General features: G+C 33.3%; 4 protein-coding genes across 13 annotated transcripts; 3 read left to right on the top strand and 1 right to left on the bottom strand.

The window, feature by feature from the left end:
• Window positions 1-4,320: 4,320 nt before the first annotated feature.
• LOC110632725 (helicase protein MOM1) lies at window positions 4,321-34,553 on the top strand. Of its 10 annotated transcripts, XM_058145388.1 has the most exons (21): window positions 4,321-4,581; window positions 4,993-5,538; window positions 5,807-6,440; window positions 7,505-7,627; window positions 9,661-9,801; window positions 10,551-10,744; window positions 11,623-11,750; window positions 11,897-12,181; window positions 12,973-13,122; window positions 14,090-14,359; window positions 14,565-14,705; window positions 14,817-15,122; window positions 15,732-15,905; window positions 17,169-18,075; window positions 18,252-18,505; window positions 28,307-28,411; window positions 30,364-30,687; window positions 30,766-32,250; window positions 32,583-33,170; window positions 33,261-33,486; window positions 33,668-34,553. In XM_058145388.1, exons 2-21 carry the CDS (start codon window positions 5,007-5,009, stop codon window positions 34,363-34,365), a joined length of 7,665 nt encoding a protein of 2,554 aa, XP_058001371.1. In that variant the 5' UTR covers window positions 4,321-4,581; window positions 4,993-5,006; the 3' UTR covers window positions 34,366-34,553. The 10 variants fall into 10 exon arrangements, with proteins under 10 accessions (XP_058001371.1, XP_058001367.1, XP_058001365.1 ...); XM_058145384.1 differs by having other exon boundaries at window positions 4,907-5,538; window positions 30,364-32,250; XM_058145382.1 differs by having other exon boundaries at window positions 30,364-32,250.
• Window positions 34,554-38,547: 3,994 nt separating this feature from the next.
• Window positions 38,548-42,627, top strand: LOC110632729 (probable galacturonosyltransferase 12). The gene is made up of 6 exons (XM_021781056.2): window positions 38,548-39,163; window positions 40,409-40,461; window positions 40,573-40,728; window positions 40,898-41,488; window positions 41,589-41,891; window positions 42,043-42,627. The coding sequence occupies exons 1-6, from the start codon at window positions 38,953-38,955 to the stop codon at window positions 42,325-42,327; spliced, it is 1,599 nt and encodes a 532-aa protein (XP_021636748.2). The 5' UTR covers window positions 38,548-38,952; the 3' UTR covers window positions 42,328-42,627.
• Window positions 42,628-42,854: 227 nt separating this feature from the next.
• Window positions 42,855-44,019, bottom strand: LOC110632730 (uncharacterized). The gene has a single exon (XM_021781057.2). It carries the CDS (start codon window positions 43,940-43,942, stop codon window positions 42,914-42,916), a length of 1,029 nt encoding a protein of 342 aa, XP_021636749.2. The 5' UTR covers window positions 43,943-44,019; the 3' UTR covers window positions 42,855-42,913.
• A 2,872-nt stretch (window positions 44,020-46,891) lies between these two features.
• On the top strand, window positions 46,892-48,260 carry LOC110632739 (uncharacterized). Its single transcript, XM_058146238.1, has 5 exons — window positions 46,892-47,018; window positions 47,220-47,311; window positions 47,448-47,553; window positions 47,642-47,832; window positions 48,039-48,260. The coding sequence occupies exons 1-5, from the start codon at window positions 46,892-46,894 to the stop codon at window positions 48,258-48,260; spliced, it is 738 nt and encodes a 245-aa protein (XP_058002221.1).
• The last annotated feature ends 11,067 nt before the right edge of the window (window positions 48,261-59,327 follow it).

Below are 59,327 nucleotides of genomic sequence, written 5' to 3' on the forward strand. Positions count from 1 at the left end.
AATTTATTATTTTTTGAGTAAATATTAATATTTTATTTTATTTAAATTTTAGGAAATTATTTAAAATTTTTCAGATTTTAGAAATTTGGTTCAATTTTCTGAAAATATAAAACTTTGATGATTTTTAAAAATTAATTTAAAGATCACGTGACAAAACTAAAAATATAATTAGACTCTCCGAATTTTTCTGAGTTTTCTAGAATTTTTTTCAGAATTTTCGAGCCTCGTTTTCGATCTCAAGGCAGAGTAAAAATTTAAAATTTTATATCCTGAATTGGACTGGCTGAATCGAACCAGATCGAATCCTACCGGTCGAATTGGATTAGCCTTTTCGTTTTCTTCTTCCTCCTCTCCTGCACGCCCGACACTTCCTCTCTCCCTCTCGTTTTCTCTCTCCTCTCACCTCCTCTCACCGCGCCGCTGCCACCCCAGCCCTCCTCACTCACCGACACGCCGCCCCAGTCCCTTCCCGCAGCTGGCCGACACTCCAGGTGGCCAAAAATGACAAGCGAAGTTCCCCCTACGCCCGCGCGTTACTTCGTCTTCTCGGCCAAAATTCGACTGATCCGGCCACCGATCGGACCGGGTCTTGTATCAAAACTCTTCTACACCTCGAGAGCTTTCTATAGACACTAAGAACACCAAAATCCCTCGAGCGGTTTGCCCAATTTTTGTCCAGGAAGTTTTAGCCTATTTCAAATTTTGGGCTAAATTTCTCGTAAACCGTGAACCCCACGAGAAAACCGAGAGTACCGGAGCGCTCCACTCGTCGAGAGCTTTACGGCAATATAAATTTCAAAATTTTTCGACACCGTTTTTCAGTAGGTCCTACGAAACTTTGTAGTATTTTTCCGAGCACTAAATGAGCTTAGATAATTCCGTAAAAATTATGTACTAACCCCTGTGTCGTGGGCTTCGTGTAGGTATTTTCGATTCGCAGAAATTCAACGATTGCCCGAGTCTGTAAATTTCGGGCTATACAAATAGGCTATCAAAAAAGTCTTAGAATTTGGTCAAGAGTTTAGCTACCCCACCATTGTCAGACGTCCTGAGCGCGTTCCCGGGGTCGGAATTGGCATAGGTAAACCCAAACCTTACTTTTTCTTAATTATTTAATGCTTGAATCGAATTAAAAATCCATAGAATATTTGTGGTAGCTTAGAAAATTATAATTCCTTTTGCATTAGCTTAGTAATATTGCTAAGGACTGCGGGGCGAAGTTATAAAATTTTTAGAGCTCATTTAAGTAGTTTTTGCAAAAGGGTTAATTATAAAGACTAAACTGTAATTTTTCATATTATGATTGTTGACTGTTTGGATGGGCCCAGGAGCTGTGTGATGTGATTGAGTTATGGGTGTGTGGTTTGTGGATATAATAGTGCGTTTTAAGTCCTTTTGCAGGTTGGGTAGGTACTAGGTATAGGGAAGACTATACTGGATTTTCGGCACGACTTAGGACATCTTTGATCTTTTCTTAGTTTGTATTGAGTCAAATGTATTAAATAATTGTAATAAAGTTTTCAGGTGAGCCGGGACAGCCTTCCTACTCCGCCCAGCTGCCACAGTGATTTATGTTGAGTCTGTGAGTAAAATATTAATTTCAATTGTAATTTCGATATTATTATATGTTTAAACATGCCCATGCATCACTTATAAATATATATCTATGTGGTTAAATACTAGGCATAATTTATATTACATTTTTAAATTGATGAAGTGTTATGGATATTGTTTGTGGTAATTTGAAGCAGTGTGCGCGCGTTGGTGTGCGTGTGATATGGTATTGGATATGGATAGGACGGGTAGACACGGCTTGAGAGACACTCACTGGGACCCGGTCCTGCGGGGTAGACACGGCTTGAGAGACACTTGCTGGGACCTCGTATTTGGTTTATTAAGCGAAAGTCCAGCTTGAAAGACACTCACTGGAAGAGGTTGGATTAAGAGGGCTGTATAGGGGATCAGCTCCCATATATGTATTGTTTGACAGTGTTGAGTGTGTGAGTGCTCGAAATTGCCTTTTTGATGTGTTTTGTATAAAATCTTTGACGATGTTGTATTGCACTCCACATGGTGCATTAACTTTAGATAGTTATAGAGATTATGGTTAAAATTGATATTTTACTCTTTGAATCGAACGCTTACTCCTGTTCATCTATTTTTCCATGATACAGGAGATTTTTTGTTGAGTTCTAACCTTCATTTCTCCCTCACAGGTCGTCTATTAATGTCTATAATGTTTGTATAATTCTGTTAACTCTTAGAATTTTGCATATGTTAGAAATATTTATTTGATTTTGGTCTGTAATATATTTGTTATGTTGGACCTGTAAACTTATTAAATGCATGTATGTTAGACTTGATGAGGGAACTAAGCTCCCATTTATTTTTATGGCATTTTGATTATGTGGAGGGTAAGCTGAGCTCCCCAATTTATTATATATTGTGTTTACAGGTCGGGATAATAAAAAACTCCATGTTAAATGGTCCATTTTATTGGCAGACTAGTTCTAGTTGAATCCTTGAAATTGGGCTCAAATGGGCCTTAGAGTTGGGTTAAGGAATAGTTATGCTTACTACGGACATCAGGGGCTTTAAATTTGCTCAAATTTTAATGCCAGTCCGACTCATAGATTAGGTCGTGACAATTATTTTATCCTTTAGTCCGACCGATAGGTTAGGTCGTGACAATTATTTTATCCTTTTTACTTATTATCATTATTATTGCTATATATTAAAGGAGAGCAACCTTAAAAGATCCCCTCCACTTCCCTTTTTTGTTTTTCCTGTTATGTATTGCACGTGTCAATCGCAAAGAGATTAAGAGTTAAAAGTGTTATTATTTTTATATGTTTCATCAAATAATCTTTTTTTTTTTAAATAAAATTTATGAATTTTTTATAATTTAAATTTTTTATAACAATTTTTAAATAAAGTTATTTTTTATAATTTAAATTTAAATTTTAATTTTAATTGCCTTCGAATTATTTAGTTATTATTATTAAAATAATTTTGAAATTTATCGATTAATAATAACGTTGGGATAATTTTATCTATTGCATTTCTTTATTTTTAATTTATTTTTTTAATTTTTATTTTTTATTAAAAATTAATATTTTCTTTTTATTTTCTACATGATATCTTTGGACCCACTACAACATTTCTTTTAATTAATTAAACTTTCTAAATTAAAATAAACGCTCGAATTCCTTTTAAATTTTTATATAGGTATTATTTTTTATTAATTAAATTTTTTAAATTTTATTTATTTATTATAATATTTAAATCATTTATATATTCATAAGTAAATTGATTTTCGTATAAATTTTATTTTTTTATTTTCAATGTAATTATTTTTAATTATTTAATTTGTATCCGTTATTATTATTTTTTTAAATTATTTTAAAGATTATATTATTTTATAAGAAAATAAATTTTACTTTATTAATCTATTTAACTTTTTTTTTTCTATAAACACTACTTTAAAATGATAAGATTTTAATTAAAATTATTATTTCTTGCTATAATAATAATAATAATAATAATAATAATAATAATAATAATAATAATAATAATAATAATCTTTAAAATATTTAAAAATAATATTCATAATTTTTTTATAATATATATTTAGAGTTATTAGTCTATTATATGTATGATTATAAATAATAAATAATTAAATTTACTTTGCTTATATTTAATTTATTTTTTAATAATGAAAAATATTTTAAAACAATGTGCATATACATTATTTTTATATAATAAACTTATTACTTTAAGAATAATATTAGATACATTTTTTTATTACTTTTTTTTAAACAATCATTATTGTTAATTTCTTTTATGACTATACTCTAAAATTAATTTTTTTTTCTTTTGAAATTATATGTTCATTCTACATATTATAATAAATAAATATTATTAATATTAATTGATTTTAAACTAAATTATATTCACATAGCTAATATAACTAATATAAAATATAGTGAATGATTAAAATTTTATTTCACTTGAATTATGATCTACACATAAATAATATGTAACATAATTTTTTAAAGAAAATTAAATATATTTTCAAGAAAAATATATTTTTATTAATTATATTAATACAATAAATATATATGCATAAAAAAAATTCACATCCGCAGCAAAGTGTAAATTTTAAAAAGCTTATTTAAAAGCTATTTAAAAATTATTTTTTATAATTAAAATTTGTTAAATTTAATTTTAAATTAATTTTTAATATTTTTTAATTAATTAAAAAAGCTTTATACATGCTCAAATTTGATTAAATATTTATATCAATGGTCCTTCGCTCCATTCTGGAAATCCCATCCTAGACCCCCCTTTTCTTTCTCTCGTCTCTCTATCCTTCAATTGCGCTTTCTCTTTCTCTCTCGTCATCTCGTTCTCTCACAGCCTCTCTGTCAAATTGGTCTTGTGCATAGCGATGGCAACACACTACCTTCGCGTCGTCGCTACCCTAGCTCTCTCAGATACTCTCTCAAGCCGTACCCCGTGTTCTCTCATATAGGCATTCACGCTAACACCCTTCCTGCCTACCATTGCTTTCTCAGATAGGTACAATTTCTTTGATTTTATTTATTCATATTTTTCTTATGAATTGGTATTCATCAATGTTCTGAGGGCGACACTGGCACACACAGTAATTCGAGTAGCATTGTTGTTAAAGTCTTGACATTCAATTAAACATATGGGAAATTTTTCTTAGCAAGTGCTATATTCACTTTTCTCTGTCATGATTTGATAATTTCCCTTTCTCAAATCCCAATTGCAAGTATTTCTCTTCATTGCATGCTGCTTGTGTGTGCTTTTTTTAAATAAAGGTATTTAATTTAAGTTTAATATATTTTATGGGTGATTCTGAATTTTCATTCTAATGCAGAAGATGATTGATGGTGTGTGTGTTTGATTTTTTTTAGTTATTCTGAAATCTAGTTTGGTAGTCTCTCATGCGGTGTTCTTTCTTAGAAAGAGTTTAGGGGATGGCGAATGATACTAAATCTAGTCGCAAAGTTAAGGATGATGAAAACAGTAATTCTAAAGGGGTTGCTGGCAAACCGTCAACTAGTTCAGGTGCTGAAACACCGAATACATCTGGTCTGAGAAGGTCAGTCAGAGAAACACCATTAAAGAAAAGTACGAGTCCGAGTCCTCCAAGTACTCGAAAGTCTGAGCGACTTGAGAAGCGGACTCCAACTCCTTCTGTTAATAGAAATTCAGAGAGAGTTGAGAAGCACAGTACACCAAGTCCTCTGAGAAGGTCTGAGCGGGGTAAGCAGCAATCCTCTTCTAGTTCTTCTGGATCAAAGAAGTCAAATAAAAGCTCGAGCTTATCAGTTACGAAGAAAAAGCTAAAAAAGGAGAGGAGTGTGAAACAGTTGACACACGAAACTATAGAAGTTAGCAAAAGCAAGGGACAGGTTAACAAAGTTGTTCAGGTAGGAAAAAAGAGATTGGATGCTCGTGCTTATAGGGCATTATTCAAGCCGCAACAAAACAAAGTTAATGTGGCAGGTAACCAAGTTTTCTTTCTTTTTCTTATTTTATTTCTTTTTTGCCTTTTTTTTTTTTTTACTTTATTTATCAATCCAGAATTTCTTTGCAAATTCTTCTCTCTGAGAACAACGCGTTACAAATATGAGGCATCAACTGAATTAGAGCATCATCTGAACTACTGTTCTTTTTTATATTATGCAGATGTCTTACAAGGAAATTGTTTTATATCGAAGCAATAATGATCAAGCATTTTCTAATCATTATATGATTTTGCTTGATTCTTTAGGTGATTGCAAAGAGCTGAAAAAGGAGGATAAGTTATCTCACGACCACAGTAGCAACCATCAAGCTGTTGCTTACAAGAATGTTGATAGCCGCAACAAATGCAGCCAAATGAAGGTGCAGAAGCTGAAGGAAGTCTTTGGTGGGAGAGATTTCGAAAGAACTTTGGAAGAATCCAATTGTAGTGTAAGCAAACCTGCCAATGAGATATTGGAAAATAATATTGGACTGGAGCCTTTCCACTTAAGCCAGAATCAAAGGCTTGAGGGGGAAGCTCATCAGTCAGAAGTTGGAGATGCAATGGAAGAATCTAAGGGAGATGATTGTGCCCAGTATTCTTGTCACAAAACGATGTCCAGAAGGCTTGATGACGTTGCTGAAAAGGCAAATAAAGAGTTGCAACCTGAGTCAGTAAATCATATGTTGAATAACGAGCCAGCAGGTAGCGAAGTTGGATTGGAGAGTGGTTACAAGGATACACCTTTAAAAGGGAAAAGGAACACAGTTAACTTGGATTCTCACAATGCTGCAGTGGCTTCAAGCAAAGATATTTGCACCTCTGTTGCTGATACAGTCATTTCTTCTCCAGACGGAAATGATTTGGCAGAGACATGTGCTACATGTTTTAAGAGGCAAAGGTACTTACATGAATAAGTTCATCCTGTGGCTTTTTCTGTTTCTTTGGAAGATATTTTACTAAATAATTAAATAGACTAGTGCAGTCTGTTGCTTTTGGCAAAAATAGGATATAGGATTAAATAACCAGTTAAACTTGAAGAAGTTGTAGGACGCTCTTTTAGATTGATTGTCTTTACTTTTTAGTGGTTCTTCAATGACTAAGTGAAGAGCTGGTGTTATTCATCTATGCATGTACGCATAAATCTTAAAGTAAGTGACGCCGTTTTTGTATTGCCATTTTTGCGTTTGGAAATTGGTATAGGGTACTATTGTTGAGAAAATTACCATATTCAATATATTGATCAGAGGCCATTAAAAATTATTTTTAGGGTAAATTTAAAAAAACTCCAAAACAATCAAATAATAATTTTAAAATTCAAATTGCTTTTTTCAACATCATATAAAATAGTGCTTTTTGGAAAAGCAGGTTTTAATCTCAACATTAGACAGACTCTGAGTTACATTGCCCTAGCTTTCCTCTGGTTGAGGAGTTATCTATCATTTGCTGATCAGTGGCTCATTAATGTAGGACAGCTTTCAGGGCTGGTTGTTTAGGCTGGATTTTTGGTTTACTAGAGTTCTAGAATGAGTAGAAATTTAGGTGAACAATTAGGGTTTGTATAAGGGTGGGATTGATAAGTGCAATTGAACAAGAAAAGTTTTTGGGGCTGGACGTAATGCAAATTAGGCACTGTGCAAAGAATTTAAGTTTCATACCTTAACTAACTCAGGCATCATACCTGAATTTGTGGTCTCATTAAACAAAGCATGTAATCTGCTTTGTTTAATTCATCCTTGGAGTTCTTTATGAGCTGTATTGTTTCTCTACAAATTGCAAACATGTATAATGGTTCACTTATAGCACAACTATGCCAACAGTTTCAAGTGGTCTTTGTAGCTGTAAATGCTTAATTCATAGTTGTAATAGTGCCTATGTATATGGATTGCAAACATTTAAGCATCGAATGGTCATTTTATTATTTGACGTAATTTTTAAAAATATCTTTATTTGCATGCTTTGCAGGGTCAGCCATGATTCAAAACAGCAAGACCTTTGTTCTTGTAATGCAAATTTAGACCAGGATACCCGTGGTATCTCTTTTGCAGAGGTTGATTTTTATTCCTACCCTCTCTTTCTATGTATTAGGTATTGTTCTCCTTTTGATGCTAGAATGATACGGAGTAAGAATACAGTTTGATATTTTCTTTGTATTGCAGCTATTTCTTGTGATTTCAAACTTTGTCTTGAAACTTGGAACTATATAAGAGTGATTTCTTTCTCACTGCATATCCTTTTCAAGATGGCTAGAAACTTTTAATTGCCTATGCTATCCTGCAACAATTGTATTACTAAGCAACTTAAAACCTTCAACCAGCTGGAATATCATGAAGTTTTCAAACTCTCCCTTTTATGTTACGGGGTATATCTTGACCCCCAAAATTTTGTTAAAAATATCAGAAGGTATGCATATTTGCATTTGTATTATCTAGCATAGAAGTACCATCACATTTATGCAACTCATGTCCTTTTGTCTTCATTTGGCAGATTGCTTGTGCTTGACGCCTTTGTTTCTACAAATTGTTGTCTTTTCACTTATTGGGGTCCACTGAATTATGCGTAATGTGGTAGTGGTAGTTAGATTCTGGGGTTCAGACAGGTTGTGGCTAAGGAGAAAGACCACATTGTGGGAAGAATGTGCATCCTTTTTAGTTTTGGAGTTTGTCAGGAATGGAATAGTAAACCTCTTGTAGAAGTGGGACATTTATTTCTGTTAGAATTTTATGGACTAGAGTGTTGGGCTTTTTAATTTAGTCAATTTATAAATTTTATGAGATTGGTTTTGATGAGTCTTGCCTTTTTGTTAAAATTGCCTAAGCCATTTTAACTTTGATGAGCTCCATCTTTATAAACCCATCTTCTTCTCCTTTACCCGCTGATGTGGGATTCTCTCATTCCAACACTCCCCTTAAGGGCAAATACTACAGTTTTCCTAGATTGGGTTTGTCACTTGCAACACATCATGAGCTGAACATGCAGGCTCTGATACTATGTTAGAATTTTATGGATTGGAGTGTTGGGTTTTTTTAGTCAATTTATAAATTTTGTCAAATTGGGTTTGATGGGTCTCACCTTTTTGTTAAAATGGCCTAAGCCATTTTAATTTTGATGGGCTCCATCATTATAAACCCATTGTCTTCTCCTTTGCCCACCAATGTGGGACTCTGTCATTTCAATTATTTCTGGAGTTCAAGTCTCTGATTGTGATGAGTTTATTTGACTTGTTTATGGAATTTGTAATTCATTTGGGCTTCAGATCTCTCATTTCATTTTCTTATGTACTTTCTCATTTCATTTCATTTTGTTCTCTCTTTTATATATTGTAGATTTAATGTGCTCCACTTTCTTTTGGCCTTTTCTATTAGTCCATTTAAAATTCAGTTTTATATTAGTATATGATTGAAGTTCGCATGAGGGTGTAATTAGTGAAATTGAAAAGATCCATCTTTTTGAAAAACATTATATTTGAGAATTTACAAGTTTGTGTAAACATTTTTGTTGGAATTGATGAGATTTTCCCTTAATTCATGAGATATGTTTCATATTGAAGAATCTCATGATTATGAGAAAATCATGTATTTGTTTAGCAAAATCAATGGCTTAGGAGTGATATATGGTTTATTGATATCATGCCATATATATCTTGTATCTTTCATTATAAATATGGACTCTTATGTATTATGTTAAACACACAAGTGAATAAAATGTAGCCCTTTTGAGGTTTTGTGTCTGTTGACGTAAACGAACCATGTAAATCCTTCTCTTGTTATTTTCTCTTATCTTCTCTATCATTTTAAATTTGAACAATTTCAATGGTTTCTTTTTCATCATTTACATCTCTAGCTGGATTTGTGATGGTACCTCTCCCCCTCTCTTATATAGACACACACACTCACACACACACACACACACACACACACACACACACACACACACACATGCACACACATACACTTTATATTTCAAATGCTATTGGTGTTTGTTTATGCAGGTCAAGTTGTCTCTGATCTCATGTTGCACCATTATTTTGAGAACACATGAATATTGTTCCATTTATTCTAGATAAGTCAGTTATCTTGTTAAGAATAGTGTCATTGTTTTGTTGTGTTGCATTAGGATAGAAGGGGAATTGGACTCGGTGTTACCACAGGACATGCTGAACAATGCGTTACCGATTTGAAATATAAAGAGTCTGCCGTCGATTTTCAACCAGATGGCAATCAAAATGCATGTCTCATTTGCAAGCTTGGTGGAACGATATTGTGGGTAACTCTTCTTTCTCATTACAAATGTCTCATAGTAATGGATGAACCTTGGAAGTTAAACCACATGAATATTTAAGACTGGATTAAAATGCTTTAACTGTGAAACAAATGGATATAAGATGTCTGAATTGATAATAGATAGAAATTATGGTTTTATAATTATTGTTGTTGTTGCCATTGCCCTGTGAATGGGTTAATGTTCGTAATGAAGGCAGATGTTGTACTATAGTGTTTAGCATAATTAGGCTTTGTTGCTATGTTTATGTTTATATATTGAGTCAGATAATTAGGAAAATATGTGCTTCATATTGCATGCGCAATGCCAGTGTTCTCATATTTCACCAACAGTCTTTTATTTTATATGTAGGCTGTGAATTTGTGCATGCAAACTTGCATTTGCTTTTTTTATTTCTTTATTGCTTGTTGAGCGAAAAGAGTGCCATAGGTCTGCAACTCAAATATGCAGGAATTACACACAAAGCTAAGATGAATGATAGGTTGATAAACTAAATGATGCCTATGAACAATTGAAGGCATCAAAGTAAAAGACACAAAAAACTGGTCTAATGAAGGAGAACTTGATGCACAAGCAAACATTGATGGTTTTCCATTCATTTCCTTTTTGGCCTTTTTTTTACATGTAACTGTTGCCTTGATTTTCAGCACTTACAATATGTTTGTATATATACGTGTCTATGTATATGCATATTCCTTTTTTTTTTTATGTTTATCCTGTGCAATTTCAGGTGTTGTGAGGGAAGGGGGTGTAAAAGAAGCTACCATCTTTCTTGTCTAAATCCTCCTTTGAAAGCTGTTCCTCTTGAAGTTTGGTATTGTCTTGCTTGTGTAAGGAAGAAGATAAAATCAGGCGTACATTCTGTTTCAGAGGGAGTAGAATCAATATGGGATTATAAGGAAGTGGAGGAATCAGATGGAAATGGTATGGGAAAATATTGTACATAACTCTGTATCCATTTGTTTTGCTTTCTCTTTTACTTCACAGAAAGTACTTTTCTTTTTTTAGGAGTTTTGTTTTTTCTAGACAGCAAATGCGATAATAAGAAAGTATATTTTATAAATATATGAAGTTTACTTAGATGAAAAAATGGCAATTAAGAAATTACTTAATTTTCACAAAACATAAATTTTGGCTTTTTAAATAGGCCAAATGACCAACAAAAATCCAAATCTTTATGTGCATTTCCAATTTTAGTCAAAGCTTTTAATTTTATCAATTTGATCCTCAATCTTTGGCATTAGTTTTAATTTTAGCAACTGAGTTATTTGTACCCAAAACTGCTTATGTTGAACTAGGTTTTTTAGTTCATAAAGATCTTTTTAATTACAAATGTGGAGCCCATTAATAAAATATAAATGTTTTATTCTTATCATTATGGCATGTTAGCAATTTCATGTATTTTCACTTGTTAAAAAACTTGATTGCTAAATTTGTAACAAATGTCAAAAGTTGATGATCAAATTAATAAAAGTAAATGTTTTGGCTAAAATTGGAAATGCATGCAAAGATTTGTAATTTTTAGTCATTAGGCTTTTTAAATATTGCTTATTGTTATTTAACTAAACATTACCTTCTGCTTTGCTTTTTAAAACAATGAAAAGCAAAAAAGAAAGTGAACCAAATGGACACTTAAGTTTTGGTAGGAACCATTTGCTTAAGTTCATAAATACCCTGCTTTTGTGCCTTGAGTAGTCTTGAATTATTATTTGAAGTTATTAGCTATGCTCTGAATTTGTAACTTGTTAATGATTGCATGGTTAATGATAATAATTTCTTGGTATGATGATATCTGAGTCCAGGATTGCCAAAGAAGCAATTTTTTGTTAAATACAAAGGTATTGCTCATGTTCACAATCGTTGGGTACCAGAATGCCAACTGCTTCTTGAAGCTCCTTCACTTGTTTCAAAATTCATCCGAAAAAAACAGGTTCAAATTTATAGTGTGTTTTGATGTTCCGCTCCCTTCATTGGATGATTGAACAAGCAGAAAATGCTGACAAACTAGAATTTAGCTATTTCCTTTACAAATTACCACTTTTCCACTTCCTTTTTTCAAAGTTTCATGTTCTACAGGTCACAAAATGGAAGCAGGAGTGGACTGAGCCACGTCGTTTGCTACAAAAACGATCGGTAGTCTCTTCCAGGCAACATGATGAGACTTACAAGGGACATGCTAATGATATTTCAGATTGTCATAATGAGTGGCTTGTAAAATGGCGTGGTCTTGATTATGAGTTTGCAACATGGGAGTTGGAAGATGCTTCTTTTATGAGTTTGCCAAAAATTCAGAGCCTAATGAGAGATTATGAAAAACTCCATGAGAAGGCAAAGAGACGCCGTTTGTCTGGAATAGATAAGGTGCGCATGGTTGAATATGAGAAACCATATATCTTCCTTTATTTATTTTTTAATTTTGATATTCTGTTATAGATATATATATTTAGATAAAGGTTCCAATTTGAAGTTTTACTTGTTAGAGAATAAGAAGAAAGAGAGGAAGGAAGGGAGGATACAATACATTTTCATTCACTTCACATTCTAATTACACAATACATGAGTCCATATTTATAATGGAGGATACAATACATATACCATAAATTAAGGGAGAATTTCAACACTTATCTTGAATCATGGGATTTTCCAATATGATACAAATCTCATGAATTAAGTAAAATCTCATCAATTCTAACCTTCAATATGTGGGATTTCTAAAATCAAGTACGTTTACAATTAATATAATTGTATCATGTGCCTTCTTCTAGCAGGTTAGGTGACCATATGAGACTAATTACATTTGGATTCTCTCTCTCTCTCTCTCTTTTTATGTCACAAGGAACTTAGTTATTGATGTTGGAGACTGCGTATTGATCTTACTTTCCAAATAAATAAATGAGTCTATTGATAAATAAAATGTATAAGTGAAACAGTCAAAGAGATGTCTTACTAGTTGAGGAAGTTTTCCAGTTATGTGGTTCTTATATCTGGTAATGTGATTATTAACCGTTTGTTTTATGTGTTAAGAAGTTAATTATTTATTTTTAATTGACGGATTATTTATTATCAATTGATAGCTTATGATGGAATTATTATGCATATAGGTTCTTTTAAACTATGATATTTCATTGTTGGTTTGTGACAATTACCTGCAGAAACTCGAGATAAAAAAAGGTTCATCAATCAAATCATTGCAGTTGTCAGCTGGAGATTTGACTGGGTTTGATAATAATCATCTGGACATTGTCAACAATCTTCGTGAACATTGCAACAAGTGGCAGAATGGTGTTATTATTGATGATCAGGTGAGTTTGATCAGTTATACTTTGATTTGGGCTTGCCAGTTAGTTCACTGTTTAGTTTTTCTTACAAATGCAGGGTATAATAACCTAAGGATGAGCTAATATATTGATGTTAAATAAAAGACCAGAATTAGATTCTTGACAGTTCTAGACCTATGTTTGTTCATGCATATGTGCATATGAATGTATGATATATTATATATTATATAATTGTAAAACATAATTATATTGTTTGATCATATTTAATAGTTTCTTATATTGCAGATTATTATTATTGTTAGAGATGAGCTTTTTCCCAATGCTAAAATGGACAAAGCTTTGGCTTCATTTTTGTCAAATTCCTTTATTCAGGCTATTGTCATGGACTTTTTTCGTTTTTATGATGCAAAACCCTTCTTTCAGCATATTTGTGTTTAATGTTCTTGTTGGAAAATGAAGGCTCATGCTTTGATACTGTGTTGGAAAAACAAAGGAGGGATAGCAAGAAATATTTTCTGTCAGATAAAACAAAAGCTTTCTTAATAAACAGCAAAAGAGAGATTAAAGATGGAGAGAAAATTAATAAAACAAAAACAATACAAGCACTAAATAAACAATTTCTTCTTCTTCTTCTTCTTCTTCTTCTTCTTCTTCTCTCAACTCTCCATCAGGACACTCGACTCCCACAAACTTCTACAACATTTCAGTCTCCTTTTTATAGGAAAAGGGTTGCCTTATTCAAGTCAACAAACACACACCAAGCATAATACAAACTTCCTAAATCTAATGCTAAAAACATGGACAACCATTCCTTTACAACTAAAAACATTACATCAACCAACAACAACTACAACTTTAGCAAAATCTCACCGATTCCAACAGTTGTAGCAACATTCTATTTGTTTCTTACTTTCTTAAATGCCATTTGGTTCCATTCTTTAGAACTAGTTTTTAAAAAACTATAAATGGGATTTCACCTGAATATGAGCAGTTTTTATGTCTGCAGGATCGAATAATGAAAGTGGTTTCGTTTATTTCATCCTTTTCATCCAATATCTTTTGGCCTTTTATGATCATCACAACTTCTACTGCACTGCACTTGTGGGATGAAGAGTTCTTTCGATTGGCTCCATCTGTTGATTCTGTGGTTTACCATGGAAACAAAGATGTGCGAAGAAGTATTAGGGCAGTGGAGTTTTATGAAGAAGGAGGGGGCATAATGTTTGAGGTTCTTATAACATCTCCAGAAGTTATTGCAGAGGTATTTCTTTGCAGCATGTATCTTCTGTCTTACATGTGGACTGGGGAAGAACATTGGAATTCTTAGTTAAAAGAGAAAAGGGGAGAGTGTGTTCTTTTACTCATCCATGTGGGAAAATATGGACATTGTTTATGCCACATATTCAGGTTTTTCAAGGTTCATTCTTCATGGAATTTATTATTCACCTTTATATGTGTATCTGCAGGATCTAAATGTGCTTAAATTGATAAAATGGGGAGCAATAGTAGTTGATGAGTGCCAACGCTCTAGAATATTTTCACATTTTGAACAAATTAAAAGCTTAAGCGCTGATATGAGGCTTCTCCTTGTCAATGGTCAACTTAAGGTGTGGTATACAGGAGCATGGCATTTATCTTGTGCTTGACTATCAGTTCCTTAACTCCCCTGGAAAACATACACAACCAAAGGATGGCTTATTCTGTTCTGAATTTTGCAGGACAGTGTCATCGAGCATTTGCTGTCTCTGCTTGATTGTCAAAGTGATGCAAATTGCAGTGAAGGTTTGGTAACTAATTCCAACCTTAAGGTTGGTAATTTGAAGGAGAGGTTGTCAAAGTATATTGTCAATGTTTCCAAGTCTGACTCTTTGAGATTTGTAGAGTATTGGGTTCCTGTACAGATATCCAATGTACAACTTGAGCAGTATTGTGATGCTCTAATTTCAAAGAAATTGTCACTTTTTTCATCCTCAAAGAATGATCCTGTTGGGTCACTTCGTGATATTCTTATCTCTACTCGGAAGGTTAGGCTGATTGGTTGATTTAAATTTTGTTTTGACTTGAGCCCTTCTTTCTTTCTTTCTTACTCTTTTTTTTTTTTTTTTTCTTTTCTTTCTTCTTTCTTTCTTTCTTTCTTTTATGTGGTTTTAGTGATTTTAGCATCTACATATTTGAATATTGTATTTTACATTTTATCAATCCTATGTGGTCCTGGACATTAGTAATTTTCAGAATTTTACCATCGTCTTTACTACATGTGCATTGGCTCATTAGCTTCAGATTTCATGGTCTGTGGTGGTTGTGATGTAGTTTCTCTGTCTTTTTAATTTTTGTTTTTTAATTATAAAATATAAATCATGTGGAATTTTTTTTGTTTTATTCGTGGAAATTATGATAAGCAATATAATTTGAAGTTTTTGGAGGACTAAGAAACTGTTACTCAATTCTTTAATCGTGTAAATATATTTTGCTTTGAGCTTTTCCTATGTTATATAAATTTGAAGTTCTCATTTTGTTTGCATCTATTAGAGATTTAGATTGTTTAGCATTTCTTGCAATGGCTAGGAAAATAAATAAGCTATTAAGTTCATATGTTTCCAGTTGCAAGTCATGTCTGTGGTAATTATTGACAGTGCTGTGATCATCCCTACATCATGGATCCACCGCTGCAAACTTCATTGACAAAAGATGGTACAGTTTCTGACATTTTAGATGTTGGAATTAAAGCGAGTGGCAAGTTACAACTTCTTGATGCAATGCTTTTTGAGATAAGAAATAGAAGTTTAAAAGTGCTTATTCTTTTCCAGGTATATGCTGTACACTGTCTCCCTTTGTTATATAGCTTTTTTGTTGATTTACCTGCATATACATTGTTTTTATCTCTTCCTGCGATTTATCTCTTCCTGTGATATGCATGCTTGAATTGATATTTATGCTGTTCTGTTGTTTGATGTTGATGTATGCGGCTTGCATTCTAATCTTATTTTTTGGGACCTGGACAAAGGCAAGGGGTAAAATTGAATTTTATGTTTCTCTGAGAAACACCTTTGATTTGTAAATTATGGTTAGCAATCTTCAAGGAAAAAAAATTATATAGCTAAATTGATTGATTTGTTGTTGCAAGTTTTTTAAAATGAGTTTCAATGATTATATTTGAATCAGTCACATTTGTGGTGATTTTAGTTTGACACCAAAATGCTTTTTGTTTGGATGTTGGGAATAGTCTTTCTATTCTTCTAAGTTGACCATTGTGGTGGTTACATACAATTTATGTTATGTTTGACATCTTGATCACCTTTGCAATTTGTTTGGTTCTAGCAAACATAGGGGGCATTTTTTTTTTGTTCAGACAAATAAAAAGTTAAGTCTACGTATGAGTTAAAGCGTGAAAGACAGCACAGTGGATAATGACTAGGGAAAGGGGTTAATCAAAATGCTGATTCCTTTTCTTTCTTGGTTAAAGTCACATGCGAATGAAGGGAAGGGGGAGGAAGTTTATGCTTGAATAAACAAAGAAATGAACTACTAGACGACTAAATAGAATAGTCGCTGGTGCATTATTGACAGGTGGGCATAAAACAAAATTGGATAGATCAATAGACCAAGATCTTTTTTTATTTTTATTTTTTTTATGAGAACCCATACCTACTCAGCTCATGGTAGAAAAGAAAGTTGCACAAAAGGTCCATGGGTTATTCCATTGTAAATGGAATAGTTATTCTTCACTTATATGTTGAATTAATATCACACATCTAAGAAAAATATTTCTTTTATGTGACAATTATTATAAGTTTAAAGTTTAATACAAAAAAATTAAAAATGTAAAATAGCTGTTCCATGGAATAGTATTTCACATTTAAATTTTAACTAAAGCTAGGTATAGCTATTAGATATGGAATAAGTATTCTATTCCCATCTTGTCCCATGCCATTCTATGAACCAAATGAATCCTTGATATGTAACTTTATGGACCCAGATTTTCTAATTACTTCTCCCCTCCTTCCTTTCTCTCTCATTTATGTGCTCTATGCTTTGGTAAAAAAATTTTGTAAGATGTTTTTGATTGGCAGTCTAGTGGTGGTTCTGGGAAGGATAATATTGGAGATATTTTGGAGGACTTTGTGCGTCAAAGGTTTGGTCAGGATTGTTATGAACGTGTTGATGGATTGGTTTCACCTACAAGGAAGCAAGCTGCTCTAAACAACTTCAATAACCAGAAAGGGAGATTCGTGTTTTTATTAGAAAACCGTGCTTGTTTTCCCAGCATCAAACTGTCATCAGTTGATACTGTTATCATATTTGGTAGTGATTGGAGCCCACCAAATGATTTAAGGAACTTGCAAAGGATAACGCTTGATACACAGTTTGAGCAGTTAAAAATATTTCGCCTATATTCCTGTTTTACTGTGGAAGAGAATGTTCTGATCCTTGCAAAGGAAGATAAGACTCTTGACAGTAATTTGCAGGGCATAAGCCGGGCCACTAGTCAGAATCTGCTTATGTGGGGAGTTTCACATCTATTCAGTAAATTGGATGAATTTCACAGTGGTTGTAGTACCCCCGTCATCAGTGGAAGTCCCTTGTTTGAGCAGTTGCTTATCAAAGACATTATCCAGGAGTTCTTGACCATACTTTCTCAGAATGCCAAAGAAAAAAATACAAGCAATTCATCTATGGTTTTGAAAGTTAAACAAAATCAAGGACGTTATAGTACTGATTTTCCATTGCCTGGAGAACAGAAAATTCAATCTAGGGATGAAGAGCTACCCCACATATTCTGGAAAAAACTGTTTGAGGGAAAACAACCACAATGGAAATATATTTCTAGTTCTTCTCAAAGGAACCGAAAAAGGTCTCAAAATGTTGATGATTTATCCAGGAAACCAGAAGGTGAGGTCAATGAAGTTGTGAAGAAGCGCAAAAAAGTGGCCAACATTGATGTTGATCCATCCTCTCTCAAACCTTCTGTATTTGAAGGTAACATAAATAAATGTAAATAGCTGATGTCATTTTTGATTGACTTGGTGGTTTTGATCTCCATCATGCTCAAGATGGCCTCTCTTGTTGCATTGGAATTGGAGAATTAATAGGAAAGCATTTTAGTTTTTTGGATTCCTATATTAAATTTCTCAAAGTATCTCCCATTTCTTCAGGGATTTTGGGAGCTCCATCACAAAATATGCGTCAATTGTTGTCTGGCTCAACTGTTCGTCTTAATAAGAGTCATGCAAACCATTCTTCCACCGCCCCAAGTTTGGCTAATAATTTGTCAGAAGTATCAGCAGTTAACCTGGCAAAGCTTGATGAAAGAATTATTTCGAATGATTCGCAGAAGAGTTTGCAAAAGAACCTCCACCTTCTTTTGAAGCCGGAGATAGCAAAACTTTGTGAAATTCTACAACTCCCAGTATGTATTTCATTTCCCTCTAAGAAAGTTAACTTGTTATTTATGTTGTTTTGATGTAGTGGTTCTATTCTGCTTTTAATTTGTTGTATATGTTGCTTAGCTCTAGGTGTTCTCTTCTGCATAATGCATGCGATATTGATTTTAGTGCCATAGTCATGCTATCCAATTGGTACTTTTTGGTATACTTGGTCTGAGAATTCGTAAAAGCATATTAAATACTTTACTTTAAAGATAAAGCTTTTTGTCCAATCAAGCTTTGATCCTTTAATGAGCTTTGTAGTTGTTAATGGAACAACAGGCTTAGTGAGGTACTAAGGTACTAGGGATTTTCAAGCCAAGAGCATGATCCTGGACTTGCTTAAATTTAAAATCAATTTAGTTCAAAACTATTATTCGAAGTTGAATGTCATTACCATGGGAAGTACCTTTAAATTTTGTTGAAAGTTTGTTATTCAATGCCTGCTTTTCCTAGTCGCTTTTTTCTTTCTGCTCATGAAAATTGTGTTCTATATTTTATCCTTTCGAGCATTGTAATCATCATAAGGCTAAAACCATCTGTATTTTTATTTTGTACTTTTATTTTTATACACATTAAATCCTTTTTAAATTCTGTGCCACCCTTGCCTTCTCCTTGTCAGTTGACACTCATATATCACACTTTTCTCAATCCACCATCAAGCAACATCCATAGCTTCTCTCAATCATCACCGCATCTCTTGTTCTTTGTCTGCAATGCCACTGCTGTGACACTCTTTCTGCAATGCCTGAACAGAGGAAGAAAGAGAGATTTGATTGATTTTGGTTGTGGGATGTTTAGGGATTTGATTTTTTTTTTCTGCAACTTTCTCTTTTTCCAGGTGTTCATTATTCGCTATATAAATCTCTATTTTGGTTATGGGATTGGGAAGGATTTGATTTTTTATTTTTTATTTTATTTTTTTGTGATGCCTATTGGTTGTGGAAGTTAGAGATTCTTTGATTTCACGAGGCTAACAATCATCACAAACTCAAAGTCTTGCACAGTTACACTTGCAATTCTGGGATTCTACAATCTACCAGCATCTTTTTTTTTTTAATTTTCTTAATTGATAAAAAATCATTTTGGTAATAATTGTACCCAGCCATGCTAGTTAAATGACGCATGTGACACTTGTTTCACGTCTGTTAAGTGTTAATGAGGGCTTGTGTGACAAAATTAAAAATAAAAAGGTGTAATGCAATACAATACAATAGAAATATAGGGGCTTAATAGACAAAACCTGACAAGTAGAGGGGCCTTAGGATGCTTTTAGCCGTATAATAAGCGTGCTACCCAGGCGGCCCTCTTGTAATTGTATCATGTCTTGTAAAGGTGTAATAGGATTAACTGTGATGTATGCTTACAACATTCTTTTGTAGCGAAAATCTGGAAAACTTGTTATTTTAGTCCATTTTGTGCTACTCAATTTCTAGTCTTGATTGTGTGTTACTCCCGGTAGCATTATATTCAATCTAGTTTGTTGTTTGAAACTTTTGCAAATTAAAGCTACAGATCTTTTCAAATTTTGAGGTTTTTTGCCTTATGTATTGTAATTCTTTCAAGGCGAATCTCATGGGCTTGGTCCCAAGTTACTTCCTCTGATCGCCTAGTGTTGTCGAAAGCGCTAGTTGCCCTTAAGGTGAGAAGGTACTCTATCGCTTGAGGTGCTAGGCGCTCGCCTAAGTGAAGTGAGGCGATAATTTATTCTAAAGTAATAAATAATTAAATACACAATGTTAAAAAGTCTAACATATTACACAATCAATAAATTGCTAAATTTCTTATTATAGTGAATATTTTCTGTGTGTTTTGTTAAATGAGATACAAGGTATTTATATACAAAGGATCCTATAATTAAGTATTCTGAATCCTATAATTAAGTATTCTGAATCCTATAATTAAGTATTCTAATTGGGGTGATATCCCACTAATTATGCTAACTAATTAAGAAAGAATATTGTTACATAATTATAAGATTGACTTCCTATAACACTCCCTTTCAAGTTGGAGCATAGATATTAATCATGCCCAACTTGTTACAAATGTAGTCAACCCGAGCCCTATTCAAAGCCTTTGTGAAGATATCTCCTAACTGCTCCCCGGTTTTGACATGCCCTGTTGAAATGATCTTCTGTTGAATCTTTTCTCGAAGGAAGTGACAATCAATTTCAATATGCTTAGTACGCTTATGAAACATTGGATTTGAGGCGATATGGAGAGCAGCTTGATTGTCACACCATAGTTAGGCAGGAGATGAGTTTTCAAAACCCACTTCTTCTAATAACTGACGTGTCTACATTACTTCACACACAGTTTGGGCCATAGCTCGATATTCTGATTCAGCAATCGAACGAGAAACTATAGTCTGTTTCTTACTTCTCCAAGATACTAAGTTTCCTCCAACAAAGATACAATATCCTGTAATGAATCTCCTATCAATCTTTGAACCTGCCCAGTCTGCATCTGAAAAATACTCAATATTTAACTGCCCATGATTGCTATATAAGAGACCACGACCTAGAGCACTCTTTAAGTAGCATAAAATTTGCCCCAAAGCTTTCCAATGGTTAATAGTAGGAGAAGACATAAATTGACTTACAACACTAACTGAATATGCAATATCCGGACGAGTCACTGTGAGATAATTAAGCTTGCCAACCGATTTCCTATACATCTCAGGGTCCTCAAATAGTTCACCATCTCTTGCTGTGAGCTGAAGATTTGGAGTCATTGGTGCACTGCATGGTTTGACACCTATTTTTCCTGTTTCCGCCAATAAATCAAGGACATACTTCCTCTGAGATAAGAAGATTTACACCTTGAAACTTCAATGCCTAAGATATATTTTAACAAACCCAAATCTTTTGTTTGAAACTGAGTATGAAGGAATGACTTAAGTAATGAAATGCCTGCAGAGTCATTTCCAGTAATAACAATATCATCAACATATACTATAAGAAGATTAGTCCAGCTTTAGAGTGTCTATAAAACATTAAATGATCGAACTTGCTCTTCTTCATACCAAATTGTTGAACTACCTCACTGAATCTGCCAAACCAAGCTCGAGGACTCTGTTTTAAGCCATAAAGGGATTTTCGGAGCCTGCAAACTTTGCCTAACTCCCCTTGAGCAACAAAATCGGGTGGTTGCTCCATATAAACTTCCTCCTGAAGATCATCATGAAGGAAAGCATTTTTGATATCTAACTGATGTAAAGGCCAATCATATCTAGCTGCCAAAGAAACAAACAAGCGAACAGAAGCTAGTTTAGCAACAGGAGAGAAAGTGTCAGAGTAATCAGTGCCATAAGCCTGAGCATATCCTTTAGCAACAAGGTGAGCCTTGAGATGAGCCACAGTACCATCGGGATTCACTTTGACTGTAAAAATCCATTTACATCCAATAACTTTCTTATCCGGGGGCAAATGTACCAATTCCTAAGTACCCTTAGTATCTAAAGCCACCATTTTCTCTTCCATTGCAACATGCCAGCCAGGATGGAACAATGCCTTAGCAACAATTTTAGGAATAGAAATAGTATCTAGAGAACTGATAAAACAACGAGATGATAGAGACAAGTGATCATAACACACAGAGGAAGAGATAGGATAAGCACATTGACGTTTACCTTTGTGAAGAGTAATGGGAAGATCTAAGTCAGATTGAGGAGCAGTGGATGGAACTAGATCTTCTGACGAAGAAGTTGGTGAAGGATCTGAGTCAAGAGTCTCCAATCTCCTAGAATGAACATGAACAGCAGGTGGACAAGGGGGTTGAGCTAGTGTTGGTGGAGGAGAATTCTGAGGACCTGGGTGAGGACTTAAACAGTGGATGGACAGAATAGACTAAGAGATCATCTTCCTCTCTCGGACTCTCATAAATAGGTGAGGGAGGAAAGAATAGAGTAGATTAAAAAAAGGTAATATCAGCAGACACAATATAACGATTAAGGGTTCGAGAAAATATCTGTAGCCTTTTTGAAGTCGAGAATATCTAAGGAAGAGGCACCTAAGAGACTTGGGATCCAGTTTAGTAACCTGTGGATGAACATCTCGCACAAAACAAGTACTACCAAAGATAAGAGGTTCAATAGGAAACAAAGATTAGAAGGAAACAAAATGGTATAAGGAATGTCAGCATTAAGGACAGATGATGGTATACGATTAATCAAGAAACAAGCTGTAGAAAATGTATCAGCTCAAAACTGTTTAGGAACCTTCATTTGAAAAAGGAGTACCCGTGCTACCTCAAGGAGATGTCTATTTTTCTTTTCAGCAACCCCATTCTGGGATGGAGTATCAACACAAGATGTCTGATGAAGAATGCCTTTTTGTGACATATAGGTTTGAAAATTGCCAGAAAGATATTCCTTAGCATTATCGCTTCTTAATATATGCACAGACGTATTAAATTGATTTTGAATCTCAGCATAAAAGGCGCAAAAAATAGAAAACAATTCCGAACGATTCTTTATTAAAAATAACTAAGTAACACGGGAATAATCATCAACAAATGTAACAAAATACTTGAATCCAGAGTTTGAAATAACAGGACATGGACTCCATACATCAGAATGAATTAACTCAAAAGGGGAAGAAGCCTGTTTATTGACTCGAGACACTTTAGGCAAACGATGATGTTTATCAAACTGTCAGGACTCACAATCTAAAACTGACAAAGACTGAAACTGTGGACATAACTTCTTCAAGACAGATAAAGACGGATGTCTCAACCGACAGTGGACTTCAATAGGAGTTAAAATACTAGAACACACAAGAGATCTTGACATTTGTTTGTCAAGGACGTAGAGGCCTCTAGACTCATATCCTCTACTAATAATCTGCTTCGTCGTAAGATCCTGGAACAAACAATGATCAGGAAAAAATAAGACACTACAATTTAAGACTCGAGTAAGTTTACTGACAGAGAGTAAATTAAAGGCAAATTTGGGTAGACACAAAACAGATGATCCAGAAATGGATGGTGTGAGATTTGCAATGCCAGAACCAATGACACAAGATTTGGACCCATCGGCTAAAACGACAGAGAATGAAGGATGATGAGGTTGAATTGTAGACAAAAGGTTAGAATTACCTGTCATGTGGTCTGTAGCACCAGAATCAATGACCCATTTGGAGGAGACAAGACATATAGTAGATTTACCTGACTCAGCTATTGCAGTGACTGGGAAAACTAGAGGACTTTAGAGAGGCCTGATACTGTGAGAACTGTGCATATTTTTCAGTAGATTCTAAAATTGCTTTCTCAGAAGGAGCTACTGAAGAGTCATCAACTATCATATTGGCCATCCGAGGTCATGGGTTCTTATTTTGAAGTTTCAGATAGTACCTTTTTGTATGACCTGGCTCATGGCAATAGTAACATTCAATTCCTCCCGAGTCACGATTAGGGGCAACCTCCCCACTACGCTAGTTACCTCTATTGCCACTATACCCTCCTTTACTGCCTCTTTATGACTTTGCCTGCTACTGTCAGTATGACTAACAAGAGCACTGTTAACAGATTGGGAGAATTGGGGAGCTTCAGTACGAAGTGCTCTTGAGAAAATATCATACAGAGATGAAATTTCAGAACCAGAAAGAATTTGAGATTTAGCAGTCTCAAACTCTGGGGAAAGACCTGCCAAAAAACTCATGACAGCCATGTGTTCTCGTTGAGCTTGTTGAACTTTCACATCAAGATTAAACGGCATTAAGACATTAAGTTCTTCATAGATCCTTTTAAAATCCATAAAATAGGCTGAGGGACATATCTTGTTTCTCTGCACGATAAAATGCCTTACAACTCAACTCAACTCAACTAAGCCTTTATTCCAAAAATTTGGAGTCGGCTATATGGATTCGCTTTCTCCACTCTAAACGATTTTGGGTTAAATCTTCAGAAATGTATATTCATCAATTCTTTAACAATCTCACAGTGATTAATTAAGCTAATTACCTCACTGTTAATGGAATTGCGAATTTACAGGAATAAACGAGCATCCTCCCTCATTCAAGTTTGCTTTGTATCATCAGTAGGTGGATCTTGGGTGAGATGATCATCCTTGTCGATACTCCGCTAACAAACCCGAATCGTCTTACTCCAATCCAGATAATTAGAACCATTAAGTTTGTGTTCCGTGATTTTAGTCATCACATGAATCACATAAGCTATTACACTTTTACTTTCTGCTATTAAAAAAAATTTCACAATAGCAAATTACAGAAATCTCCTTTCCCAAACCAATAAACACAGAGCAGACACACTTCAAGACACAATTTTAAAGCAGTTCAATGTAACATAAGCCAGAAACATACCCAACAGTAGGTGGACCATGACAAATCACCTCCACAAAGGCAACCTATGGCAAAACAACTAAAAGGGATGCAATATACACCCAAGGCGACGCTGGCGAGAGCAATGGGAGCGGCAGAGGATGTCAGACGCGCCTCCATGCGCGGGCGAGTGGGACAGTGATAGGAGCTTGTACCAGCGCGTGAGCCTCACTTGCGGGTCTTCTGGTGACCAGATTTCCTAGGTGAGGTCTCCAGCAAGGGACCTTCCTTCTTGGGTGGGCGGTGAGACTTAAATGTCACCTTGAGATGGTGACCTAACTCCAGAGTGACGCTTCTGATAGAAAAAAAGAATTATTTTCTAACAAAGCTCTGATACCAGGTAGTGAATATTTTCTGTGTATTTTGTTGAATGAAATACAAGGTATTTATATACAAAGGATTCTATAATTAAGTATTCTGAATCCTATAATTAAGTATTTTAATTGGGGTGATATCCCACTAATTATGCTAACTAATTAGCTAACTAATTAAGAAAGAATATTATTACATAATTATAGGATTGACTTCCTATAACACTTATTCACATTTCATAATATATTATATGTTTTAAGATTTAAGATCAAAAGCGCTCCTCTAATAACACACAATGTTAAAGCAAAAACCATAAAGCACATAATATAATTTTAAATTCTAAATGCATTGTTCAGTTTCATTCATTATGTCATGCAAATTCAAATTCCTATTCTCTAGTCATCATGTGGATACCAAAAGGTGAAAACAAATTAAGTTAGCTTTCCTTTTTCTCAATTTCTCTCTCTCTCTCTCTCAATTTCTTGCCTTTTTCTCACCCTGGTGCGGCTGGTGACGCTTCATTTCTCTTTTAATCACTAACATCGTGTGATATGCAGGTGTTTGTGTCCCCTTAGATATAGCTCTTATTTTTCAGTTTTATCTTCCTTGATGCATTTTTCTTTCATGGGAAAGATATCTTGCTCCTCATTATTGCTAAACTCAATTTAATAAACACTCACTTTCAATTTAACTGGACTTGATTACATTGATTTTTCCCCTATATTTAGGATTGAGCTTTCTATTAGCTCTAATAATTTCTTACAGCTATTCTTTGGTATCTTTCCCCCATTTCTGTCTCCTACTTGAGATTGCTTACTTTTACTACTTTCTTGTTATTTATTTATTTTCCCCCTTTTTTCATCTCCTGCTACTTGAACCTGCTTGCTTTTCCAAACTGATGCATCCTTACTTGAGTATAATGCATTGGTCTAAACTCTAACCTCAACTTATTCTTAATGGTTCTGCTTTCTTTTTCTTATTGGATACACTCTTTTATTATCTCATCCATTCTTGTGTTTCTACATGTTGATCTTATCTTACCTGTGCTCATTTTGTTGACATACTTTTGCCACCTAGCACTCACTTGCATAGTATTAGTATGTGTCGTAATTGGGATTTTAACGAGTTAACATAAAATCCTAGCAAGGATGCGTTTTCAATTGTTTATTGTACTTATGTAACAAGAATTCAAATAGATTGCCTCTAATCCTTTGTGGCACCTCCTTGTCTGCCCTTGGCATTCATTTATGTTTTGTTTTGGCTGTGCTTGGCCCAAAACTTTTGGACTCTGGGATACTATTGAATAACTCCCACCTTTTGATTCACCTCTGCCTTGTGAATATAATACACCATGAGTTATTTAGTTGATACATGGCTTAAGTAAAAAGATAGGACTTGAAATAAATCTTTTGTGTAGGGATAGTGTTTTTGCCTAATATCATGGATGCTTAATGTGGAAATGCGGCAAATAAAACCAATTCTTTTACACAATGTTTGTGAGCAGGTTTTTGGAGGTAAGGCGTGGGTTTTCAAGATAATGTGTACATAGTTGATATGTTCGGGTGCAAGGTTTTTTTAATGAGGTATGGTTTTTTAGGGTTTTTTGACGTTTTCAAAACCTCCAAAACCTTTACTTTTTAAACTCACTAATTTGGTGGATTTTGAAGTTTTAATAAATAATAGTTTTTGTACTACCCATATTGTCCTCATTATATTTTTTAAATTAACTCTTTTACGTTGGCTCTTTATTTTCTCTGTTTTCACTATATAAAACTCAATTATAACACTATTAATGTTGTTATAATTACTATTCAATTATTACAAGGTAAAAGCATGAAAAAGTAAATTATCACAAATTTGATGATGGCCTTAATGGTTTTTCTCCAATTCAATGGCTAGGAGAAATGGACTATGTCTGGAAAGAAATTAGACGGATTAGACGGGTTGAATCGACCAATCCATGTGGGTGGCTCAAATGAAAGAGTTATTTTTTTGCACTTAAAAAAATACTAAATAGGTTAGTCATTGCTTCATTTGAGCCTAAATTACCAGTTAAGTATTATCATTCTGTTTTAGTCATTTTCATACCACATAGAGCACTGAAATATAAAACTATTAGATTAAATTTAGTAAGGTATAATGCAACATAATTTAATGTAATATTTTTGAAAAATAATTATGATCAATTTAAATGTTAAAATATATTTTCTTACAGAATAAGGATATTTTTGTAATCTTTATACTTTATTTTTCCATAGCTTCATTCCAAACAATATAAAGTTACTAAACGATCATTTACTATACTTTCCTCCCAAACAAGATAAGATTAAAAAAAATCTTACTTTACCTTCCGTTACTTTGCCTTACTTTACCCTTAAAAAGACCTTACATTACTTCCTTGCACTTCTCCAAAACATAGTGTTGATAGGTTTGTGGGTTATGGTTAATGGCAATATGGCATATGCATGTTGAGCTTTGACGCACACGCACCCACATGCATGCATCCACACATTTGAATGATACTTAAAAACACTTTCCCCCTCTTTTTATTGCTATAAAATTTTATAAATATGGTAAATAATGGTCTTTTTACAGCTAATGTGTTTTTTCATATAGCCTGTGTTATTGAAGTCAAATATTTTAAAAGTTTCAAATTTTTATCCAATTTAAATATGTTGGTTCTCCTTCCTGTTCTCTAATCAGTTACGTCTAAACATATTAAAGTTTACGTAAACTTTTTAATTATACTTAAGTATGAATTTATTATTTATTTATTTTTAAAGTAGTTACTTGTGCTAATCTGCCCCTACCGGCCTACCCCTGAATTTGTCCATTTAAGTCCATTGTAATAATGAATTTGTGTATTGATAGAAATGGTACATTTAAGTTCTTTTTTTTTTTTTGGTGGATAATTGCCAGTGCTGCATTTTTATGCTTGAACAGTCAAGACTGTCAATCCTGGAGGTAGAATTTGTTTATACCCTGTTATGCTAGACTCAAATTTTCATATGATCTGCAGATGTTAATTTTCTCCTATGAATAACCTTTGATGTTGATCCCAAGAATATTCATTGTTGACTCAAGCATATTTACTAGAGTTCGTTCCGTAATTTGTGTGCCTTTCTGTTGTTGCAGGAAGATGTCAAGGCTATGGTTCATAGTTTCCTTGAATATGTAATCAATAATCATCATGTTAGCAGAGAACCAGAAACCATTCTGCAGGCATTTCAGATATCCCTGGTTAGAAAATTTCTTTTGTCCATATGCTGTATGATCATTAATTTTCTTCTGATAAAATCTTTCATATCATCATCAACCACTTCTTTGCTTGCATTAAAATAGAAACTTGCACATATGTTCAAGCAAAATAGGCCTTAATCTCAAACTAGTTGGGATCGACTATATGAATCTTTTTTTGTCATTTAGCTTTGTAGACACCAAGTCCTTATCAGTATTCAACAGTTGTAAATTCTTTGATGTTTCCACATCATCTTTAGTTTCCTCATCATCTTTAGTCTTCCTCTCCCCCTTCCCATACATTCCCTTACTAACTTATCACACTTTATACTGGAGACATGACGAAACCATCTTAGTTGGCTCTTGCTTATTTTGTCTTCAATATATGTTATATGGATTTTCTAATGAATGTGATAATTCTTAATCTTATCCATAATCATTTTACCATACATCCATCTTAAAATTTGCATTTCTGCCATACCTTAGATGCCCAATATTCACTCCCATACAATATAGCTGGTTTGACCATAGTCCTATAGAACTTATTTTTCATTTTGTTTGGGATTTTATAGTCGCATAATACACTCGTCGCAATCCTCCCTTTCATCCATTCTATTTTGATCCTATGGCTTATATTCTCATCTAAAACTATGTTCTTTTGTATGTAGAACTTAGATGCTTGAACTGATTGCATTCAGGCACCGAGACTCCATCGAAATGAACCTTACCTCTATCCTTCTACACTCCATCCTTCTACGGGAGCTAAACTCGCACTGCATATATTCCGTCTTACTTCTACATAGTTTAAAACCTTTGCTCTCAAGATTTTTTCTCCAAAACTCCAACTTTTGATTAACTTTTTACTAGTGTCATCCACTAAGACGCTATCATCCGCAAATAACGTGCACCATGGAACATCATCTTGAATTTGACTAGTCAACTTATCCATAACTAAGGTAAACATGTACGGACTCAAAGTCAATCCTTGATGTAAACCTACTATTATGGGAAACTCGTCTGTGTCCCCTGCCACTGTCTTTACATTTGCGACCACCCCCTCATACATGTCCTTAATAACCTTTATATTTTTAAAATTAGCTCTTTTCTTCTCTAGCACCCATCAAAGAACTTTCCAGAGAACCTTATCATATGTCTTTTTTAGATCAATGAATACCATGTGAAGACCCTTTTTCCTCTCCCTATAAATTTCTGTTCTTACTAGAAAGATAGGCTCTGTAGTAGACCTAGCAGGAGTAAAGCCGAATTAGTTCTCCAATATCTTAGTAGTGTCCCTTAGTCTATGCCCAATTACTTTTTTTCATAGCTTCATTGTGTGACTCAACAGTTCAATTTTATGGTAGTTTGTATAACTTTGGATATCTCATCTTTAATATAGGAGAATATATGGAATTATGCAAGTGTGCATAGAAAGTACCCACTCTTCATCCACTCTCTTTCTTTTGTCTTTTTTTCACTAGATTATTTTCATAAGGAAAAGGATGAAAATACCATGCTACAAAGCATGCAACGAACATTTAATTTTTACACTTGGAAAACAAGAATAAGAGAACTGAAATTACACTTGCATTCAAATGCAGATTAAATTAGATAGTACCTAAGAACAGGATGTGTTAACTGTCGATTGAGAACCAGCCTCTTTATTACTTTCCTTTTCTTTCTGTAATTCTGTTTTTCTTAAAAATTGGTTTAGAATAAGTCGATTCTAATGTTCTTGTACCCTCAATATGGGTCGCGCTCTATCCAATGTGACTGCCTTCCCTTTTTAGGTGCTTCTGCATCCATGTATGCATACTGATATGCATATATTTCTATTTGTGTTAATTATTAGTGTATCTAATTTTGACCTTGCTTTTATTCTGGGATTCTGGGTGCATGCACATTCAGATGATATTGGTTAACATTTCTACTCTACTGCTCTTCTGTTCAAATTTCAGTGCTGGACTGCAGCTTCTATGCTAAGGCACAAACTTGATCACAAAGGATCGCTTGTGCTTGCAAAACAGCATTTAAATTTCAGCTGCAAGAAAGAAGAAGCAGATTATGTGTATTCAATGCTGCGGTGTTTGAAGAAAATGTTTTTATATCATAAAGGGAATTTTACGCTAGACTGCTCTGCTAAAACATCTGAATCATTAACTAACCTTCTTAACAAGGATTGTTCACATGCAATGTCTTCACAGCCAACACCATCTACCCTGCAAAAGATGAAAGTAGGGTTTGGAGATCTGTTGCATAGTCAAGAATTCTTTGATGATCAGGTACTTTCCCAACTTGGATTGGCATTGCAAGATTTTTCGAGAAGTATCAAAGATATTGAGAAAAAATGTGATAAACAGTTGATGAAGCTCTTAATGAAGCAAAAGGAAGAAATGGAGGAACTTGACAGAAAGTACAAGGAAGAGAAGGCACAGCTTGAGAATTCTAAAAAAGCGGATGCAGCTGTTATTCGATTTCTTAATATTAGTTCAACAAGAACAGATCAACTTAAGTTACTGGACATTGAATATGAAAAGAAGTTTGAAGAACTTGAGTGTGAGACGGAGAAATGCCGTAAAAATCTTGAGAAAATTCAGGTGGCTGCAAGGGAGAAGATGGATGAGAGAAAAGCTTGTTGGGTGGATGGAGTGAAATCCTGGGCAAAGGTGGAATTAATAGATAAGCCACCTTTAAATGAAACTGGACATAATCAAGAAAATGATGTCTCTTTGAATTCTCATTTGAAAGAACAGAATCCTGAAGGAAACCAGAGCATGCAAGATGGGGTGGTTCTGCTGGAAGTTCCTGAAACTGTTAGTTCAAGTGATGAGGAGGATATACGCTCTGGGGAACTGTATAGAAATGAGCAGATTCCTTGTACAGTTAATTCAGACATGCTTGATGGAGAGGCTCCATTGAGAGCTTCCAGGGCTATATGCATGAGGGATGGATCAGAAAATGTTGAACGTGTAAATTTATCTTCATGTGGAGAACAAATGCTAGCTTCTAATGGAGCTAAATTAAATTTGTCTTCTAGAAAGCTTCCAGTGGAAGTGCTTGAGAATGTCAGTTCCACTGGCAGCCTGGAGAACATGGGAGTGCCTGAAATTGCTTGTAATGTGACCATTGATGATGGCAACTCCATCATTAGAGAGAAAGTTGAAGTTCACGCTGTGCCTTCTGATATGACTGCTGTAAGCCAGCAAAACAGAAAAGTTTCATCTGGAGTGCCAGAAAATGCTTCAAATAAATTAGTGGGTGATAAAACTGGTAAGCAGCAGGATGGGAAGGTTGTCATGGGTAAGACTACCTGCAATCAAAATTCTGATTTTTCAGATAAAGTCGCTGGAGTTAGCCAACAGGATGGGGAGGCTCCATCAGTAGTTCCTGAAACTTCTCTAGGTGAAGCCGTCGAGGCTGGTGAAACTGGTAAACAGCAGGATGGAAAGGTTCTAGCTAATGAGACTGTTGATAATCAAGACTCTCAATCACTGGATGAAACTGCTGGAGCTAATCGGCAGGATCTGGAGCTTCCATCCGGAGTTATTGAAAATGCCACTGGTGAAGCAGTTGAGGGAGCAAGTACTGGTAGAGGGAATAATGGTGTTTGTTTCATGGCCTCATCCTCTAGTACCAGAGTTGATCTGGAGGATGGAATGATTTCATCACAGTTGTTGGAAAATGTTCCTAAAGTAGTGGAGGGTGGTAGCAGTGGTAGAGAGGTTGTTGGAGTGGTTCCTGTCATTAATGAAGACCATCATCCCCAAGAACCGCATTTGGTAAATTCACTTCCTATCCAGCCTGAACCTGCCTTGGCTCAAGATGTTCCAGTGCCATTGAATCAGGTTTATTATTTGTCTGCTACTTTTTTTATTGTAGTCTTGTTGGTATCCATGCATTACAGTTATAATAGTATCTGCACATTACAGTTACAGTAGCATGTATCTTCATTTGAATTTTATTCCAAATTTATATGTGCATCTCATTATTCATTAATGAGTTAGGCAATTCTTGCATACTGGATGCAAATAAAAATTGTAGTTTGCAATAGGGTTGAAATAGATTATAGGCACAATGTACTCTTTCTGATCAGTTAAGGGGAATTTTTATATATTTATTTTGAATTTTCTTCTGGAAAAAGTTAGGACTCATCTCTTAGAAATCCTCACTTATTTAGGCACTTCAAGAAGAATCTTCTATTCCAACAGTATCCACTGGATTGCAAGATGGAGTTGCATCCACAAGTGGAAGTCATAATTCTTTGCAACAAGTTGAGACTTCAGTACCCAATCCAGATGATGTAGTTTCAAATCAAACTAATGGCGACACACCAATTGTTGAGAATTTGCAGGAAATGCTGTTGTCACCATCCAGAGATTCCGCTTTTAGTCTTGATGCCATGGATTTTCCTTCAGTTAGTGGGATTGAACATCAGCCAGGCAGTGAACCTCATATAACTGGCAACATCACTGATTCTTCAACACAAATAGTAGTGGACCAGGTGGAACGCTCAAATGAAGCTGTTTTGGAGCCATTAACGCACCTTGCACAACATCTGTCCAGTGAAATTCCTCTTGGTGGATCTGGGATGCATGTTTCAGACACAAGGATTGCACCCATTTCTTCTGGAGTTAATAATCGTACTGCACAGACTATACCCCCTGTCCGAGTGCCCCCTCTACCTTTGTATCATGATCCACTTCAAAAAGAACTAGAGAGAATTTGCAAAGAAACAGACCTGATTATCAATGCTCACAAGGACACAGTTAGTTTCCTGTGTACTTGACAATTTCTTCTATGCTAACAAAGCTTTAGATGTTGTCTCTTGGATTAAACTCTTTTTTCTGTTTTGCAGAAGCTGCGCCTGAAATCTGACTGTGAAAAGGAGATAGAGGAAGTTATTGCTCAAATTCATAGAAAGTATGAGATTAAACTTCAGGAGATAGAATCTGAATTCTTCCTTAAGAAAAAAGAACTGGATACAATTCATAACAAAGTTCTTATGAACAAGATCTTGGCTGAGGCATTCAGATCTAAATGTATGGATAATAGGTCACCTATTGCAGCTGGTATGCAGCGAGGTATGTAATATCTGTGATTATTAAACGATTTAAAATTTAACAAAAATGTAAACAGAAATCATGGAACCTACTCATTTAACAACTCAGATATTGATCAATAGTTTGGGTAGCTGATTCAGTTAAGATGTTTTTAGTACTGCTTCTGTCACTATTCAGCTCCTGACCATTTTTTCCTTGTCAGATGTGGCCTCAAGTTTCATGCAACAGCTGCTTCAGCTATCATCGCAGCAAACTGCACAGAGGAATGCCAGCTTTACTGGTCTGTCTTCAGCTGTTCCGCCTACAGGTGGCCCACAGATTGCTGCTTCCAGTTCACACAGCGCATCTCCATCTCTGCAGGTGGTTGATCATTCCTCGGCACTTTTCACAGGTGCCCTAACTAGAACACCTCTAATTAGCTCCATCTCCCCTGCCACTGGTAATCTCCAAATTGGCAGCGAAATTCGAGCTCCTGCCCCCCACCTACAACCTTTCAGATCTTCAGCATCGACAGTTGCAACAAGTCGTCCCTCTCTTTCAGTTGGGATGCCTAGTCAACTTATGCCCAATCATCCCCCTACAGCCTCTGCAGTGCCATCCCAGCTTCCATTGCAACCACAGCCATCTGCACAGCAATCTCATCATCCTATTTTTACAGAGAGACCTGAAACTGCAGGAACTTTGCCAGCACTTTCTAGTTCATCTCTATCTGTACTTGAGTTGCTTATGGATGTGGATAATCAAACAAGTACAAACTCACCCTATGCTTTGCACCCGCTAACAAATTTGGGTTCCAGCTCAGACACCTTGGTCCCACCTGAGCTTAGAGTGCCAAATAATACAAGTACAAATGTAACATGTCCAACAACTGAGGTTGTTTGTCTGTCAGATGATGATTGACATTTAGTGATGTATTTTACGCCTTAGATTTTATACTGATCATGGGGATCCTTTGAGCTTCAGTTTCTGAAGCCCATTTTTTGAGTTCTGCGCTTTCTTGCGTTTAGAGGGAGTTCCCTGGATGTACTGACCTGTGCAGAATTTCTAACTGTTCAGTTCTCGTTATGTTCATTTTTTCTTAAACGTAATTTTCCTACCTGTCGTTCATTTTTCAAGCACCATAGATGTGATGCCACTGTATAAATCAGCCCAGTAAACAATAATATCTTGAACTTTCGACTGCGAAGTTGGATTATTATTATTATTATCAAGAGAGGAAAAGTTTTCAACGTGTGGCAATATTAGATTTGTTTGGAGAGAGCATAAGTTGGCATATGGCAATCATAATTTATTATGTTAACTTGAAAGAAATTATTTTCTTGCTAATCACGTTGAAAATGACGATGATGTTGCTGTGGTCAAGACACGATCGAAGCCTAATTAATCACTATTTTCTTTATTTAATTTTTTCTATATGCATAAGAAACATTGGAGTTTTAATTAAGGTTTTTTTTTTTTTTCTTTTGAAAAATTTTGTTCAAAGAGTTCTATATAATATTTTTTTTTTGGTAGAACATATAGATATTGATTATTCATCAATAAAAATGTGTTTCAAATTAGAGAAAAAATAATTAAGTGGAAGCTTCGTATATTTATTAAAAAAAAGTGTTTTGAGTTTTAATTTTAAAATTTAAAATGTAAAAAAATAAAAATCATATAATCTATAACCATTGACGGATTCGTAAACTTTTTTTAGTCAAAATATAAAAAAATAAATAAAATGTAATATATTCTTATAATTATATTTTTGGAACAATTGACCCCTCATTTACGATTATGGATAAATTTTACCGCATTTAATCTCGTTAATTATTTCATTTTAATTATTATATTTTAATTTACTTTAATTTTTTTTTATTAACAGTCATTTAGATTAGAATCCATTACAATCTCCGCTAAAAATCATATGTTACATATTTTATGTGGTTTTAAATCATAAAAAAATTATATTTTTTCCATGTCAGATTAAATTTATTTCTTTCTTTAATTTTTTATTTAAAAATAAAGATTAATAAATATAATAAGCAATATGAAAATAATTTTTTTTAATTTTTTAATTTAACCAAGGAAATAATTTTTTTTATTATGTTTTAAAGTCACATAAAACACATAAATTTCACCAAAAAATTTATCAAATTCTGATCTAAATGGCTGTTAATAAAAAAAAAATAAAAAATAAATAATTTTATTAAAACAAATTAAATATAATAATTAGAATAAAACAATTAACAATGACTCTTCGAGAAATTTATCCTGCATCCACCACTGTTTATCTCATTATCTTTTCCATTTTTAAATTTTCTTTTCCCTCTTATTCACCCTAGAATGTTAAAATAAATTAAAAAAAAAAAAATATTATGATAACAGAGTATGGAGGGGAGCTCCACATTTTTGGTAAATAATTTCCTTCATGCTCCTGTAAGCTTATTCTTGTCTTACTTATAATAACCAAACCTTAATCTTAAATTAATCAAAATTAATTATATGAAATTTTTTATGTAAAATTATTTTTATATTAATATTATAAAAATATAAATTTCTTAATATTAACTTATTATATTTTTATCAATTATCTTATTAGCAGATATTTATTTTAATATTATATTTTTATTATATTTATCTTATGGTATATTATATCTTTCACTTACCTTAAGTTCTCTCTTTTTATTTTTGTAAAAAAAAAAAAAAAATCTTGCATGAATTCTTTAATTTGCGATTCTATTTCCCTTTTGACATAATTAATTGTCAAGTGCATATAGCGACCCTTGTGTAGTTGAGATATGCCTCAATAATCAATTTTTTCATTGTTAATAATTATATAATTATAGAAAAAAATTAAAATAACATAACTAATAAAGAGGATAAAAAAAATAATTTAAATAAATTTATTGAAAAATTTTAGAAAGCCAGATGTTAATAATATAAACCATCAAATGTTAATAAGATAAAGCATCACTTATAAAAAAAAATTTTTAAAGACTAATTTTATTATATTTATATAAATTTTTTATTAAAATATTAATTACTGATAGTGAAGATTTTTTTAAAAAATATTTTATAATTAAAATTTTAATGAAACATAAGTATACAAAGTTAGGGTAATTATCACACGCGGTTACTCAACTTTCAATTTTATGATCGTTTTCATAATTAAAACTCACTGAATATCAATTTAATTTTATAAAAGTTACTGTAACCAGAAAATAATAATTCCGAAGTTAATCTATCACTTATGTTACAAATAAAATACTTAATTAATAATTATTGGTGGAGAAAAAATTAAAAAAAAAAAGAGAAATTTAACAGCGAGAAAGGTAATTGGATATATTTATGCATCATATTTTCTTTTTTATAAAAATATTAATAAAATAAAATAATTTTATTTATAAAATAGTTGACAATTTAATAAGTTAACATAAAAACCTCTTTAAAATTAAATGATTTTTTATGAAAATACTTATAAAATTAGTGATTACATATGGTATTCATCTTGCAAAATTAGGTTAATTATGAAAATTAGAGAATTAATTTCATATTGTACAAGTCAAGAGTATACCCACATTAAAAGAGGATTTGAACAACAAGAATTTATTTCCCAAATTTTGAACCCTAATTAATTATTTTCAGTTATGCAGAGATTTATTTTTCCTTTAATTTTCCAAAGATATTAGGATTAAAAATTATTACATTAATTATAACCAGCTAAATTAAAATTAAGAAAAAAAAATACATTTTCAACTAATTAAGAAAACAATCACTATTAACAAGGTAAGAGGTCACATCAGTTGTTCATAATTATTATTGAAAATCTGAGAGCTAAATTGATAATGAAAAACTTATGCTTATTTGGGATCAGAGGATATGGAATTGCCCCTATCCTTTCAACTAATGTGTAGCATCAAATGTGATTTATTATTATATCTTTTCTCATAAATCCTTTAATTTTGACGTGAATATATAATTTATTTTTTAAAATTTATTTATATAATTTCAATTTTCTTTTGAGTAGAGGATTTGAAGGAGTGAGGACTCGAATCTATTTCTTTTTTTTGTTTAAAGAAAATAAAGGATAGAGCTTTCATTAAATTGAGATATAATACAATTTTAAAGTATAAAATTTCATACTATTACGGTCTTGCATAAAAAAATTATAAGATAAATTATTTATATAAAATGTAATAACAATTATCTTAATTTGAAAAATCTGATTATATTAACAGAGCATTTGATTTAGTCATTCAATTAGAAGCATGCTCCACTTGGTGGTAAACTACCATTGTTTCACTCTACAGTCTCTGCATGAGTCTAATCTTAAAATCATTAAATTTTGATATTCTTATAAAGAGAAAATTTGTAATTCTTATCATTGTATTCTTATTCAAATAATAAAGTAAAATACCTAATTCTATGATAAAAGTGAAGGAAACGATAAATTCTCAAAAAATGAGAAAATACCAAATCCTTACACAAGAGGAGATACTAAATCCTTTTAAAGGAGGCGATAAAATTCAAATCTATTAATAAAATTAGACTGAAGATAAATACATATCTATTTCAAAAAGATACAAATTTAGAAATTTAAAAAAAAAAAAATAAAAAAAAAATAATCACCGGTGAAAATACTCATGATAGTCTTACTTCGCTTTTCATCTTGATTTTAATAAAATAGGCAAATATAAATGCAACAATTCCACTTTTAATTTTGAGAACCAAATGAAGACAAATATAAAGTTTTGTTCATAAATTTCCCTACAAGGCATTACATTAGAAAGGCTTGAGAAGTGATTTGTTATTGAAGAAGAATTAATGTAGATAGTTTCCTTTCCTTTCCTGTGTTTGTACTCAAAAGACCAAAAAAGTCATAAACCAACCCCCAATGAAGTGAGAAGAAGAGTCATTTTCCATTTAGAAGCCATGTATTGTCAAACTCCAAAAATCCTTTATTTATGCCACAATATAAATAAAAATAAAAACCCTTCATTTGTAGGCAAAGCTAAGTTACACCAAACTAAAAATTACTACTTTTCATATCAATATTCTTTTATTTTTTTGTAGGAGTCTTGTTTGTCTCAAGTCTCAACTTCCCTCCTTCAATGCTAAGCCAAAGCCCAATCCCCAAAACCAAAAACACCCATATATCCTCTTCTAGTTCTAAGTCTCATGTCTCTTTCTCCTTAACAACCCTCTTCTCTTCTTCCTCTCTGCTATATTAAACACCAATAAAATTTTGAATATATAAGAAAAACTACTAGCCCATTTGCTAAGCAAGTTTAGGTAACTGATAGCTACCTTAAACTCCAATCATATCCTTCCTTTTACAACATATCTCCGCATGGGTTCTTGCACTTTGAGTGTTTCCCTCATGAAATAAACTACCCAACCATCCATACCCTTCAACACACAAACAAAACTATTCTCTGGTGAGGTTGCTAGCTGGCTTGGTTGTGTGGGTGTTGGCTGGTTCTGCTGCCGTCTGAAATTAATAAAATGCAGCTTCATATATCTCCAAGTCTGAGGCATGTAACAGTTCTTCCAGGGAAAGGTGTTAGAGAATTTATCAAAGTGAATGTTGGAGGTAAAAGGGTTTCCTATCGAATGCTCTTCTATTCTCTTCTCTTCTTCACTTTTCTTCTTCGCTTTGTGTTCGTCTTGTCCACTATCGACACCATTGATGGAGAAACCAAGTGCTCTACTCTTGGTATGTTCTGCCTTTCTTTATCTCTTTTTCATTAGCAGATTAACAATGCTGATTAATTTCCATTGTTTCTTGTTTTGATTATAGCGTTCTAAGCAGAATTTATGTGCCTGCAAAACCAGGAATTAACACTTCTGATTTTAGAATTCTAAGTGAACAAACATAAAGCTACAACCGTAATATTAATTTAGGGAGAGATTAATTAAGCTTAATGATCATTAGAGTTAAACACTTTGTCCAAGGCTTTTTTCATATGAATCTAGTTAGGTTTAAATTATCATGGAAAATCCATGTACGTTTTGCATCGAAAAGGCCGTTTGCCAACCTAAATAAAATATTGTAGTTTATAATCATACTCCACTGCCTACTAAATTACTTCTAATTAATTTAAATAATTTATGCCTTTTCTAGGTGATATTATTAATAATATTATTATATATTGAAATGTACACATTATACTGTAACAGATAGTTCAGCTGAAATTCGCTAAAAATTAGCCAATAAGCATGGGCCACGTGGCAATAGGGCAATGTCAAGTGACATATGTGTCCCTGTTTTTCATTAGTGTTAAAGGTGTGAGATTTATGTAATTAATATACGTGTTAGGGTTTGATTAGGAATTGATTAGTTTGCTTAATTAGTGTGCAAAAGTGCAAGTGGGACAGGCATATTTCACCAGTATACATACTTAATGGTAACAAACGTTTGGTTTGGTATACCATAGTTAGCCACTTAGCACGTGAAAAGGTTGCATGGTTACCATTCATATTACTAGTTGTCGGTGCATGGCTAGTCTTTGGAGGCTGCCTGCCCACTAACTTTGATTTACCCCCACCACAAGTATCATATTTAATTAATTAATGCATGTATAATATCATTAGGGGACTAGATTATCTCACACCCAACCACAACAATATATTTTGTATTGTAATATAAAATTATAATATTTTAGTGCATAATTTTATATAATTATTTATATAATGAAATAAAATACATAATGGAAAGTAACTATTTCTATTTTTAATTATAAAAATAAATAATATCAGAATAAATAAATAAAGGAACTCAAATTCGATATTTTCTCACTCTCTATATTTTAAAAGTGAAGAAATAGTAATCAGAGTACTTATATAAATATATTTTCATTCATTCATAAACTTGAAAGACATAAGATAGAAAGTAGACTTACATTAATATGATGACTGGATTATTATAATTGATCCAAGTCTTAATTTGTTCTAATGGTAGGTTGCTTGGGGAAAAGACTAGGGCCAAGGATATTGGGAAGAAGGCTTGACTCAGTAATCTCTAAACCTGGCATTACTTTTGCTTTAAATGCTATTTCATGAATTTTTGGTAAAAGTGTTTTACTAATTAATTAATTGGATTAATTTTTGGCTTTGCAATAAAAGGTCCCAGAAGTTATATACCAAGTACTAAAAGAACCCCTTGGCCAAGATGATTTAAAAGGAAGAAATGATATTCCCCAAACATTGGATGAGTTCATGGCAGAAGTGAAGGACGCCAAATTAGATGCAAAAACTTTTGCCCTCAAGCTCAGGGAAATGGTATACTGTCTCTTCTTTAGTCTTCTTTCTTGCTACCGAGAAGATATTCTAATAATAGTAAGCGAGATTGGAACTCAAGCTGAGATGGATCAAGAGTTGAATTCTTAACTGTTAAATCCAACCTTCGTTGGGCCCTCTTTCTTTACTCTTTAATCATGATAATTTTCAGGTGACCCTGCTCGAACAAAGGACAAGAACAGCCAAAATCCAAGAATATCTATACCGGCATGTAGCATCAAGCAGCATACCAAAACAGCTACACTGCCTTGCTCTAAGGTTAGCCAATGAGCACTCTACCAATGCAGCCGCCCGCCTTCAACTCCCAACGCCAGAACTTGTCCCTGCCCTCGTCGACAACTCATACTTCCACTTTGTCCTCGCCTCAGACAACGTTCTTGCCGCCGCTGTTGTCGCCAATTCGCTCGTCCAAAATGCGTTACGGCCCCAAAAATTTGTACTTCATATAATAACCGATAGGAAAACTTATTCACCTATGCAAGCTTGGTTCTCCTTGCACCCTTTCTCCCCTGCAATAATTGAGGTCAAGGCATTGCATCATTTCGATTGGTTTACAAAGGGTAAAGTTCCGGTTCTTGAAGCTATGGAGAAAGATCAAAGAGTAAGGTTACAGTTCAGAGGAGGCTCTTCAGCAATTGTTGCAAATAATACTGAAAAGCCTGTTGTTATCGCGGCTAAGCTTCAAGCACTTAGCCCCAAGTACAATTCAGTGATGAATCACATCCGAATTCATCTTCCAGAGGTATAATTTAAATTAATCAAGCATAACTATGATCAGATTTTCCCCTTTTTTTCTGGTTATTGGCAAGTTTAATAACCTTTTGGGTCTAAAATGGTTGCAGTTGTTCCCAAGTCTGAACAAGGTGGTGTTTCTTGACGATGATATAGTAGTGCAAACCGATCTTTCGCCTCTTTGGGACGTTGACCTGAATCGAAAGGTCAATGGGGCTGTAGAAACCTGCAGAGGAGAAGATAAATTTGTCATGTCAAAGCGATTCAAGAGCTATTTGAATTTCTCTCATCCTTTGATAGCTAATAATTTCGATCCCAATGAGTGTGCTTGGGCGTACGGTATGAACATTTTCGATTTAGAGGCTTGGAGGAAGACCAACATAAGCCTCACATACCATTACTGGGTTGAACAGGTAATCTATATAGTTTTAGAGAAGAAAAATCCCATTTTCGAGCTCCTGAACTTTTCAAGATTTGCCTATTGAGTTTCTCATTCTTCAAATGCCAAGTTAAATTTGCTAATAACGTTGCAACTTTGTTCTGGTATTGTGCTTGTGCAAGCAGAACTTGAAATCAGATCTCAGCTTGTGGCAGCTAGGAACATTACCACCAGGGCTAATAGCATTCCATGGTCACGTCCACGTTATTGATCCTTTCTGGCATATGCTAGGTCTAGGATACCAAGATAATACAAGTGTAGCTGATGCTAAGAGTGCTGGCGTCATCCATTTCAATGGCAGAGCAAAGCCATGGCTAGATATTGCATTCCCTCAGCTCCGGCCATTGTGGGCTAAGTACATCAACTTCTCTGATAAGTTCATCAAGGGCTGTCATATTAGGGCATCTTAACATGAACTTTGAGAGGAAAATTAATGTGGAAGACCACGTAATGATAAAAATATATGTCTGTATATGAGGAAGGGAAAAAGCAAAAAAGAGAAAGGAGGGGAGAGTTCTTCACAAATTCAAAGGCCTTCTTTACACAATGTAAAATATCAGACAACCTCAGGCTTTTTTTTTTTTTTTTTGGTTCTCTTTTATTCTTTTGGAACTCTTCCTCTACGGTTCAAGTCTGAAAACCTCCTGTTCTTTGCCTTTTTTATTTGGTTAAAAGAGAACTAATAAATGAGCACAAAAATTAGTTTTTCACCATTATGTAGACAGTAGAACTTTCATCACCAATTTCCTCTCTTATAAGCATTCTCCCTAGCTCTCAGCCACCACTTTTCACCATTTATATTCTTCTCTGTAACACAATTTCTATTTTCTAGATAGCATCCTTATGTTTACAATAAAATGCTGTATTTAGTGACCTTAGTTAAATTTAACCACAAAAAATTCATAAAGAAAGCAATTGCATTCAATGAAACAATTCATAAGAAAATTTCAATCATATAAAAAGAAAAACATGTATCAAAATCAATATCCCCATTCCCTAATTCTTTCTTCCTGTTACATTTGACACCAAATCTTTTAAAAACTTGGCAGATTTTGTTATTGGCGAATTAATTGCCATCAAATTATACAAAACATTCTCAACCTCACCTATGGATGGCCGGGTCTTGAATCTTGAAACAACTTTCAATTCTCCTTCTTCTTCAACAAGAACTGTCCATCTTTCACCACTCACAACCCCATCTCTCACACACTTGAAAACCACTCCTCTTCGCTTGCTCAGAACACCTCTCACCTCCAACCCTACAAATGAATATATCACCTCAAAAGAGCCTGCAAAGCCACTCAAATCACCAAAATCGCTCTCCTCTTCAAAACCCCATCTTGGGTTGAATATCACCACTGGCTTTGGGTACAAACTGTCAGTAATGGTTTTTATAGCTGCCAATTGTGAACTCTCTGGCGCCAAAAACACAGCTATCTCAGTAGAGCCCAAGAATCTGTTTTCACCATTTATAACTGAAGATATGTCAAAATGCTCAACATTGTTAGATGAATGAGATTGAAATGCTTCAACTGCAATGTTTTTTAATGTGGGGCTTGGCCAGAGTATTAGAATCTTGATCCTGAAGCCCTTTCTTTTAATGGGTAGCTCTCCAAAAACATCAAGAGCAAGTTGGGAGAGGGATGTTGGCGAGTCATCGATGACTGGGATTTCGACTTGGAATCTGGGTTGCTTCAGTTTCTTGAGTTTCCCAGCAAGTTTGGGGTTGTTGAGGGGCTTTTCCAGTGTTGCTGAGAGGCAGGTTTTGGCTTGAAGGATGGCTTCTTCTTTGGATGCAGGTGGGGTAGAGGAAGATAGGGAAGAGTGAATGGATAGAGAGGGAATTTTGGGCCTGTGGAAGCGATCATCGTGGAAGGGGAAGAAAGATACTCGAGTATCAAGACTTCGATGGTGGATTTTAGGAGATGAAAGAGAAGAGAACAGAATATTATTTTGCAGAAATTCAGTTGACAGATTAGTAGTTGTAAAGGGTTGCATATGAAATTTGAGAAGAATGGAAGCCATGAAATTCTTTTAACTAGATAGGAATGCAGTAGCTGAGAATCAGATGCAAAACTCCATAGCTGATAAGATATTATGGCAAATTGACAGAGAGCCGCATAATTCTTGCATTGGGCTGGCCCACTAGTTTCCATACTTTCTGTTTTATCATCATTGTCACATGGTTGTTGGGTTTCAAAAAAAAAAAAAATACTTATTTTCGCAAAAATTAAACGAAATTAAATTAAATTTATATTTATTATTTTAATTTAAATTTTATTTTTTATTAAAAATTAAACTAATATCGCATTGAACTTAAAAAAATAACTATATATATTTTTTATTATATTTTATAATTTAAATAAAATTATATATGTATATATATAATTTATTTATCTCTAATTATAATTACAAGTGTATAAAATTTAATATTATTTTTTATTTTTTTAATATTAAATATATGAAATCATCTTGTAATCTTTAATTATATGACTTAAGTATATAACTAAATCACATGTTAGTTAATATTTATATTAGTTAATAGTCATATAATATATTTTTTAATTCTTAATTATATATGTATTTTTAATTAAAATTACATAATTAATTTTTATTGTTGTTTTTATATTAGAAATTTAAGATTATATTTTTTAGTTTAAATGAAAACAAAAATATCATAATTTTAAATATAAAAATCAAGATTTGAAATGAAATTAGAATCAAATTTAAAACTAAAATAGAACTGAAACTATATCGAAATTCATGTTTGGTTTCAAGTCTAATTTCTAATATATATATATATATATATCTTGTTACAAGTCATTCGGTTTGCAATCCACGGCTACACCCTCCCCTGATTTAGTGTGTGGACAGTCCTTCTCTGCCTTTGAATTCCTTCCCTACCTCTGATTGGGGTGTTTATATCTATTTTGACTTGTGTTTAACAAATCTGATTTTGATGAAAAATGACCTTTATATTCCATTTGGGAGGAGGTATACTAAAGTAAAAGTTTTTTAAAATAAGATTTTTTATTTTTTTCAAACCTTCATAATTTTTTGTGTCTGAGAGGAAGTGAAAATTTACAAGGTATTTAGAGGTTTTAAAGTCACTAAATTAATGGGTTGGAGATGAAGATTTTTGGAGGTTTTTAGAAAACTCTAAAAACCTTACTTTTTAAAAAACCCTTCTTGTCTCTCAAACTCAAGGTTTTTAAACTTGAAAAACCTCCTCCTAACAAAGGCTTAGAGATCTGTGGTTTGTCATGTGCTTGGAAGTTGGCCATGGTCAGAGTAGAGGAGTAAGACCTGTGCTTGTCCCAAGAAAGGCATCTGGTAGGGGTTAATCAGGCTGAAGGTGGTGAGTAATGGTGTCATCCAGGACCTCTCATTTGTGTTCAGCTTTACTTTCCTCTTTCTAGTGGTGGTCATTGTGATATAGCAACATCAGGTACTTGACCTGGAGATAGGCTCATTAACGACTCAAGCAACGAAGGAGTTAGTGACTTGGCTATTAGAGTGTTCCTCTTTGGTGTCTTTTTGACTATTGTGTTTATGTTTGTTCCTCTATGCTTTGATTATGGTTGAGACTTTTGTGGCTTTGTTCCCTATTTTTGTTGTGCAGCCAGTGTTATTAAAAACGTGAGAGGTGCCCAGGCGAGGCAAGGCTCCCCTATGCCGCCTCGATTGGGTCGGCCCTCTTGGCACTACTAGAGTCGATGCCTCAGGCTAGCGAGGTGAGGCACCAAGCAAGCAAGAGGCATCGCCTCTTTCAAGCGAAGCAGAACCTTTTTTTTTTTTTTTAAGACAAAAATATAAAACCCTAAAGACTTACTTGTTGCCAGCAAAAGAAAAGAGCTGCATCAACTCCAGGAGCTGCGTCGAGTCTATCCAGTCCAGGTATGTCTCTCTCTCTCTCTCTCTCATCTTCTTCTTCCTTTGATTATTTGCTATGGGTATTGTTAATTTAATGGTAATTAATTTATCTTTTATTATTATTATTATTATTAATTTGATTAGTTTTGCTTTTTATCTTGTTAATTAGACATTAGTTCTCATTAGTTGTTTATTTTATATAGTAATTATTATTTTATTGTTAATTTAATAATTTTACTTTTTATTCTTATTAATTAATTAATATGAGTATTGTTAATTTATTTGTAATTAGTTTACTTTTTAATTGTTATTCTTGTTAATTTAATTAGTTTTGCTTTTTGTCTTGTTAATTAGTTATTTATTGTCTATAGGAGTTATTAATTTATTATTAATTTGATTATTTTACTTTTTGTTCTTGCTAATTAATTGTTTAATTTATATGAGTATTGTTAATTTTTTTGTAATTAGTTTACTTTTTAATTGTTATTCTTGTTAATTTAATTAGTTTTGCCTTTTGTCTTGTTAATTAGTTGTTTATTTTATATAGGAATTATTAATTTATTGTTAATTTGATTATTTTACTTTTTGTTTTTGTTAATTAATTGTTTAATTTATATAGGCATTGCTAATTTGTTGGTAATTAATTTACTTTTTACTTTTTATTTTTGTTAATTAGTTGTTAGTTTGATTAGTTTTACTTTCTTTTCTTGTTTTATTAATTAGTTGTTAAATTTATATGAGCATAATTTGATTACTTTACTTTTTATTCTTGTTAAATAATTGTTTAATTTGTTTTTTATTATTGTTAATTTTTTTGTTAGATTATAAATAGGTGATAAGGGTAATACAACTGGATCTTCTACTAATAGTAGAAGGACGAACTCATGTTGGGCACATGTAATTCAAGTTAGTGAAAATAATACCAATGACCTTCAATGCATGTACTGTATGAAAGTTTCTAAAGGAGGAATTAATAGAATTAAGTAACACATTGCTGGAGGCTACAAAAATGTAGTTCAGTGTCCAAAATGTCTAGAAGATGTAAGAAATCAAATGCAAGAATTCATTCCTAAAAAAAGAGAGCAAAAATCAGTTATGAAAATGGAAAGACCACTTGAATTTGATGATATTGAAGTACAGGGGTCTGATGAAAATGAGGAAGAGGAAGAGTGTATGCAAGAAATTAGTAGTGAAAAACGAAAGCAAATAATTAATGTTAGTGGCACTGGTACTAGTGCTTCAAAAAAATCAAAAGTTTACCACCCCAAAGTAGTTGAGGGCTTATTGACTGTTATTTATCCACTAGACCGGTTGTTATGGGAAAAAAATATGAGGCAAACTATTATTGATGAAAATAGTCCAATTAAGAAGGAGTTAAGAGAGCATGCTTGTGTTGCTATAGCATGATGGATGTATGATGTGGAAATAGCTTTTAATGCTGTGAATTATGATAGCTTCGGGGAAATGATTCGAGCAATTGTAAATTATGAGAGGAAAATGAAACCTCCAAGTTTTCATGAAGTTAGAGTTTGGTTACTTAACAAGAAAGTGTAAACTATAAATGATCTTCTTGACTCTCATAAAAAAGAATGAAAAAATTATGGATGTTCATTGATGTGTATTTATTAAATTTGTTAATGCAAATGATGAATCAAAGACAGCGGCATTGTTGGCTAGTTTGATTGAAAAAGAATTGATGGAAATTGGTCCTGAAAAAGTGGTTCAAGTGGTTAGAGATAATGCATCAAATAATGTTGCAGCAGGTAAAATTTTTATTTAATTTTTTCTATTTCTGAAAAAAAAATTATTTTTATTATTAACGAAATGAATTTTTGTACTTGTTTATGATAGGGAGAATATTGGAAGCAAATTTTCCTCATCTATACTGGACTCCATGTGCAGCCGATTGTATAGATTTGATATTGGAGGATATTTTTAAGATCCGTGTTTTCAAAGAAACATTCTACAAAGTTGTTGAGCTTATTAGTTTCATATATGGCTCTTCAGGAGTTCTAAATATGTTGCGGAAGTTTACTAATGGAGTAAAATTGCTACGGCCAAGGCAAACTTGATTTGCTACTGCTTTTATTACACTGGGAATGATTCATCTTCAGAAGACCAATATTAGAAAAATGTTTACTTCGGAAAGCTGGACGACTAGTAAATGGGCTAAAGAGGTAAAGGTAAAAAGTGTGAAGGGACGGTTTTGAGTCCTGCCTTCTAGAATCATATTGTTTATGCTCTTAAGGTTTCTGGTCCTCTTATCCGTGTGCTTCGATTGGTTGATAATGAAAAAAAACCAGCCATGGGATATATCTATGAAGCCATGGATAGGGCTAAAGAAGCGATTGCTAACTCATTTAATGGCAATGAAGAGAAATACAAGAGAAAATTTGAGATTGTTGATGCGAGATGGTCACTTCAATTGTATCGTCCTTTGCATGCTATCGGATACTTTCTGAATCCTTAATTTTTTTTATCCAAATAAGATGAGAATTGAATCTGATGAAGAGGTCAATACAAGATTGCTTTCGTGCATTCATAAAATGGAAAAAGATTTAGCAAAAGTTGACATGATTCTTGATAAAATTGAGAGATACAAGGCAATTACGGGGACCTTTAGTTTTCCTTCTGCTATTAGAGGAAGAATAATCAAATCTCCAGGTTATTAATTTAAATTATTATTAATTTTTCATTTTGTTCATTTATTAATTTATATTATGAATTTAATAATCATTGGTTTTATATTTTAATAGCTGCTTGGTGGAAAACATATGGTTCTTCAACTCCAAACCTACAAAAGTTTGCTGTAAAGGTTCTGAATCTCACATGTAGTGCAAGTGGTTGTGTTGAACCTGTGTAGCTCAAAATGAGCATTAATTTTAATGATAACAAAACTCAAATAGAATCTATCTAACTCAATTTTAAGTGATGTGTAGATTCTTTCTCTTATCCATGAAGAATCTTTGAAGTGGCATCTAAGGAAGAAGAATACTCAAAGGCATCTCAAGATGAATCCATGATGAGAAAGAATAAGATTATGAAAGCTAAGACTCAAAGTAAAGGTATGAAAGTCACAGAGTTAGAAATTGAGTCTTAGGACTTGTGTAAAAAGAATAGATGATAGTATTTGTCAAATGGAGCTCAAAATTAATTTTTCTTTCAATTACTTTATAAAATTTTCTCTCATTATGACCTTGGATATTACTATTGGAATATATATATATATATATATATATATATCTTTCTTAAGGTCTAAATCAAAATTTTAAAAATTACAAGTTAAAACAGGCATCTGGTAAATTAGTTTGCTAACTTATTTGCTAAAATATTAGTTTGCTAATATGTTTGCTAAAACATTAGTTTGCTAACTAGTTTACTACTATCGCCAAAATTTCATCAGTCTGCTAAATGATCAGAGTTGCTCAACTTCGTACAAAAAGAGAAAATAACGGTTATTTTGCCTAGAATAGAGTGTATAACGTTCCAAAAAGATTTCAAACAGTTTAAAATAATTTGGGACTATAAATACACATTCTTTACTTCATTTTACACTTGATGAAAGCTTACATTTGCACTCCAAGCTTGATTTTTCGTTTATTACTTTCATTCAAGAGTTTTAAAGTCTTTGAGCTACCATTGGTAAATCAACTCATCTCTTCTTTATATTTCAATTTGTATTGAGTGAGAGTGAGTGTTAAAACATTAAATTGCATTTAAGAGAGGTTGTACAAGCACCTATTGAAGCTTGAGAGTGTGAGTGCTTTAGATAGCACTTTTCAAGGGTTCAAGCTACTTTGGTAAAAGCTTGGTGTTGAAAAGGTTGTAAAGGGCTTTCGGTCTCTTGCCTTTAAAAGAGCAAATAGTGGAGAGAAGACTCAAAGAGGATTCTTTGAGAGAGTGGATGTAGGCTAGTTAAGCCAAACCACTATAAAAATCATTGTGTTTGATTTCTCCAACTTTAATCTCTTTACTTTTATGTAATTTAAATTTCTATGCATAATATTGAATGATTGATTGAATAAATTGAGTTGATATACTTGAAGATATATTGAGTAGGTTGAGAAATTGGTTGAATATCTTATGATGCATGTTATGTCAAAAATTGCTATAAACATTGATTGAAGCTTGAACTAAAATTTAGGGACACATTATTGAAACACATATCATTTTCACAATATATAAAAGAGCACCTAGTTAAACAAAGCCATAATTTTTCATTAAGCTACAAGCAAGGGCCGAAAAATTGTAAAGTCCAATTCACACACCCCCCCCCCCCCCTCTCTCGGACTATTTTGGGATAACAAATTGGTATCAGAGCCTGTCTCTCTTGCTTAAGGTGTCACAACCTTGGAGTGATCCCCAATGGCTGGTTCATCTAGCAACACTGCCAGTATACCCGCACCACTAGCTGAAGGCTACTCAATTACTAGACCACCACTCTTCAATGGCACTAATTACTCATTTTGAAAAGTGAGAATAAGAAATTTCATACAATCTGTAGATATTGATGCATGGAGAATTATTAAAAATGGTCCAAATGTTCCTCGAAAGAATGGTCAAGGAAATACTAAAGTTCCTAAAAATGAAGATGGATTTGATGACAATGATTGGAAGAAAATTTCTATAAATATTAAAGCTATTAATATTTTGCATTGCTCACTTGACCTAAATGAATACAATTATATTTCAGGATGTCAATCTGCTAAGGAAATTTGGGATAAGCTTGAGGTTACTTATGAAGGAACTGATGTCGTCAAGGAGTCCAAAGCAAACTTCCTTATCCAAGATTATGAGCTATTCGAAATGAAGCTAGGAGAATCAATTACAGATATGAGTACAAGGTTTACCGATCTTGTAAATCTTCTCAAAGCACTTGGTAAAAGATTTGAGGAAGTTGAACTTGTGAAGAAAATTCTTAGATCACTTCCAAAATCTTAGGAAGCAAAGACTACAGTTATCCAAGATACCAATGATTTTAAAACTTTCACCTATGACGAACTCATTGGATCTCTCATTGCACATGAGATGGTATACAAGAAAGATGAAGTTGAAAATGAGCAAAAGAAGAAGAAAAGCATTGCTCTCAAGTCAATAAAGGATGAAGATAAGAAGAAAGGGGTTGTACTTAAAGTTGACTCAAGTGACAACTCAAGTGCTTCAAGTGATGATGATGATGAAATGGCTATGCTTGCAAGGAAATTCAAAAGAGCTTTCAAGAAGGGAGGAAGTAAATACAAGAAATTCCTAAAAAAGTATACTCCCAAGGATAAACATTTCAAGGATTCAAAAGAAGAAGTTGCATGTTATGAGTGTCACAAACCAGGACATATAAAGCCCAAATGTCCATTGCTCAAAAAGAAGAAAGGAAAAGAAGACAGGAGCAAGAAAGTTGTGAAAGTAGTATGGAGCAACAGTGAAGAATCTTCAAATGATGAATCAAGTGACAAGGAGACTGCTCACCTCTGTATGATGGCATTCGAAGAGAAAGTCGAAAATTCACAAAAGGAAGAAGAAAGTGATAATGAGGTAAACTCTTCTGAATCTCCTAATGTAGAGGAACTTGAACTTGCATTTGCTAAAGTATATGATGAGTATAGAAATTATAAGAGAAAGTGCACTAAAATGAATTTAGAAATTGAATCATTGAGATCACAAAATATTGCCATGTCCAATGCGTATAAAGAAAATAAATTTTACAAAGGACAAATTGCTTTGTTTAAAGAGCTAGATTTGGAGTTGAAAAATTCAAAAGAAACTTGTGAAAAGCTCATTGAGAAAAATAAAGTTCTTAAAACTAAAATAGAATCTTTGACAAATGATTTAGCAAAATTTGCAAAAGGAAAAGAAACTCTAGATGTACTTCTTGGAAACCAAAGAATTTCAAATGAAAAATATGGAATTGGTTTTGATGGTTTCATGAACTATGGTAAATACAAGAATCATTTCATTAAAGCATCTACATCCTCCTTGCCTAATGTCACATGTTATTATTGCAATAAAAGAGGTCATATGATTAGCTCTTGTGCACTTAGGAAGGGTGTTCTTAAGGTAAAGAAGGTATGGGTGCCAAAGGGAACCTTACCTAAGGTCACTAACCCCCAAGGACCCAAAATTGCTTGGGTACCTAAAGCTAAATAATTAAATTTCAGGTTTGTTTCAAAGGGATAAAGGAAAGTGAAAAATATCATATAGATAGTGGTTGTTCAAAACACATGACCGGTGAAAAGGACAAGTTTTCAAAAATCACAATGGTAGATGGAGGACATGTAAAATTTGGAGATAAAGAAAAAGAAAAAATAATTGGGAATGGCACAATTAGAACCAAACCTTGCATTGAAGATGTGTCACTTGTTGAAGGTTTGAAATACAACTTGCTAAGTGTAAGCCAACTTTGTGATAAAAGTTTTGAGGTAAAGTTCACTTCTTCTCTTTGTACAATCAACAACTTAGATAATGACATATTGTTCGTTGCAAATAGATCTAATAATGTTTGTTTGCTTGACATGAATAACTTTGAAACTAATCATGGTACATGTCTAGTATCTTTTGATAATTCTAGTTATTTATGGCATAGAAGATTAGGACATGCAAGCATGCATACACTCTCAAAATTGTCCAAGAAAGAACTTGTTAAAGGTCTTCCTAAGATTAATTATGAAAATGAATTTCAATGTAGGGCATGTGCACTAGGAAAGCATACAAGAGCATCTTTTAAATCTAAAATATTGTGTCTACCACTAGGCCATTAGAATTACTTCATCTTGATTTATTTGGACCCGTGTCTCCTGCTAGTCTTGGTGGGAAAATATATGCTTTAGTTATTGTTGATGACTATTCAAGATATACATGGACATTCTTCCTTGCTCACAAAGATGAAACTTTTGAGAAATTCATCTCTTTTAGTAAAATGGTTCAAAATGAAAAAGGTTTTTGCATCACATCTATAAGAAGTGATCATGGAACTGAATTTGAAAATCATTTATTTGAGAAATATTGTGATAAACATGGAATCAACAATAATTTTTTAGCTCCTAGAACACCACAACAAAATTGGATTGTAGAAAGGAAAAATAGGACTTTGCAAGAAATGACAAGGACCATGTTAAATAAAAATAATTTGCTAAAGTATTTTTGGGCTGAAGCTATTAATACTTCTTGCTATGTGTTGAATAGAGTTTTGATTAGATCAATTTTGAAAAAGACCCCCTATGAGCTTTAGAAAGGAAGAAAACCAAATATTTCATATTTCAAAGCATTTGGATGTAAGTGCTATATTTTAAATAATAAGAAGGATAACTTGAAGAAATTTGATGCTAAATCCGATGAAGGAATCTTTTTTGGATATTCAACAAAGAGTAAAGCATATAGGGTGTTTAATAGAAGAATGTTAGTTATTGAGGAAACTATTCATATTTTGTTTGATGAGGCTAACCCTTCTATTAGAAGGAAAAATGTTTTTGATGATAATAATGAGTAGGTGTTTGGAAAAAAAAAATGTAATATTAAGTCAAGACATGGAACAAATTGATGACAAAGATGAAGAAACTCAAGGAGATACCACAATAGACGTCCATAATGCCAACAATGATCAAATCAATGAAGAAATGCCAAATTTAGAAGAATTACAAGTGAATGAGCCCCAACATGAAGATTTACCTAAAGAATGGAGATTTCATAGAAATCATCCTCAAGAAGACATCATTGATGATCCATCTCAAAGGATGATGACTGGAGCACAATTGAGAAAATATTTTGGTAATGTTGCATTTGTTTCACAAATTGAACCTAAATGTTTTGAAGAAGCTCAAAATGATGAAAGTTGGATTCTTGTCATGCAAGAATAACTCAATCAATTTGAGAGAAACAAAGTTTGGAATTTGATGCCTAAATCGAAAAATCATTCAATTATTGGTACTAAATGGGTTTTTAGAAACAAAATGGATGAAAAAGGCAATGTTGCTAGAAACAAAGCTAGACTAGTGGCTCAAAGCTACAACTAAGAGGAAGGGATTGATTTTGATTAAACCTTTGCTCTGGTTGCTAGAATTGAAGCTATTAGAATGTTGTGTGCCTTTGCATGTTACAAGGATTTTATGCTTTATCAAATAGATGTCAAGAGTGCATTTTTAAATGGCTATATTGATGAGGAAGTGTATGTTGCACAACCTCCGAGCTTTGAAAATCATGAGCATCCAAATCATGTTTATAAACTTACTAAAGCTTTATATGGTTTAAAACAAGCTCCTAGAGCATGGTATGAAAGGCTTAGTAAATTCCTTTTACAAAATGATTTCCAAAAAGGCAAAGTGGACACAACACCTTTGGTTAAGAAGCATCATAATGATATGCTCATTGTGCAAATATATGTTGATGATATAATTTTTGGTACTACTAAAGAATCTCTTTGCAAGAAATTTTCTAAGATTATGCAGAATGAATTTGAGATGAGCATGATGGGGGAGCTCACATTATTCCTTGGACTTCAAATTAAGAAAATGAAAGATGGCATCTTTATAAATCAATCAAAGTACATCAAGGATATGTTGAAGAAATTTAAAATGGAAGATTTGAAGAGCATGGGCACTCCTATGAGTTCAACAATTAAAATGGACAATGATGAAAAAGGTAAAGAAGTAGATACAAAGCTTTATAGAGGTATGATTGGCTCTCTTTTGTATCTTAATGCATGTAGACCAGACATACATTTTAGTGTTTGCTTGTGAGCAAGATTTCAATCATGTCCAAAAGAATCCCATCAAAGTGCAGTTAAAAGAATCTTCAAATACCTCATTGGCACACACTCAATTGGTTTATGGTATTCAAAATGTGAATCATTTAATCTTGTTGGTTATAGTGATTCAGATTTTGCTGGAAATAGATTGGATAGAAAAAGTACTTCAGGTACTTGTCAATTTCTTGGTCTTGCACTGGTTTTTTGGCACAGTAAGAAACAAACTTTAGTGGCTTTGTCTACAGCTGAGGCTGAATATATAGCTGCTGGTAGTTGTGTTGCTTAAATTTTATGGATGAAACAACAATTGGAAGATTTTGGTTTAAAACAAATCATGTACCAATTAGGTGTGACAACACATGTGCCATAAACTTGATCAAAAATCCAGTCCAACATTCAAGAATAAAATATATTGAGATTAGACATCATTTTATTAGAGATCATGTTCAAAATGGAGAAATCAAAATTGAGTTTGTTATTTCTGAAAATCAACTTGCAGATATTTTTACAAAACCACTCAATGAGGAAACTTTTTGCAAAATTAGAAGGGAAATTGGCATGAGTGAACCACTTGCTTAAAATTCAATTCATATTGATTTAATATATCTGCATATCATCCAATGTGTGAGTAATTTGCTATGATATAAATTTGCTGAGAAAACTCTAAACAACATTAGCTAACTTATTTGTGTACTCAGTGAAATTAGTTTACTAAGTTGTATGCTAATGTTGCGTGCCTAAAATTAGTTTGCTGTATTGTGTACTATTCAAATTCCAAACCAAAAAGTGATTGTGCTTTGAATTTTCTGTGCGCCAATCAATGCTCTTACCCATTCACATTTTCTTTGCTATATCAGATATATATATATATAGATACATTTGAAATAAAAATAAAATTCAAATAAAGTACACTAGAATAGGGAAAGCGCGATACTCAAGAAATCTTACCCACTGCCATACGAAACCGTCACTTATCACCACTCTTTTTTTTTTTTCTCGCCATACCTGACTCTCTCTCTCCTCTGCATTGGTTTATGGTATTACTATTACAATTTTTTTTTTGTCGTTAACACTGATTCATACTCATCAGAGCGCCAATTTCACTCTCTAATCCCTCACTCATTTTCATTGCATCGGAACCCATCTTTCCTGATACCTCACTGTTTCAAATTCGCCATTCATGGCTTGCACCAAGAGAAAAACCCCAGCTGCAACCTCACCGTCCTCGTCGTCATCTGAAGAACTCCCTGTTGCCGCATTAAAGAAGAAATTGAAGGAAAAGAAGAAAACACTAGAAACTGAATCGACCAGTGTATCCTTCGACCCATCTAAGGAAGTCAAACCTGCTGTGACGGCACCGGAAAAGAAAAAGGGGAGGAAAATGCACAGGATTGATACTCAACGCAAAAAGGGTGCTACAAAATCTTCGGGCTCTGTTGTTGACAAAGCGCTTCTCGATTGTAAGTTCATTAAATGGGATAATTTTGATCAGGTAAATTTTCAATTCAAGGAACTCTTTGAATTTCAAGAATGGATGAATGTTTGTGAATGCACTGATGTTTACTATCCCAGACTAGTCCAAGAATTTTATAGAACTTTAAAAATAGTTGATGAAGAAGACAAAATTGAGGTCTCTTTGAATAACAAAGCATATGACATTTCTGTTGAGTTGATTGCTAAAGCCTTAAAATTGCCAAATGATGGAAATAAAATCTCTACTCATAGAGATGTTGCTAGAGTTCTAGGCTTTAACTTGGCTGAATTTGAAAATGAAGTCTTTCCTGCTAACACTGCCACTAGTGAAAAGTCCACTAGCACAAAAGCTTTTCAACACATTAAGATTATTCACAGTATAGTGAATTACATTTTTTGTCCTAAATCTGGTAGCTATTGATATTTGAGTTACTTGGATATGTGCATCATGTGGCATATTGTTAACAGAGTAAGAATGAATTTGGCATATCTGATTTTCAAGAATATGTGTAAAGCTTATGGGATTGGTAAATTACCCTATGCACACCTCTTAACTGCCTTGTTTAGAGAATTGGAGATAAATGTCTCTAAGGAGAGTTCTAGGGCAAATTTAATGGTGCTTAGAGAAATTCATTCTGATACTGATGGAAGAAAGAAACGTTTTGAAAAAGGTGGATCTTCTAAAGCTAAAGTTGATTCAGATTCCCAAAGTGAGATTATGAGTGAGCTTCAAGGGCTAAGAACATTTATTAATGAGAAATTTAGTACATCAAATCAGTCTATTGAACTTCTGAGAAAATTTGTGGATGTTGTTGATTACAAAGTGAGTCATTTGCTTACTCAAAATGATGAGTTAAAGAAACAGATTGCAGATCTTAAGTAGGGACAGAAAACTGGTTTTGCAACCCAAGTTGAAATTGATGTACCTGCAGGTGGCCTTTCTACTCATGGTGATCCTGTCTTTGATCATGGTAATGTTGAGTGTGGAGGTACTGGGCTTGGTGAGTCTGCTACTACTGTAGAACATGATAATGAACAGGTTGCAGAACCTGTAGTTGAGCCAACTGTAGAATCTGCAGTTGAGTCTCCACAAAAGAAGGAAGTCTCTCTAATGGATCCGTAGGAGAGTGCTCCACCGAACCCTTCTACAGCTGAAGCATCTCAGGCCAAGAAGAGCAAGAAAAGAGTTAAGTCTACGGTGTCCAATCCATACCAGACTCTGGCTGCTGCCCTTTAAACCCCATCTGATGAGGATGAGCCACAAAAGCATGAGCCTTTGAGTGACCAAGTTTCTCAGCCACCTACTGCTAAACCTTCCAGGAAGAAGATGGTGCCTTTCAAAGCTATTCGAAGGAGCAAAAGACTTAATGATTAGAAAACAATCTGCATTTTTAGTTTCCTATCTACATTTTTAGTTTACTAGTATGTTTACTACTGTTGTTGAATGCTCTTTCAGTTTGCTACTGTTTACTTTACTTATTTTAAGTTTGTGCTAACTTGATTCTTTTTGGATTAATATCTCCTGTTTCCTTTTTGGATGATGACAAAAAGGGAGAGAATGGAATAGTTGTGTGCTTTTGTTTTGGGGAAAATGGATATGTGTTTATACTTTGAAAATGGAAGTATGTTTATGTGCAAATTATTAAGTTTAACATTTTGCGTATGGAAATTGTGAATATCTTATGAACATGCTCTGTAGCATAAATTCAGGGGGAGTTTTGTATAGCTGACAATATTTTTTTTTTACTTGTGCGCATATATTTAGGGGGAGCATTTTCTGCATACTAACTTGCTTGGATATATATAAACTTACGCACACTTTTATTTATTCTTGATTGATGATTCAATTGAGTTTTGTCATCATCAAAAAATGGGAGATTGTGAACCCCGTGTAGCTCAAAATGAGCATTGATTTTGATGATAACAAAACTCAAATAGAATCTAACTAAATTTTAAGTGATGTATAGATTCTTTCTCTTATTCATGAAGAATCTTTGAAGTGGCATCTAAGGAGGAAGAACACTCAAAGGCATCTCAAGATAAATCCATGATGAGAAAGAATAAGATTATGAAAGCTAAGACTCAAAGTAAAGGTATGAAAGTCACAGAGTTAGAAATTGAGTCTTAGGACTTGTGTAAAAAGAATAGATGGTAGTATTAGTCAAATTGAGCTCAAAATTAATTTTTCTTTCAATTACTTTATAAAATTTTCTCTTCTCATGACCTTGGATATTACTATTGGAATATATATATATATATATATATATATATATATATATATATATATATATATATATATATATATATATCTTTCTTAAGGTCTAAATCAGATTTTTAAAGATTACAAGTTGAAATAGGCATCTGGTAAATTAGTTTGCTAGCTTGTTTGCTAAAATATTAGTTTGCTAATGTGTTTGCTAAAATATTAGTTTGCTAACTAGTTTACTACTGTCGCTAAAATTTCATTAGTCTGCTAAATGATCAAAGTTGCTCAACTTCGCACAAAAAGATAAAATAACGGCTATTTTATCTAGAATAGAGTGTATAACGTTACAAAAAGGTTTCAAACAGTTTAAAATGATTTGGGATTATAAATACACCTTCTTTACTTCATTTTACACTTGATGAAAGCTTACATTTGCACTCCAAGCTTGATTTTTCATTTATTGCTTTCATTCAAGAGCTTTAAAGTCTTTGAGCTACCATTGGCAAATCAACTCATCTCTTCTTTATATTCCGATTTGTATTGAGTGAGAGTGAGTGTTAAAATATTAAATTGCATTTAAGAGAGGTTGTATAAGCACCTATTGAAGCTTGAGAGTGTGAGTGCTTGAGATAGCACTTGTCAAGGGTTCAAGCTACCTTAGTAAAAGCTTGGTGTTGAAAAAGTTGTAAAGGGCTTTCGGTCTCTTGCCTTTAAAAGAGCAAATAGTGGAGAGAAGACTCAAAGAGGGTTTTTTGAGAGAGTAGATGTAGGCTAGTTAAGCTGAACCACTATAAAAATCATTGTGTTTGATTTCTCTAACCTTAATCTCTTTACTTTTATGAAATTTAAATTTCTATGCATAATATTGAATGATTGATTGAATAGATTGAGTTGATATGCTTGAAGATATATTGAGTAGATTGAGAAATTGATTGAATATTTTATGATGCATGTTATGTCAAAAATTGCTATAAACATTGATTGAAGCTTGAACTGAAATTTAGGGACACATTATTGAAACATGTATCATTTTCACAATATATAAAAGAGCACCTAATTGAAAAAAGCCACAATTTTTCATTAGGCTACAAGCAAGGGCCGAAAAATTGTAAAGTCCAATTCAC

This window comes from Hevea brasiliensis, chromosome 4 (assembly GCF_030052815.1).
Source record: "Hevea brasiliensis isolate MT/VB/25A 57/8 chromosome 4, ASM3005281v1, whole genome shotgun sequence".
In the NCBI taxonomy this organism is placed as follows: Eukaryota; Viridiplantae; Streptophyta; class Magnoliopsida; order Malpighiales; family Euphorbiaceae; genus Hevea; species Hevea brasiliensis.

Excerpts from the sequence above, each read along its gene's own strand:
- LOC110632725 (XM_058145384.1), top strand. The coding sequence starts at position 5,007 with ATGGCGAATGATACTAAATCTAGTCGCAAAGTTAAGGATGATGAAAAC. Across the intron at positions 10,745-11,622 it reads GGAGGAATCAGATGGAAATG|GATTGCCAAAGAAGCAATTT; the intron begins GTATGGGAAAAT and ends ATCTGAGTCCAG. Across the intron at positions 15,906-17,168 it reads AAGTGCTTATTCTTTTCCAG|TCTAGTGGTGGTTCTGGGAA; the intron begins GTATATGCTGTA and ends TTTGATTGGCAG.
- LOC110632729 (XM_021781056.2), top strand. The coding sequence starts at position 38,953 with ATGCAGCTTCATATATCTCCAAGTCTGAGGCATGTAACAGTTCTTCCA. Across the intron at positions 39,164-40,408 it reads AACCAAGTGCTCTACTCTTG|GTTGCTTGGGGAAAAGACTA; the intron begins GTATGTTCTGCC and ends TTCTAATGGTAG. Across the intron at positions 41,892-42,042 it reads ACCATTACTGGGTTGAACAG|AACTTGAAATCAGATCTCAG; the intron begins GTAATCTATATA and ends TTGTGCAAGCAG.
- LOC110632730 (XM_021781057.2), bottom strand. The coding sequence starts at position 43,942 with ATGGCTTCCATTCTTCTCAAATTTCATATGCAACCCTTTACAACTACT.
- LOC110632739 (XM_058146238.1), top strand. The coding sequence starts at position 46,892 with ATGGAAAGACCACTTGAATTTGATGATATTGAAGTACAGGGGTCTGAT. Across the intron at positions 47,019-47,219 it reads AATTAATGTTAGTGGCACTG|CTTTTAATGCTGTGAATTAT; the intron begins GTACTAGTGCTT and ends ATGTGGAAATAG. Across the intron at positions 47,312-47,447 it reads AACCTCCAAGTTTTCATGAA|ACAGCGGCATTGTTGGCTAG; the intron begins GTTAGAGTTTGG and ends GATGAATCAAAG.